Raw genomic sequence first — 72089 nt, 5'->3', positions numbered from 1 at the left:
AACTATAGGGAATAAAAACTATAAACCGTTGCAAAAGAATGAGGCCACACTAATCAGATATAGATAGATAGATAGATAGGTAGGTAGGTAGGTAGATAGATAGATAGATGGATAGATAGATAGATAGATAGATAGATAGATAGATAGATAGATGATAAATGAAAGCTCTTTCTTACAATAGGATGCAAAGTGCCAACTGGTACATATGAAGAGAGTATAAATTTGAAACATTGTTTTGGAAACGTCACATTAATAATGATTTAGGCAAGAATCATCACTAGATGCTAAATTGAGGGGGGTAGAGTTTTATGAGAATCAGGTAGTATTTATATGGTTTAAAATGTTTCCAAGAAATTGCTTATTACCTGCAAAAGAAAAAATAGTAGCTATATAGTGGAGACATCAAACAAGACCCTGACAAGATGATCAAAATTAATATCCCCAGTGAAGGACAGATGGCGGGGTATGCCTCTGGATAAGATGCCGTGAGAAGCACAAAATATACTGTACATGATATTCTAGTCTGGAGTGCATAACCTGAATTTAATCATGAAGAAATTTCAGAAAAACCCAAGTTGAGAAACATCCTATTTTTAAAAGGGTGGAGGGCCGTGGGGTTGAGGTTATATTCTTCAAAATGTTAATGTTGTAAAAGCCTAAAGAACTTCTCCAGAATAAAGGAGACTAAAGGGCAAGACAGTTGGGAGTCTGAGGCGGGAGGATCATGAGGTCAGGAGATTGAGACCATCCTGGCTAACATGGTGAAACCCTGTCTCTTCTAAAAATACAAAAAAAAAAAAAAAAAAAAAAAGGCCAGGCATGGTGGCGGGTGCCTGTAGTCCCAGCTACTCGGGAGACTGAGGCAGGAGAATGGCCTGAACCCAGGAGGTGGAGCTTGCAGTGAGCCAAGATCGCACCACTGCACTCCAGCCTGGGTAACAGTGCAAGACTCTGTCTCAAAATAAATAAATAAATAAAAATAAGTACAATGCAAGTACTCCAAAATCCAAAAAACAACAACAAAAAAACCAAAAACAAAAAACCCAAATCTGAAACACTCATACTTACGTATTAAGCATCCCAAATCTGAAAATTCAAAACCTGAAATACTCCAATGAGCATTTACTTTAAGTGCCATGCTGATGCTCAGAAAGTTTCAGATTTGAAATTCTGTATTTCAAATTTTTGGATTTTAGATGCTCAACGTGTAGTGGTATGTAACTGTATAATTTAGTCAATAAGTTATTAATTATCAAGAGAGGATTTTAAGAGAACTAGAGTAGGAACATATGCCACCTAGAAGTCATGAACTTGAAGCTGAAGCAGTAACTGGGATGACTGAGTTGCCACTTGGGTAAGAGATGAATGTGTTTGGGGTTATATAAGGAATTATTACATAAACAGAAAGAGAAAACCATTTAGATATAAGTAGAGGGAGATAAAGTGTGTGAATTGTAGGGGATATGTATTAATTTGATTGCATAATATTCAAATATTCTTCCTATTGGTGAGGAATATCAAGAGAGGGGAAATTGGGGCCCAGGTTATGCTATTGGCCCTCTCCATGCACCATGACTCCCCAGTGTCTACAAGACGCATGCATGCACATGGGTCCATGAAAGGGCCACATACACCAAAGTGACCCCCAAATGCCAAAGGAGCCAAGAAATCAAAGAAGGAGGCAGACAAATTCATTTTGTCAATATTTTTTGGGGGGAACTTATAGACAGAAGCATCGTCTTGGGCAGCTGCAAGACAAATAGATTTCCATACTGCAACCTCCCAGATCCAGGGCTTCTATCTTTGGGGAAAAGTATACGTGTTCTGGAAGAAACATACAGGTGATTGTGAGCATCATATCTATGATTTCTTCAGCAGCATCTCGGATTTCTTTAGAGGAAACCTACAATGAATAGGCATTTCTAGACATCAACTAGACATTTTGGTGACATTCCCAGACTGGGGGTTAGTTAGCAGATTAGCATTTAAAGTAAAGTCATTCTTGTCCCCACAGCCACTCAGAAACTGAAGATGTGACACAAACAGAGTGGGTGTAAGAGATTCTTCCCAGCACCTGCAGTGATGCTGTTCCATGGGGATGGTGACAGGGTTCAGCTAAGATTGCAAATTTCTGCGGTGGCTTTCTAAGCAGATCATTCAGTGGTGGAATGTTCGCCTGATTCCTCTCTGAGCCTGGTTCTTATGTCTTCCTGTAAATTATGGGGTCTTCCTGAAACTTTTATAATAAATTAAGTTTCTGCCTGAAACAATCTGAAAATGGATTTGATGTTGTGGATGACAAAAAATGAAAATTCCAGGATGATTTCTTACATTCTGGCCTATATAAGCTGGTAAAGGAAAAAGCTTGGATAGAGGGTGGAAGGCGAGGAGATTTCCAGTTGGCATGTCTTGATGTTGAGATGCTTTGGAACAATCATATTGGGAACTGTCCAATAAACAAATGGCTAGATCTGTGTAGAGCTCAAAAGACTAGAGAGATTTATTTGGGGGTCATCATCTTATATGTCACAATTAATCACCCAGGGAACTAAGAGTTGAAGAAATGGTTATTTATTATGAATCTACTGTGTGTCAGGTATCTACCAAATATCATTGTAAAGTAATGAAATTGCTTTTCTCATGTCACATGCAAGTCAAATAATTACTATCCTGCACTATGGCCTGAACAAAATTGTTCAAAATGCTGTATTTTACTTTATGACTTATGGAACTAGTTAGATATAATGCATTAGTCTGTTCTCGTGCTGCTAATAAAGACATATCCAAGACTGGTTAATTTATAAAGGAAAGAAGTTTAATGGACTCACAGTTCCACATGGCTGAGGAAGCCTCACAATCATGGTGGAAGCTGAAGGAAGAACAAAGGGATGTGTTACATGGTAGCAGGCAAGAGAGACCGTGTGCAGGGGAACTTCTCTTTATAAAACCATCAGATCTCGTGAGACTTATTCACTGTCATGAGAACAGCACAGCAAAGTCCTGTCCCCGATGATTCAATTACTTCCCATCGGGTCCCTCCCTTGACACATGGGGATTATGGGAGCTGCAATTCAGGATGAGATTTGGGTGGAGACACAGGCAAACCGTATCATATAGTAATGGTCTGAAATTTCTATTATTAGATTCTTTCTAGACCAAAATCTAATTGATATCCTTACAGAGTTCAAATGATATAATGTTTTTTTTCAACAACTTAAAAAAATTTCCACTTCTTGATCAGTATCGGAAGAAATATTGTCATGATAGTTTTCTTAATTTCTCTAAAAAAGTATTTTCAAATACTAATTTTGAGGAAAGTTTATTCATAATTTAGAAATAATTTACTTAACCATATTATAAATTATGGTGATTGAAAATAAAATTTTAAAGTTGTAGGTAAAAATATAAAGGGGATTGTGACCTATACTCATTATTTCTTGGCATTTCTTTATTGCTGAACTATTTTTAAGATAACGTCATTCTTGTTCATGGCCCTCTTATTTTCCCATACTCTGCTTCCCCTTAGCGGTCAATCTGAACAGTACTGGGTTAATCAAACGAGGGGACGCCAAGGCTAAACAGGTAAATGCCCCAAACGGAAATGTCTATTTTAAAATTATCCCCACCCAAATACTTTAACGTATGGCTACTCTCTACTCTCTCCCTTCCCTGCAGAACCCAGGAGGTGGAGGTTGCAGTGAGCTGAGATCATGCCACTGCACTCCAGCCTGAGCAATAGAGCAAGACTCCGTCTCAAAAAAATAAATAATAAATAAATAAATAAAACCTGTATTCAAAGGTGCTTTTGGTCCTTTCCATCATTTCATGATCCTTCTAAAAGACGCCATATTCTAGGATTTTTTCCATGCTTGTGAAGTTTCCAGATATTGCATCAGCCTTAAGCAATTAACTGTGGAAATGACTGAATAGTCATAGTTAAAGATACAATTGACAAAGAAATTTGGTTATTTCTGTGGTCTGAAATAACTTAACCATAACTACGATTGATAGCATATACTTGGGTGTATTAGAATTTTAGACATTCCATTCAGCTTGGAACATATATTAATAACATTCACTAAAATGTAACCTAAAGAGGGTTAAACATTATTTTTTATTTTGACAATGCTTCTCATGTAACTTAACATGTCAAATAATCCTGTTTACCTCTCTTTGGGGATGCTTCAGGGGCCCTCTGTTGCATCCCAAAGTTAGAGGTCAGGAAAGACCATTTTGAAACTGAAATTTGATTTTATGAAGCCTGTCGAATATGTTAAAACTTTAAAACACTTGCTATTATAAAATAGAATTCCAGGCCACCACAGGTCATTCATTTAGTCAAAATGGTTACCTGAAATTTTAAAAGGCAAAACATTTACTCATTGATAAGGGAAGACTTAACTTTCCAAACAATCTGTCTCTTTTTTTTTTTTTCCTTCTTTTTCCTGTGGTTTATTCAAAAGACAAACAAAAATCTTTCATCATTCTTTAATATTCTACGAAAATCTTGTTCAAGAGAGAAAGCCAAATTTCACCTTTCCATTAGTGTACTATTAGTGTCAACCCCCATTTTTAATAGCATCTTATAGACAAATCTATCCTATTTAATCAGTTTGACCATAAGGTGAGATTCTCATAAACCTTTAATAATCCTTTATAAATTTTTGTTAAAGAGATCAGTGCTCTAAGAGAACCCTGTTGTGCTTTTATTCCAATGTTCAATTTATGGAAAAACTGAATAATACTCCTTTAAATTTAGCCAATATATTCACACACACAATTTCTTTTACAAGATTAATTTTTCACAAACCTTCCACAACTTGCTCAAACTTTCAGCTTTATCCTTTGTAACTTAAAACAATCCATTAGCCCTTTAATCTAGGCAAACAAGAAAACGAATAACAAAAATAAAACACACACATTCCCATACTTTCTTATAATCTTTTGTCAAAAGCACATTTCACCTGCCTCACACAGCTTGCATGTAAAACTGTTTTTTCAGTGTCTTAATTACATGTTGCAGTATAAACTCTTAGTGATTTTGTTTTGGTGAAAACCTGCTAAGTAAGTGGATTTTAATTATGTATTAGGTGTGAAGCCTAGGGCCCAAGACAGACAAGACTGACTGTTTTTTAGCATAGCCAGGGGCTTGGCTAACTCCACATGTCTCCAGACCTTACCTGGAATCTAATGGCTCCAAAGCAGGTAAGTTGAACAACTTTCAAAAGTTAAAGAAGCAGTTTATTACCTTAAAGAATTTTGCAAACCTAATATCTGACCTGCCTAATTTAGACCAACTATCTTTATTTTACCAATAGTCTTTAAAACTCTTTATTTCCCAAAGCTTACTACAGTCACGTAAAGTAAAAGACATTATAGTTTTATTTTCTGAAAAAAAATTTGATTTAAGTGCTTATTATTGTTAAGCCAGTTAACCAGAGCTCTTTTATTTATGAATGTCACACACACAACACATATAAATACACAGAAAAGCAGAAGATCCAGTATTGGTAAGATTTTTCATTTGCCAGTTTTCAAGTTTCTTAATTGGATTACTGGCTTCAGAGTGGAGTCCTCGTAGAAGCAAGGCTAGGAAGACATCAGTTTCTAGGGCCTAATAAGCAGGCACATCCTGAAGGCAAAAGAGATCCCCAAAAATTAAGGGTCTTATTTTATACCAGATCCTGGATCCTTCCCCACACCCAAAAAAGAGGGAATCAGCTCATCTCCTATGGGAGTCATCTCTCAGTGGGGGAGAGGGGAATGGGGACATAGCCATATCTTCTAGGTGGCCAAGAGCATGCTTCTCTGACCCAAATGTGCAAAGAGCCATGTATTCCCCCATAAGTGCCATTAACTATCCCCAAAAGTATATTTAGCTTTAATTCCTGGGGTTTCATGAGGAAAACAGAGGTTTTTCCCAAAACGGTTATGTGGCACTTCCTCTGTTTTCCCCAAGGAGTCCCAGGCTTTCTGAAGTTCTCTTAGGTCCTCTCATGTGTGCATCAAGCATGGCAAGGAGACAAATAAAGTAAAACAATTCAAATGACTGAAAAGAAATTTAAAAAAAAAGTTTTTCTAAAAAAACCAAGATCCAAGAATAGAAAAAACCATGAAGGCCTTTCAAATATACCTATAGCTTGAATATCTGCTTTTAATGAAGCTGACTTGTAACCAAATATCTTATTGCCAGACTCTAGCCAGAACAAACAAAAAATATTTCTGACTTTTGAACTTACCAAAGGTAACTTCCCACGTGCTCAGAGAAAGGAAAATTCAAGATGGGAAGTCAGAAGTTGTTTATAAAGGGGAAGAGAATCAATAAATGGCAAAAGTCACAGAGATAACGAACCAGAAAGGACTCATTTCCTAAGCCAGGAATTGAGCCCTGGCTGCCATTGTGAAAAGATAAAGCCTAAGGCAACAAGCTACAGCATTGGGCAGTTTCCATTGCTTTTCCCAGAAGGAGCTGAAAGCAGTCACTTCTGAGCTTGCAAAAGTGATTAAGATAATTTTAACTGATTAAGATAATTTTTAGAGCTAACTATGATATGAACCCCAAAATTCCTGTTTTCTGAATGGCAGAGACCAAGAGAAAGTAGCACCATGTAGTTATGGGGTGAAGCTCCCAAGGACACAAAACAGGATGGGAGGGAAATCTTAATGAGTTTTTTTTTTTTGTTTCAGGCACCTGCAGCAAAGTGTGTACCTGACCAGTTTGCCAGGCTGGCTTGAACAGTGAGCTTAGGGGGGTCCTAGGCCCGCATTCTATCCTAAGGACCTCTTTTTATGACAGAACAACACAGAAAGACAAATTCTTAGCACAAAGTACACCAGATTCACTACAGCTTAAGACTACCCTCATGAATCCTTTTTCTTATTAATTAAAACTTTGCAGAGGAGACAGTGATTTTTTACCATCCCTACAACTGATTTGCAAAGAGACAGAGAGGCCAGAAGTCTGACTGGTAAGAAATCCTTACCATTTTTGCTTGTATGCCACATTTCTGGGTTCCCTTTCCTTGAGCGGCCCTAGTCACCCTGCTGGCTTCACCACAGTCTTGGAGGTCAAACTACAATACAAAGGAAAATAATCTTTTTTGGTTTCATGGATGCACAGGCAGAAGCCTCTCAATTTTGTATGACGCCACATGAGGGATTGCATGGGGGATCCGAATTAATGTTTTCCATTCTGGCCAGAGTAAAATACATGTGGCAAAACATAGACATTAGCCACTCGGCCTAGCACCAAATATCACACTGGCAGGGTTCAAACTTGCCCCTAGTTGGGCCCTGTCTGTCATCTTTGATCCACTCAGAGTCAGGTGTAATGATTTCCTGACCATTAAACAAAAATTAATAAATTTAAAAGAATAGAAATCATACAAAGTATGTTTTCTGACCATAAAAATACACTAAATATTAATAAAATAAAATTATCTTAAACACCTCAAATATTTGGAACATTAAACAATACATTTCTAAAAATCACTCTGGGTCAAAGAAGGTGTCTTAAGGGGTTATCTAAAAAATATTTTGAATTAAATGAGAGTAAAAAAATACAGCATATGAAAATGTGTGTGATGCAGCTAAAGCAGTACTTAAATGAAAATATGTAGCAGTAAATGCTTATATAAGAAAAGAAGAAAAATCTCAATTCAGTAACTTAAGCTTCCAGCTTAAGAAACAAGGGAAAAAAAGGAACAAATTAAACTTAAAGCAAGTAGAAGGAAGGAAATAAATATTAAGACAAAAATAAATAAAATTGAAAACCAAAAAATAATGGAAAAAAATCAATGGAACCAAAAGCTTAAAAAAATCAATAGTATTAATAAACCTGTTTCCAGGCTAAGAGAAAAAAAAGAGAGAAGATGCAAATTACAGTATCCGAAACAGAGGAAAGAATATTATTACTAATCCTGAGACATCAAAGAGAAAATGGGGAATGCTACAAACAGCCCTATACATATAAATCCAACAACTTAGATGAAATAGGCAAACCTCTTAAAAGAAACAAGCTACAGAAACTCACTCAAGAAGAGATAGATCAACTGAATGGTCCTACATCTAATGAATGTGCTGTATAGTTAAAAATCTTTAAAAACATACAAAGTAAGGCCCTTGTGGTTTCACTGGTGAATCCTACTGATATTTAAGGACAAAATAATACCAATCCTACAAAATCATTTTCAGAAAATAGAAAAGGAGGGGACACATTCCACTTATATGAGATCAGCATTGTCATGATGCTGAAACCAGGCAAAATATTATAAGTAAAAAACAAGCAAAAACTACAGACAATAGCCCTCAAAAATACAAATACAAGCATTTTCAACAATATATTAGCAAATAAAATCCAGCAATGTATAATAATATATCACCACCAAGTGGGATTAATCCTAGGAATGCAAGCCTGGCTCAATGTTTGAAAATCAATTACTATCTCTTCACCATATTAACAGACTAAAAAGTGAAAGTATATAATCAATAGGTGGAGAAAAAGCATTTGACAAAACTTATCATTAATTAATGATTAAAATTCTCAGCAAACTAGAAGTAGAAGAAAACATCCTTAATGTAGGAAAAGAAATCTTAAAAAAATCTACAGCAAGTATCATGTTGTTCATCCTGCTTAGTGGTGAGAAACTGAATGCTTTCCTCCTAAGATCAGAAACCCAGCACGGATGTCCTCTCTCATTAGTACTATTCAGTGTCATAATGGAAGTTCTAATTACTTTGACAGAGCAAGAAAAGAAATAAAATGCATACAGGATAAGAAAAAAAAAAACTATATTCACAGATTATATTTGTTTTTGTGGGGAAAAGAGTGACTTTATTTTAAATGCTAATCTGCCATGCGACTTCTGACTAACCCGAAGTCCAGGAATGCCACCAAAATGTCTTGCTGATGTATTACTTTTTATTTAGAAATGCCTATTTATTGTAAGTTTTTCTCCAAAACCTCCCTTGATGCTGTTACAGAAATCTTAGGCCCTGATGCTCATAGCCACCTACATATTCCTTCCAGAGCACATATACTTTTCCCTCAAGATATATGCCCTGGATCTCGAGGGTTGCAGTGCAGAGATCTATTTGTCTTGTGGCCACCCAAGACCATGCTGCTGTCTGTAACTTCCCTCTAATAAGTCACTGAATATCAGTGAACTAGGTTTGTCTGCCTCCTTCTTTGGTCTCTTGCCTTCTTTGGCATTTGGGGTCACTTTTATATATAACCTTTCACAGAACAACTGTCTATGTAGAAATTCTAAAGAATACACAAAAAGCTCATAAAACTAATACCTTCATTTAGTAAGGTCACAGAATACAAGGATGTTATACAAAAACCAATAATATTTCCATATTTCAGCAAAGAAGAAGTAAAAATTAAAATTTAAAAATACATTTACAATAGTACCCAAATGAATAAATTACATGTGACTCACAAGATATGTGCAGAATCTGTATATTGTAAATTACAAAAACTGATGAAAAACAATATAAGAAAATCTAAATAGATGTGGAGATACACTATGTTTATGGATTGAAAGTCTCAATATTAAGATGTCAGTTCTTCCCAATGTGTTCTGTAGAGTCAGAACAATCCCAATCAAATTCCAGCATGATTTTGTAGATATTGACTAGCTGCTTCTAAAATCTCTATAGAAAAGCCAAGAAACTGAAATGATCAAAAATTCTGGAAAACGAAAAAGTCAGAGGACTCATATTATCCAATTTCAAAACTTACTCTAGAGGGCTTCAGTAATCAAGACAGCACGATGTTGGAGAAAATATAAACATAGATTAATAGAACAGAATATGAAAAATAGAGAGAGGTTCACAGAAACATAGTCAACTGAGTTTTGGCAAAAATGCATTCCTGGACTTGGGGTTAGTCATAATGTTTTTTTCTCACACAGAGTAGGAGTTAGCAATTTTGAAGCTATTAGGTTGGTGCAAAGGTAATTGTGGTATAATGGCAAAAAGCACAATTACCTTTGTACCAACCTAATTTTTTACATTATACAAATAAGAACATAAATTGTAGATAATGGGAGCTAGGTTTCTCATTTCTAGAGGAAGAAGCTAAAAATTAGGATGAGGGAAGGTTAGAATGACCTCTATAATGTTGGATTAGAGTTGAGAATGCCTAGATGAATTCATGTTTTTATGTATATAGATAAAATCTGATACAGTTATGGATATTTGAAAGAATTGGAAAACAATTTGCAGTTTCTTGTAAAATTAAATATATAGACATATTTTTTATAAGGCTTATACTGCATATAATTTATACTACATACATTTCTCTATGGACCAGTTCCCTGATTCCCTGCCCCAACTCACACAAACCCCACCTCTGCCCAGTCCAGGCACTTTTATTTTTACCAAATATATTTTGGGGCATGCAGCAAACGTGAGGATGGCATGAAGCCTGGAGTAAATATCCTACATACATGAATTAGTATATATACATTTATTTCCTAGCTCTGTCCATTGAGGGGAGCATAGAAGCATTGACACCCTAGTAACAATGAGAAGGCTAGTGCCTTGATCTTGATTTCTCTTCTTTTCTATTTTTTGGTAGGGTGAGGGACAGGGTCTCACTCTGTTGCCCAGGCTGCAGTGCAGTGGCATGATCTTGGCTCACTGCAGCCTTGACCTCTTGGGCTCAGGCAATCCTCCCACCTCAGCCTCCCGAGTAGCTGGGACTACAGCTACTGTGCACATCACCACACCCAGCTAATTTTTGTAGAAATGGGTGTTTTAGCCAAGGTTCTCTGGAGGAACAGAATTATACATATATATGAGTTATACATATATACACATACATATATATACAATTATATATATATGAGTTTATTAAATATTAGCTCACATGATCACAAGGTCCCACAATAGGCTGTCTGCAGGCTAAGGAGCAAGGAAAGCCAGTTTGAGTTCCAAAGCTGAAGAACTTGGATGTTCGGGGGCAGGAAGCATTCAGCATGGGAGAAAGATGTAGGCTGGGAGGCTAGGCTAGTCTAGCCTTTTCACGTTTTTCTGCCTGCTTTATATTTGCTGGCAGCTGATTAGATGGTGCCCACCACATTAAGGGTGGGTCTGTGTTCTCCAGCCCACTGACTCAAATGTTAATCTCTGTTGGTGACACCTTCACAGACATACCCAAGATCAATACTTTGCATCCTTCAGTCGAATCAAGTTGATACTCAGTATTAACGATCACAAGAGGGTTTTGCCCCATTGCCTAGGTTGGTCTTGAACTCCTGGGCTCAAAGGATGTGCCTGCCTTCGCCTTCCAAAGTGCTGGGTTTACAGGTGTGAGCCATGCTACTGTGCCTGGTGGTCCTGGCCCTTGATTTCTAAATAACGTTTTCCAATAAAAGGAAGAAGAGCTCAATAGCAAAATGACGGCTTCTAGAGCTGGAGCAGGGAAAATACAAGCTAGTTTAGTTGGTACTGCTATACCAATGCTAATTTCTTAGTTTTGACAAGTGGACCATGGTTATGTAAGATGTTAACATTAGGGGAACATTAGGAGAAACATGCTGGGAGGGAGGGGTGAGCAGACAGATATAGAGAAGTTATTTAAGTCAACATATTTCAAGCATAAATGTTGATGTTTGGAAAGGCAGGATTGAGACCACATGGTCCTTATATGTGTAGGGACTATATGATGCATCATCTGAACTGAAGCACGTTTGAGAATGAAAGGGCGTGCTCAGAAGACAGGCGGCCAGGACAACAAGCATTAACTAGGACTGTCCTAGCAAACTAAATGTGTGGTCACCCTGTGTATATGCAGGGGGCTTGAACTTGATTTCGAGAGCAGTGTTTTCCATTATGCATATTTAAAAATTTTACAGACAAGTTCCACCGTCAAATATACTCATAAAATACCAGGTAAAAGAAATTTATACATGTTTCTTTTCTGAACCACTTCTCAGTGCCTTTAATTTACAAATATGTTCTGTGAATCTTCAAGAATGTAATATAATATGTTTCCCAAACATTTCTTTGTAGACCAAGTCCCTGATTCCTTACTTCAACCCACATAATTCCCCGGCTCTCCCCAATTTAATCATTTTGGGGTTTTTTTCTTAAGATTTACAGTTCAGGGAATGCTGCAATCATGGAAATGGCATGAAGCCTGGAGCAAAATTCTCAGATTGGAGCTTCAAATATTCAGTGGTGGCTTTGACAATAATAAAGTTGAGTAGACCCAGGGATAGAAGATCCAACAAGGAGGCTATTGCAGTGGATCAGGATGTCAACTGTGAGGGACAGAGAGATGGGGGCACATATGAACAACACTTAGGAGGTAAAATTAGAAATGAAAATACCAGTCATCAGGAGGTAAAATTAGAAACAAATATACCAATCATCATGCTATAATGCTCCATGTAAGATTTCCATGGGATACCTGTTTATTACCTCCATGTTCAAAAGCTAGGGCAAAATCGATCCTGTACTTGGCATATGACTAGGCACTTGTGTGGTCTTAAACAGAAAACAAGTAGACTGTAGAGAGACATGGAAGGTGCTTAAAAATAAGGTACAACTGAACTAACTCTTGTTTATTAAGTATTAATTTAAACTTCCTTTTAATCTAGCACAGATTTTTAAAACTAGTTGTGGGTTTCCCATTGTATTATAAATAAAAAACAAACTTTCCTAAGTTAGCTTGTACTTCTCACCTACCAATAAGTCCCTATCTTGCTCTGTTCACCTTTTTGTGTCTTTTACTTCTTTGGCTTTCCCAGAAGATCATACAGTGGTCATGTAAAAAATATTTTTAGTTTAGTAACTATTAAATGAACCAGCAATTATCTCCTTCTATTCCCTGGAATTGCTATCCCAGACACTGGAGATACAGCAGTGGACAGTTCTCCATCCTACATGAGAGACATTACATAGGAGGTATTTATATTAATAAGGACACAACAAGAATGCAGATAACATTCCCCACTCAAGAACTTCTGGTTTCCTTCAAAATCTCTCCAAGAAGGCCCAAAGCTCCAAATTACTATTTCTGAAAATCCAAATTACAAGCCTTCAGTCACAGGTAACTTCTGCACATGGAAAGGATTTATTTGGGGAGATGTGACATTATCACTCATCAAATTAGGAGACTTTTAAAGCCCTACCAGGTTCAAGACACCTGGCTGAATTTAACTTGGTAGCAACCAGATTCACAGATGAAATATTATAAGTATCAGGAACTCTTTGTAATTCATTTATCCTAATGCTTCTAAATTTTGCAAGGTTGTCTAGACTATGTTTATTTTTTTCCATTTGAATACCAAAGGATGAAATATTATTCTTAAGTTTTCAAAAGACCCGGAAGGAATCCACTCATAACATATTTTAAAGCAAGAAATTGCAATAAGCCCAGGATGAGGGCTCAGACAGCTAAGTTTTGGTCCCAGCATAGTCAGTAACTATCAGGGCAACTTGAAGAGGCCACTTAATCTCAGGTTCTTCTGTAGTGCATTGTACCTTCCCCTCCCAGAGCCCAGAGTTCTATCAAAGATAATATGAATGGTATTTGGAAAGTGCACTAAACCTCACACGGATGTAAGATCCTTTCATGAGTTCCTTCAATGATTGAAATGTCTCTTCCTACGTTCACCAGCCACTTCCTAATTCTCAAGTACAATGCACTACTTTCAGTTCTTTATTTACTTGAACTTTCTGTGACAGGTGACATGATGGACCATTCCCTCTTTTTTCCCTTCATTATCTAGTTTGCCTTTTCCTGGTTTATTTCCTATCTTGTGGGTTACTCCTTTTCTGGGTTATTCTTTCTCTGTCCATCTCTCTTAAACAGATAACATTCCACACTTAGTGTTGGTGAGTTCCAACCAGAATTCTACACTGGGTTTTGCTTTTTTCCACCTAAGTGCATCTGGACTTTTGATATCACATATCCGGGTAATCATTTTAGAAAATAGTGTTTCCTTAATATAGGCAAAGGCCAAGCCAATCTATCTTCTAATTAATTTGGTGAGGGCTTTCTTTCATTTGTAGCAATTGATGCTTTTCATCTAACAATTACATTATATTTGCATATTTATCATTGGAACAGTCTCTGCTTGTTTTAAACCCTGTGAAAACTATGCCCTGCTTTTCAGGAATGCTTCGAATGACTTGTATGTACTAGAAAAACTTGTTTACTAAGTGAGGACCCAGAGATGACTCTTCACTTATTCCTTCATTGTTCCCGCTAGGATTGTGTATTCGCCTTTCCATTTTTCGATAGAGCTGTGAACGCGATCTACTGCAGTTAAAGCTTAGCAAACAAGATAGGCAGAAGCTAAGGGGCGGGGTGAAGACCCGCGTGCAAGAAGGCTGGCTTCACCAGATAAAGAAGACAACCGTCCTCCATTCTGTCCTCTGCTTTTTTGCACGCAGGCTAAGAGGCGTTCACCATCTCTACGTCAGGCTTCAAAGAACAGCTCCCTTGCAATTTTGCTGATACCCCCATTCCTTAGCTTGGAACCGGAGGGGCGGTGAGGGCCGCTGTCACTCAGCCCCGCGGACCAATAGTAAAGGGGTGAACCCCGCCTTCTTCCTTGAATTGTGCTGCGGGCATGCGCATTGGGCGTCCCCACGCCACCGCCCATCAGCTGAGAATTGCAGCTGAAGGCTCCAGGGTCGGTGGGTGACGGTGGTCGGAGGTGTAGGAGGGAGCCGCGGAGGTCCAGGTAAGAGGACCCTGGGGAGGGAGGTTCCCTGGCCGTGCGACAGGGAGGCGCAGTGCCCCTGCGGCGCTGCGCCTCCTTGTTTGTGCGCGTGGTCAGGTGGCCGCCGCCCTGCGCTCTGCAGCAGGCACTCGGTAGGTAAGGAAGGGCCGGACTGCCCCGGCTCCCGGAACGCCTGCGGCTCCCCACGCCCCCAGGCCGGGTGCAGGGGCGCGGCGCATTCCGCATTCCTGGAGCGCGCGGCTGTGGTTAGGCGGGCCTGGCCAGCTACGCACCCGCCGCTGTCCCCTGGGCAGCGCTCCCGAGGCGCACGGCGGGGCGGGCGCCAGACCCGGCTAGGGCCCAGCTCAGGAATCCAGACAGGAGCAAATGACCTCTTCCTCTTTTCAAGTCACGGATTGAAAAACACACTTTAAACTTTCCGAATATAGAGGAACTGAAAAATGTATGGCTGTAGCAGACAAACCGTATATGTTTGCTTATTCAGTGGCTCCTAGTATTTGTTTTTTTTGACTTGATGACTTTAACATACTTTCTTTGACATTCTTAGTATACACGTTTAATTTACATAAAAACCTTTAAACATACATAAAATATTTCTAGTATTTCCTCCACCTTGTTTTCTAGTTACTTACTTTCTTTAAATTCAGACAAAGAAAAAAAGTTGCATTTCTGATCAAATGCTGTGTGTTTTTTCCCACAAATTTCTCACATTTGCTTGGCTCTTATCTATATACGTTAATTTTTGTTTACCTCAGATCGTTGTATTCTGACTATAATTATATATAGTATATAAAACTTGCCCAGAATCTTGAAGAAAAGAAAGTAATTATGAAATGCTGTGTTATTTAATAATGTTGGAAGTGAACGTTTCTTCTGCAGGTTCTCTGAGCACGCCTGGGCAGAGGTGTTAAACTGTGTTTGTGATACGGCCGGGCCTTATAGGCCACTTTGAGAAGCTGGCCTCAGACTTGTGACTAGTTAAGAATTATGCTCTTAACTTCACAGTGTCTGCAGGGGTTAATATGATACCATATTAACTCATTAACGTCATCATTTTTCCTCAGATAGTTACTTATGTTTCTCTTGATAACAAAATCAATCCTCATTTTGATTATGACCCCAAGCTTTAAGTGCTGATGATTGAAAAGTAAATTATAGAAAATATCCACAGTAAGTCTGAGTACAGTTTGCTGTGATTCCATTTAATTTGCAAGTTTCGTGTGTGAAAGTGTGAAAAAAAAATAATCCTTGATATTGTGAACTAAAACCAAGTAGTACAAAAGTTCAGTGATGGAAGAGCTAAGGCCAAAGAATGCAGTTAATGTAGTTTGTGCAGAGGATACTTATGTAGACAGTTCCTGGAGCATTTAGTATGCACCAGGCACTGTAGATTACACAGAATGACAAGGTCATCTATCCCCTATTTATATTCCAGAAGTAGCTCCTGTTTGTATTCCAAAGGTGTAGGGATCAATAATAAACGTTTGTATTCCAGAGGTGTAGGGATCAATAATAAACAGTAACTAATTAGACTATTGAGTATTGTGAAGCAGTAAGTTAGATTGACAAAGAGTGGCCTGTGGTGAGTTCTCACTTTCAGATCAGAGTGGTCACAAAGATTTCTCTAGCATGTGATGAGGCCTTGCTGGGGAGAAGGAGCCAGTCACATGGAGATCATGGGAAGAGCCTTCTAGAAATAGGAAATGGCACCCAGCAAAGGCCCAAGGCAGCAAGGAGCCTGGGACCTTCGGGATCTGAAAGAAGGCACTGGAATTTTATGTTTTAGAAATGGTAATATTTACCCTCACGCTGGGTGTGTGTTCTTAGGAAGTGAGTACATTCATTCATTCTACAAATATTTGTTAAGCACTTATGATGTAGCCAGGCACTGAGAATAGTGCAATCTACAAAACAGACAAAAAAATGCTCACCCCCCACCCCTCAGAACTTATTTGGGGTAGAGGGTAGAGAGAAGTCCAGTTGTTTATGCTGATGTTAATAATTAAGAAAGCGAAATTGACCCCTTCTTTGCCCAGAGTAGATTTATAGAGCATGAGATATATGCTAAATGGAAATCTTAAGGATTCTACAGTATATCTGATTTTAACTGGGAGTAGTGTTTGATACTTTAAGATGACATTTTAACGTTCCCTTTGTTCATTCTTTTGTGTTCTTTAGAAGCAGTCTTGAGAAGACGCTCATCTGAGTGTTGCACTTTGATTCTCCCTTCCTGTTTTTCTCTTTATGGTGTTTGTATATCTTCATAGAAAGATGATTATCGCGATGTGGAGATTGGCACTGTGCAATAGCTCTTTCTGTGATAATGGACGTGGTCTGTGAATGAGCTGTCCAAGCTGCTGGCCACTAGGCACACAGAATTTTTGAACGTTTGAAAGGTGTCTAGTATGACCGAGGGACTGAATTTTTCATTTAACTTAATTTTAATTAATTTTAATTTTTTAAAACAAGAGCTACAATGTAATTTAAGTGATATACAATATAAAATGGTGTAAATTGTCACATCAAAAAATGAAATGTAGAGTAAAAGTGTAGTTTCTTACTGCAATTACCTTGTTAGCAGCTTATAAGATTTTTTTTGCTTTTGTTTTAATTGACAGATAATGATTATACATATTTGTGGGGTACATGTGATACCTCAGTAGATGTATACCATGTGTAATGATCAAATCAGGATAATTAGCATATCCATTACCTCAAACATTTAACATCTCTTTGTGTTAAGAGGATTCACAATTCATTCTTCTAGCTATTTGAAAATATGCAATAAATTGTAATTAATTATAGTCACCTTTTAGGGGTATAGAACACTAGACTTCATTCCTCCTAGCTAGCTGTATTTTGGTGTTAGTTAACCAACCTTTGGCTATCCCCCCTCCCGCCATCCTTCCCTGCTTCTAGTAACCACTATAATTTAAATTTTAACAGCCCATTTAGTTAGTGGCTACTCTATTAGTGCAGGTCTAGGTAATGAATTATATAATTATTATTCTGAGCAATGAAATAGGAATTCTGAGTGGGTTTTCAAAAGTATTCAACAAGAGTACTTTAGTGCATAGCTGCTCTGGGCTAGGTAATGGAGACTAATGTGGAAAAGCAGACATCTGAATCAGCACCCATTTAGCCTGTATGCAGAGATCATAAACTTTTAATCAATTTGTAGTTACCTATCCTATCTGTCTATGCATGTATTTATATATATATTTTTTAAAGACAACCATTTGGTTCCTTTCCTTTGTGTGTCTCATTATCAAAAGAGCCAACTGTTGTTGCCTTTTGGATACCACGTATTAGAAGAATAATAGAGAAAAGGAGTAAGCTATTCCTCTGTGTTACCTTGATCAACTCCTGTAGTTATCCCAAGCATGTTCCTTCATCTTGGGAGTGGGAATAGCAAAACTTCATATGGGGCTTGCAGAAAAGTGGTAAATTTGGTTTTTCTTTTTTCTTTCTTTTTTTGAGACGAGTCTCACTCTGTCGCCAGGCTGGAGTGCAGTGGTGTGATCTCGGCTTACTGCAACCTCCGCCTCCTGGGTTCAAGCGATTCTCCTGCCTCAGCCTCCTGAGTAGCTGGCGCTACAGGCGCATGCCACCACACCCAGTTAATTTTTGTATTTTTAGTAGAGACAGGATTTCACCATGTTGGCCAGGATGTTTTCGATCTCTTGACCTTGTGATCTGCCTACCTCGGCCTTCCAAAGTTCTGGGATTACAGGCGTGAGCCACCGCCCCAGCCCAAATTTGATTTTCTAACTGAGTGAGTTCATCTGCCCTCAATTTTGTTGTACGAGGAAGCAGTATGGTTTAGTGTTTAAAAAATGTCGGCTCTATGGTTATTTTCAAATTTTAGCTCCTTTGCTTAAGCAGATTATTTATTCTCATTATGCTTCAATTTCTTCATGTAAAAAAATCACATTAGTAATTATACCCACATCATAGGCTTATAATAATTAACTGAGAAAATAAATTTAAAAGTCATAAACACAATGCTTAGGAAATATAAGTCCTAGATGAGTGTTGGCCATTGTTAACTTTGTTTTATTTTACATATCTTTCTGTCTTTCGCAAATTGCTTTTCATTCTTCACTCGTGATTCCTGGCTGGATACAGTGGCTCAAACCTGTGATCACAGCACTTTGGGAGGCTGAGACAGGAGGGTCGCATGAGCCCAGGAGTTCAAGACCAGCCTGGGCATCAAAGTGAGACCCCCATCTCTATAAAAAAAATCAAAAAATTAGTGGGATGTGGTGGCAGGTGCCTGTGGTCCCAGCTACTCGGGATGCTGAGATGGGAGGATTGCCTGTGCCCGGAAGTCAGGGCTTTAGTGAGTTGTGATCACACCACTACACTCCAGCCTGGGTGCTCTTGTCTCAAAAAGCAATGACAACAACAGCAATGCCAAACAAAGAAAAAGTAAAACAAAACTTATGATTCCAGTCAATCTAAGTAGCACCACTTTGGGTAAATGAAGCCAGTTGCCAGTTGTCTCACCAGCAGGAACCTTCTCACGTTTAGTAGCTTGAGGAAAGTGATGAAGAAAATTGATTGTGTTTGTGACTAAGTGATTGATTTTCCAGAGAGGAAAAAAGGTGGCCTTGCAAGAAAACAGTGAGAAGACTTGGACTTCACTGGTGTGAGTTTTAGGGGTAAGGAAAATGCTGTAGAATACTGTCCTTGACTTGATAGAACTGTTTATGGGAGAGAGAGTAGGCCTCAGGTGTGGTTGCATGGTTTTTAGACAGGTGAGTTTCTGATGGTCTTGTGCTGATGTTGGTCCTGCAGCCGCAAGAACAGATCATAACTTTCCTCTGTGTAGGGTGGAAAAGCAATTGTCTCTGGATGTGCATTATCTCATTTTGATCCTGGCAATGGGCCCAAATGCTACGTGTCTTGCCCAAAGTAGAGGTTTCTTGTTGCTACTTCCATTGTGTGCTGCACAGGAAATGGCTGAGTTCTTGTAACTTCACAGACATGTAGACACGAGAGAAAGCCAAGGGTATGACTGGATACATGGATGTGCGACTCATTCAGGTATAGATTAAAATGGAACCATGTGTGTGGAGGAGCGTCCCCAGAGAGTACAGGAATAACAAACTGAACAATTTTTCACTCAATGTGTTTGTTCTGGCTTGTAAGCCAGTTTTTCCAGAGATCTACTTGATAGAGGGAAAGGAGAAAGGAAGATGTCATTGAACTAAGAGAAAATTGTCTTTATCCATACCTTGGAATATTGTTTGGCGATAACAAGGAATGAAGTACTGATATATGATACAGCACAGATGGACCTTGGAAGCATACTAAGAGAAAGAAGCTAGTCTGGAAGAACACATTGTGTGATTCCATTCCTATGAAATGTCCAGAATAGGCAAACCTATAAAGATACAAAAGTAGATTAGGAGTTGCCTTTGGCCAGTGAGGTTGGGGAGAAGTGGAGAGTGATTGCTAATGATTACAAACTTTCCTTTTAGAATAATAGAAATGTTCTAAAAGTAATGATTGTACAATGTTGCGAGTATATGAAAAACCACTGGATTGTGTTCTTCAAGTAGGTGTATTGTATTGCCATATCTCAATAAAGCCATTTTATGTATATAAATTTAAGGGGTGCACATGCGGTTTTGTTATGTGGATATATTGCATAGTGGTGAAGTCTGGGCTTTTAGTGTAACCATCGCCTGAATAATGTACATTGTACCCATTAAGTAGTTTCTCATCCCTCACCCTCCCATCCTTTTGAGTCTCCAGTGTCTTATTATTCCACACTCTGTCCATGTGTACACATTATTTAGCTTCCGCTTACAAGTGAGAACATGCAGCATTTGACTTTTTTCTGCATTTCATTTAAGATAATGGCCTCCAGTTCCATCTGTGTTGCTGCAAAAGATATAACTTCAGTCTTTTTTAAGGCTGAATAGTATTCCGTTGCATTTATATACACTACATTTTCTTTATCCTTTCAGGAATGTTAATAGACACCTGATGGGCACTTAGGTTGATTCCAAATCTTTGCTATTGTGAATAATGCTACAATAGGCATACAAGTGCAGGTATCTTTTTGGCATAATTTTTTTTTTTTTCTTTTGGGTAGATACCCAGTAATGAGGTTACTGAATCAACTATTAGTTCTATTTTTAGTTCTATGATGATTTGCCATGCTGTTCTCTATAGAGGTTGTAATACTTTACACTCTCACCAACAGTGTGTTCCTTTTTTTCTGCATCCTTACCAACATCTGTACTTGTTTGACTTTTTTTTTCTTTTTTCTTTTTTTCCTGCTCAAGATGTGTTTGTGGATGACTTTTTAATAGCCACTCTGACTGTTGTGAGATGATGTCTCATTGTGGTTTTAATTTGCATTTATCTGATGCTTATTGATGCTGCTTGGCCATTTGTATGTCTTCTTTTGAAAAATGTCTATTCATGGCTCTGGCCCCTTTTTAATGGGGTTATTTGTGGGTTTTTTTTTTTTTTTTTTTTTTTTTGTAGTTTGAGTTTCTTGTAAATTCTGGATATTAATCTCATTGGATGTATAGTTTGCAGATATTTTTCTCCCATTCTGCAGGTTGTCTGTTCATTCTGTTTATTATTTATTTTGCTGTGCAGAAGCTTTTTAGTTTAATTAAATCTCATTTGTCTATTTTTTGTTTTGTTGCCTGTGCTTTTGAGGTCTTAGTCATAAATTCTTTGCCTAAACCAATGTCCAGAAGAGTTTTCTCTAGATTTTCTTTTAGTATTTTAATCATTTTAGGTATTACTTTTAAGCCTTTAATCCATCTTGAGTTGATTGTTTTTTTTTATGTGATGACAGATAAGGGTCCAGTTTCACTCTTCCGCATGTGGTGATCCATTTTTCCCAGCACCATGTATTGAAAAGGGTGTCCTTTCCTCAGTGTATGTTTTTGTCAACTTTGCCAAAAGGATCAATTGACTGTAGCTGTGTGACTTGACTTCTGAGTTCTCTATTCCATTTCATTGTTCTGTGTGTCTGTTTTTATATGAATATCGTGCTGTTTTAGTTACTATACCCTTTTAGTATAATTTGAGGTCAGGTAATGTGATGCCTCCAGCTTTGTTCTTTTTGCTTAAAATTGTTTTGGCTATTCAAAACCTGTATTTGTTTTTTAAGTGACTTGGAGATACATTTAAAATTGCATGGTTTCAAGGATGTCCCGGATGGTGTTGGTGTCAATGAATCCCCATGTCTGCTCTTTTTCTGCCTGGGCCCAAGTCCAAGGCTACCTGGAAGGAAGTTTATTCCTGTCTCCCCACTGTAGTGGTCCAGCTGTCTGACTTTAGGTTTGAATTTATCCTTTTATGAAATTGCTTTTGGATCCACCTCTAGGATTTGGTGCGATCCAAAGAGCGCAGAATAGATCAACTGTACCTGAGAGGGAAATTGGAGAATATCTAAAAGCAGCCAGGGCTCTCAGGGTGGCCAGACACATTGAAAGTGCACCAGAGTTGCAGGCATGGAACCAGTACTGTTCTAACGGTCTCAACAGTACAGCTGTTGTGCTTCCTGCCAACACTGTCCCTTAGAGCGAAGACACATTTCACTGTGGCTTCTTCTCTCCCAGAAATCTTCTGTGACCTTAGTTCTATGTGGTAGCAAGCATGGATAGCCTTGGCATCAGAACCCTGGGACTGAATCCCACCTCCACCTGTGGGTGGGTTGGGTTGCCATTACTTAATCATAATAAGCCTGCTGTTTGCTCATCATTAAAACAAGAATAATGCCACTTAATTTAAGGAGGAGGTTGTGAAAATTAGTCTATGTGAAATACTTTTCATGTCGCAAATGTGTGAGAAATGTTAGGCCATTCATCTCTTTCCCTTTCTGTTGTTTCCCCCTTGTCCCGGCTGTGACTCATCTGATTCAGGGTTGACCAGGAACCTTGCCTTCCTTTAGTAAATACCATACTGCGTGTGGCCTTTCCATGTGCTCTGGGTCTCTCCACCCCAGCCTTTGTGTCCTTGCCTTTGTTGTTCTGCATACTGGTCATAACCAAGCATCCAGATCTTATGTTTCTGTTTCATAAATTCTTTCTAGACGAGGGTGATGGTCGTTTTTTCTTTTTGTAGCCCCTCTCATTTTAGCCTAGCATGTGATCTTTTATGGATTTGTGGGTTTTTTTGTTGGTTTGCATTATTAACTGTATCCTTCCTCCTAAATGACAAACTTGATTTAAGCAGATACTGTGTCAGTGTGTTTTGTTTGTTTTGTTTTGTTTTGTTTGTACCTCCTAAGCGCTTAGTTTAATGCTGGGCATGTAGCAGGCTCTTAGTAGAGAGCTGGCTTACAAATTGACCACTAACAACTTTGCGGTATTCCAGTGCATATTCATGGAAAAGATGGAGTGGCAGTAGTTGAAATTCTTTGCTGTGCACAGTTCAGTATGCAGGGACATTCCTTTTCAACCTTCTTTCCAAACCCTGATTGGAGTGGTGTGGATTGAAGAGGTAGAGAATGTCATCTCACCTGCCTCCAGTGGCAATATCTCAGTGTCTCTTCCATTCTGAGATGCTGGCTGCTGAAAGGGGAGAGTCATTCGTTCTCCTTCCTCTGTCAGGAAGGTTTGATAAACATTTTATATGACATTTGCTTCTCAGTAGTTGGCTCTGCTATTTCAAATTTAACCTTTTCCATGAGAATTAGAGCCCTATTAACCATACATTCCTGAGCAAGTCCTGTGTGTTTGTTAAATTAGATATTGAGGTTGGTGCAAAAGTAATCGCCATTTTTACCGTTACTTTTAATGGCAAAAACCACGATTAAAAGTAATGGTAAAAACCGTGATTACTTTTGCACCAACCTAATACAGTGAAATTTCTGGGGATAGCCTGGAGTCTGTGTTCCATTTAATCAATGTTTAAATGCCTGTTTGTGCTAAGAGTTGTTTTTAATATTGGAGAAAGATAAATAGCATGTGGGCCCTGCCTTATAATTGTTTGGGGTTTAGTTAAGGAAAAAATATGTAAACAACTAAAATTATATACAGGAAAGGGATTTAGTAATTTTTCTTTAAGAGATCAAAGACGTTTTCAAAGGGAATATGCAATTTAAACCTTATTTTAATTGTTTGATGTGTTTAACATAACTCTGTCCTTTGAAGTCCAGTTTTTTTAATAGACATGAGAGTTTTGCTATTTGATATGTCACTTTGCCAGATTTCAACTCTATTAGATTAATCAAGTTTGTCCTTGTAACCTCACAGTTTGTTAATTTGGAAAATGTAAGCCAGTAACTTAAAAAATATAATTGTGTGCCTTTTATATTATTTAGGTGACTGCTTAGAAAACTGTACAGCCTACCAACATCTGATGAAATTAGCGAATAAGCACATCAGCCATGTCTTACACTCCAGGAGTTGGTGGTGACCCCGCCCAACTGGCCCAGAGGATCTCTTCCAACATCCAGAAGATCACACAATGTTGTGAGTTGAGATTTAAACGGTCTTCACTGTTTGTATCCACTCTTAACTGAACTTGGTGGAGGTTCATAAAAGGACAACTCTGAGAGAGGGAGGAACATTCCTCTAACAACAAGTTTTAAAGGACTCACACTCTTTAGAATGAATGCAAGAGAATTATATTTGAGATAACACTTACTGCATTTTTCCATAGGAAGTCAGGGCCAGGCACATAATACATTATTTCATTAAATAAAATAAAGATTTAAAAGGATAATGGATTCTTATATCTGCTTTAAAGCTATCTGGTTCTAGATGAGATGATGAGACCTGATGACTCAGTCTCATAGGTTTGGAACCAGGTAGCACTACCAAGGGCTTAAGGAACATAAAGCTTATTAAAAGTAAAATCTAACTGGATGTGGGTTAGGTTAATCTTACGACAGGCAAGTATGTGGTACCTTATTAAGGAGCAAGAAGAACTAAGGAGGGGAAGTTTTAGTCTATTGAGGAAGATATTATAGAAAATCAGACCTGCGTTCCACACAAATTACTCTTTGCTATACTTGTCAGAGATAGAATACCAGTAGACTGATGCAGTGTGACACTTCATTCAGAACTATTCATCGTCAGGATATGTATTAAAAAAAAAATCATTATAGCAGATTGGAGCAGGTAAGTTTTTTTTTTTTTTTTGACCTTTGTTTTTTGTTTCTAAATTATGACTAATCAGGTGCATCCAGTCATCTTCCTCTCAGTGTTTGGCCCTCGGGGCATTACCTGAACTCTCATCCTTCAGAGTATGTTAGTACAGTTTTATTCTTCAGCCTACTCCCTTACAAGGCTATTCTTTTTTACAGAATGTTAACACATGGCAGAAATAATGTTTTCAAATGACCATACTGTGTTTCTTTACCTAATCATTAACTCCCCAACAGCTGTTCCTCTACCTGAATGATTTAAATGAGATGCCAGTGTGTTTTAGGAGCAAAGAGAATAAAACTAGACTCTAAAAAGGTGCTGCTGTGTACAATGGTATAAAATAACCCTTATTCTGATTTGGGAGATTTCTGGGTTTTTTACCTATTCCTGGAAGAACAAGAAAGTGCACAGTGCCAGGCACCGTGTTGTGCGCAGCAGGGAATATAGGAACGGTACACTGAGAACTGCTGCAGTTTGTCACAGGCCACCAGCATTGGCTCTGCTTTGCTCCTCTGGCATCAGATCTGTTCTGATGGTGGCCACAGAAGAGCCTCTTTTCTTATCTTTTCTTTTCTTTCTTTCTTTTTTTAATGGCTCCCTTGCTGCTGGTTAGAAATAGCACTGATCTGCCCCAAGTGTATCTGGCTACCTGTGCAAAAATTAAGGAAGTTTATAATTCTAATTACATATGTGGAAAATTAGGACCTTTATGCAAGAAAGGAGGCCAAGAGGCCTTCCTCCAAAGAATAGAATAAGCATCCTGTGTTGGGAAAGCTAAACAGTGTCAGGAATTGAGGATGAGGAATGACTGTCCTGTACCGAGATTGTTGAAGTAGCAAGCAGTAGGTAGTATGAAAGATACTTGGATTGAAGATTGTGTGTGAACGTGAACTGGAAGGAGAAAAGCGTCGACTTAAATCAGGCCATGTTCCCTAAGAAGGAGATCAGTTGATTCAGTGGATGAGAAGTGACAAACTGGGCCAGAGTCGAATATTTATGGCACAGTTGGTAGCTTAGTGTGTGAATACATTCGGGGCAGTCTTGGAGCATGTGAAGGACTGGCGATGATACTCCACAGTCTGTGTGAAGAGCTGTTAAGACTGGGACTGTTCATGCAGGTGAAGGTACAGTTACCGTCTCCAGATATTTGAATCACTGTCATGTGTGAAACAGAAGCCATATGTTCTGCATGAACGTAGGAGCCTCCACAAATGTACAGAAGCTACAGGTAGTCAGATTTCAACTTGAGAAGGAGGAAGCGCTTTTGAATAATCCAGGTTGTTAAGGGAGAATTGCCTCCCTCAGGAGGAATAAGATTCCTTATCAGTGACCAGAAAAAGGATGGTCAGATATTTCTCAGATTTGTTAATAAGAATTTTAAACATAGGAATAATGGTTCAGACTAAGAGGGTTTTAATTTTGATATTGTGTTGGGATTCATTCCACAAATAATTTTGGGGGCACATAGTACTTGCTAGATTTTGTTCCAAACTGTAGGAATGTAGCAGTAAACAATCTATAAGGTCCTATTCTCATTGTAGTTTACAGTGTAGTAAGGAGAAATAATGAGCAACTTAATTTTCTATAAAGAAAGTACAGTGAAAGTGAGGTGAGAGCAAGTGACCGGAGAAGCTGCCTTTACTTTAGATGGTCTTTGAGGATGAAGAGGGACTGGTAGTGAGAAGATTCAGAGAAAGGGCGTTTCAGACCGAAGGAATAACTAGTATTAAAAATTCAAAAGCAGACCTGGGCTTGAAATACTCAGAAAATAAGGAAAAGGGAAAAAGCCTACGTGGCTGAAGCACAGCATCTGGGGTAAGAGTGCCGGGAGATGAAACCAGAGGAATCTGGTAGGTCAGCTGGGGCCTTGCAGGTCGTTCAGGGAGTTTAGATTTCATTTTAAGAGGCAGTGGAAATCACTGGAGGCATTTAAGCAGGGGAGAAACATAATCAGATCTACATTGTGAAAAAATTACTTTGGCTGCTGCTTAGAAAATAGACATTGGGGGAATAGCAGGGAGGTATGCTGGTCATCATAGAGGTCTGGGGAGAGAGATGCTGGCTTGCACCAGGGTGATGGCAGTGGGGATGGAGAGAAGCAATGAGTGCATTTTGGAGGTAGAGCCAGTGGGACTTGCTGATGCATGTGGGTAGGGATGGTAGAGAAAGGAAGGAGTTAAAGATGACTCCATAGTTTTTGCATTGAGCAACCAACTAGTTGGTGGCAAGTGTGTACTGAGATGGGAGGGACTACAGTTCAGGACAAGTAGGGGAGAGTTTTGTTTTGACTAAGTATATTTTGAGATATCATTTAGATATCTAAGTGGAGATATCAAGCATCTACTTTAGATACAGGAATTTGGAAGTGAGAGTGTCGTCAGAGTATAAATGGTATTTAACACCATGGGTGTAAAGTAATCACGTGAGAGTGAGTAAAGAGAAGAGGCCTGGAACATTAAAAAATGTTGAAATCAGGAAAGTAGCATGAAGAATCTAAGGAGTGACCTGTGAGGTAAGATAAAAATCAAGATGTGGTAGATTTCTAGAAATTAAACAAAGAATGTTTCAAGAATGAGTGGGGCATTATCTGTCTCTAACGCTGCTGAGAGACTAAGATAAAAGCAGATAATTGGATTTGGTAAACTGGTGACTTTGAACATAATGTTCTCATAGCCATATTGCAAGTGTAGATGGAGGAAGGGAAGGAGAAGCACCCACTGTTTCCATTTTAAAGAGACTTTCCAGATTTCCTCCTCACCTCTGCTTATGTAATTGATCATGTGGCTACACCTAGCTGCCAGAGAGGCTGAAAACATCTTAAGATGCAAGATTTCAGTGTGCTCACTAAAATTGTGGATTATTCTATTTGAGAAAGAAGGATGAGAGAATCAATATTTGGTAGGCAACTAGCAGACTCTGCCATGAAAGTAGGAAGAGGATCAAAGAAAGGGTTCCGTTTTACACTGCAACAGGGAAATTCTCGTAAGAGTATAATTGCAAAGGAAATGTTCTGAAAGTGAGAGGGCATGGGAATGGACCACTAGAAAGTGGTTCACATTTCATCCACTGTATAGAGGCGAGGCTACGTGTAGAACAGATGGAAACGTGGTGGGCAAACATAGATTTCCTGTTTGAGTGGTCTGTTCTTAAATGAAATGGGAAACAAGGTCATCAGATAGAGAATGGGAGGGAAAGAAGGGGGTTTAGCACATGTGTTGAGTATACATTTAAGATTTGGGGCAACGAATTTAGTGAAACCAGTCATCACTGTACTTTTTCTAATTTTGAGATTCAATGTCTAAATGAAGGGGAGTTTAGATTAGATAAAATATTGTTAAAAATCTAACTACTGTCAAGAATGTGTACTGATAAGGGCTATGCAGAAATCACGTGGAAGTGAAAGGCAGAAGTGTGAAATTTCAGTTCACTTTTTTCCCCATTTGGTAATGCTAATAATACTGGGTGCGACTGAATAAAATGATACTTTGCACTGCATTTAGGTTCTCTTCACACTACATTTGCAGCTTTTGAAATTGTGTCAGTACAATTATCTGGTATTACAAAAGAAACCTAAAGAGAAGATGCTGTAAGGTAACCTGTAATTAGAATATGAGCAGCATCTGTTAAACTAAAGCTAAAGTCTTCTTGAGTGTCGTGGTGGGAAAGTTTATTTTCACATTAGTTTTGATGAAATAAATAAACACATAAAATATTAAGTTATATGGTTTAGTTTATACCAAAAAAAAGAAAATGGCAGTCAAAAATATTTTAAACCATTTTTTGTTAAAGATCATCTGTAGTCTTTTGAATTTGTTTCACTAGTAAAGCATTTAAACCATATTATAATGATAGAGTTTATATTAAGCATACAATATTTGAATATTGTAAATGCTTACATGTAAAATAGATTAGAAATGTAATTGTATTAAAATAATAAAACTGTTAAATAGTTATAACAAACTATGACTTTATTACAGGTTCTGTAGACAGTTTAAAATGATTAAGAAAATATTTTTGTCCTATGAGAGAAAGTACTGACTCCATAACAGCCAGCAAGGCCTTCGTGCCACGCACGCTCTGTCTTTTGGCCATGGCATAGACAGTATTCTCTGTTGCTGGCCTAGCATGCCATCCAGTCTTTTTCAACCCGAGGCTCCAGGCAACCATTCCAAGTAGACTGGAGTTGGCAGGCAAACAAAACTGTTTGTTTAGCTCTTCACAGGTCTAGAAGATCATCATGCCTCTTAGAAATGCTTAGATTTAGTTTTCAAACTTTGGATTGAGATGTTCAAAAGTGACATTTTTATTAGCAACATCTATGCCCATTTACCTTCTATCATTTCTCCATATTTTCTGTCAGACATACTCCTAGCTGTGATGTATAGTGTAAGGATAAGCAAGCCTTTGTGGGTTTACCTGTATGATAGGCTTGGTCGTCATATAGGTATAAGGTACCTATCATAAAGGTAAACCCAGAGTAGGCATTTTCACAGGGGCGATTCATCCTTCCCCAAACATAAACAATGTAGAAAAATATCTTGAGAACACACAGAGAAACTCAGGTTTTAAAAAGCAGCAGAATCAATATATCAAAATACATCACATAAGTAAACATGGGCTTGTTTTTTCAGACTTTTAAAAAATGGAAGTATAATGTATACACTGAGTACTAGACAAATTATTTGTGTATAGCTCAATGAATTCTCTATCATACTACCACAAATGTCAAGAAATAGGACATTAGTTAACCCCCTAAAACCCTTCTTGTGCTTACACCCCTCCATGCCCTTCAGAGATAACCAGTGTCCTGACTGTTAGCATCATTGACTAATTTTCCTTTTCTTAGTCTAATAGAATGAATAATCAAGTAGAATTATTTTTGTTGGGCTTCTTTCATTATGTTTGTGGAATTCATCCATGTAGCTGCAGGTCATTTGTTTTCATTACTGTATAGTATTCCACATTTAAACATACCACACTTTATTCTTTCTACTGTTTGTAGTGTTTCCATTTTTTAATTTTGTTTTTATTTTTTGCTAGGATGAACAGTGCTTCCCTGAACATTGTTATATATTCTTTTGGTGCATGTATGTGCAGGAATTGGGTTACTGGCTGATAGGATATGTGTATGTTCAGCTTTTGTGAAGTGGTTGTACCAGATATGAGTACAGCCAGTGTATCAGAGATTTTGCTGCTCAAAGTCCTTGCCAACATTTGATATTTACAGCTTTTTATTCATTTTAGTCATAGGTTTCTCATGATTTGCTTTTGCAATTCTCTGATTAGAATCAGAGTTTTTAGAATGTAGCAGAGTTAAAGAAATCAGTGAGATGATAGGAAACATTTCTAATCAGGCAAGCTGTATGTGATTGCATGTACATTTCCTGAAATCATACAAATAGCGGTGTAAGCAGTATAAGACCTTGAGTAAGCTCTGGAGCCTTCCAGGACATGGTTTTCTCATGTGTATTTTCTGTGGGCTAGATTATGGTCTCTTCAAACTTTAGCAGGCAATAATTCTAACCAAAATTTTTTAAGAGTCCCGAAACTCTTCTAACAGATACAAAATTATTCTGTGTTGTTAAGAGGCCAATTGCCATTTCTGAATCCATAATTCATGCTCATAAAAACCCATAATAGAAGAGGCCATCACACTCAAGACTAGCTAGAGTTCCACCAAGGCTTATGTATTATTTTTAAGTGTTAGGAGATGGTAAAGTTGGGGCACAGAGGTTTGAATCCTGTCAGAATTAATTTTGTATTGAAGGAAATTGGTGAATAGAAATGAGAATAGCTGACTGTGAAACATAGTCCTTGACATAAAAATTCCCCTAACCCCTAAGTAACATAGTAAGCCTTTCCACTTGTGCTAATGTGAATTCTTGCATATGAGTATTTCTTTTTAAAATAATAACCTGAAAGAGGAAGATGTAGTGTGACTAAAGTTGGAAAGTGAATAAAACAGATATATTGGAAACATAAAATCTACTCATCCGAGTGTATGAGTATAGAAGTTTCTGCTAAAATATGCGTCATGTATCACATGGGCTTGTGTATGTGTGTTTTTTCCAGAAAATTTGGAAAGACAGAACCTTCTAGGGGCACATAAAGTATGAACGTAAGCTTATAAGTGCTTAAGAGAAGGTGACTGAAAAATATTTTTGTTGAATCTTCACTTGTTTCATTTTTAATCATATCTCTCCTACAGATCACAGACTTCAGTTTCAAATTGAAACAGATGCTGTTGGTTTCTCTGTGTCGTAATTAGCTTCCCATGCTGCGAGTGTACGTTTCAAAATTGTTTATTAAGAATTGGTGCATGCCTCCTGTCCCCATAAGGTTCTTATGACTTTGAGATGAAATTAAAAGTCTATATAAAAGTGTGAGCCCTTTTGTTACTTTTGAGAATGATCACAGTTCTTTTAATTAGTTAGGGTCTGGTGAAGGGGACACTTGTTTTGCATTTTAACCCATGACTGCACAAAAGGGAAGCTAATATTATCAGCTTTTTTTTTTTTTGGGCCAGGGAAAATATTTTTTTAAAAAAGGAGCTCCAGTCCTGAGAAATTAATAAACTTATTGGAACCGTATATTTACTCAGGAATTAAGAATGTTTCCTTTTTTTCAGGGTAGTCTGTTGGTGGGATGAAAAGGCAGTTTATTTGAGGAAGAAGAGTTGAAAATTGTCCCTTCCCCTTCCTAAAATGCTGTTTGAGCTATTTATGTCTAAGATCGCACATCTGAAAATATGTGGTGGGTGGTTTTTTTTCCCTGCCTTGGAGGAGAAAACTTCAGTAGTTTTATTTCATTGTGATTTTCTTCATGCCTAACATGCTGACATAAAGCAGAGATAGATGTGAAGGTTAATATCTTATCCAAGGAAATTTTAACAGTATGACAACTTTTCTTCTCTTCAGTGACTTTTCCTGTATGACTGAACATGGTGTTTATGGCCAGATATGAGTGAATTCTTTGTTTTATGAACTAAATCTTTAAGATGTGGCTCCAGGATGCTTCAGGGAGCTTTATCCCTCACTCTCCTATCTGTGAACCATACACATGCTTCTGCCCTGAACATGAACTTTCTTACCCTTGGTTCCAACCCCAAACCACAGTAGTGGGTGTCTTCATTCCCCGTATTCAGTATAAGTGTAAATCTTAGTGATTCTGCTGGTCAAATCTGTGTCTCTCCATCTCTGCCATTATCACATATGCTCAAGCTGCTGCTATTTCTTTGAATGACTGCAGTCTCCAAATTCTTCTCCTCACTTCCATTCCCGCCTATTTCAGTCTTCTCCAAATAGTTGCCAAGGTAAACTTGTAAAACTATAAATCAAATCATGTCATCCTATAGCTTGAAAGGCAACAGTTACTTCTGTGGCTTTTATAATCAGATATAAATCCCCACCATGCCCCACAATATCCCCAAGATCTGATCCCTGCCCCTACTTGTCAACTACCACTCTGTCCCATGGTGCTGCTCTGCTGCTCCACATTCCACCAGGTAGATCTTCTTTCTGCTTAGTGAACAGTCAGCTCATCCTCACCTCAGGGCCTTTGCACTTGCTCTTCTTCTGCTTCAGACATCTTCCCAGATCTGCGTGTAACTGGTTCCTTTCTGGCATTCAGGTCTCAGGGCCCAAAGCTCACTTCCTTAGCAATGTCTTCCTTGCCTTATTGTTTTGCTTCCTCCAGTCATTCTTTGTCTCATTAACCTGTTTTGTTTTTATAATGCCTTTTATCAGTAAATTAAAGTACTGTTAGTGTTTACTTATTTTTTGACTTTCCTGCTAAAATCTTGGCCCCCAGAGATAAAGAGCTTAATATATCTTGGCTACAAAAGTATTTACACATAATTTTATTCTTTCATTTTTTTAATGAAATTGAGATCACACTATACAGGTTTTTTGGTGCTTACTTTTTTTTCTCTTCTTATTGGTTGCTTACTTTTTTATGTGGTTATGCCATGCATCATTTAATTAATTCTCCATTAACAGACGTTTTGTCCTAGGTGTATATGTTTAAAAACCTGAGAACTTAACCATTTGTGTTGCCTCCACAAATGACTCCTCTGAGTTCTCTGTAGATAAAGTGTCATGGTGACCATGTGATAAAAATCCCCATATGTCTGTTTTGATACTACATTTGTTTAAGAATTTCTATAATAATTATTAGTTTTTTTCCAACATAATCTATGCTCAGTAATTGTGTGACAGGGTAGCTTCTCTTTGATTACACGTATTCGTTAGTTGTGTAGTGGCCTCTCAACTGCCCTGTGAGGCTATCCCTCTGTACATTTTGGTTGATTTGGTGCTGAAGTAGGAATCAAACAGTATGAGTTAGGCTTGGCATTTAGTTTTGGTTTCCTGTAGTGATTTTGGCAATCATCACCCTCGTCAGTTTGATCCCTTTTTGTTGTTTTGACCAATTACTGAACAGTGTTTTTATTAAACAGTGTATTAGTCCATTCTCACGTTGCTAATAAAGACATACCTGAGATTAGGTAGCTTATAAAGAAAAAGAGGTTTAATGGAGTCACATTTCCACGTGGGTGAGGAGGCCTCACAATCATGGCGTAAGACGAAGGAAGAGCATAGGGACTTCTTACATGGCCGCGGGCAAGAGAGGACTTGTGCAGGGGAACTCCCCTTTATAAATCCATCAGATCTCATGAGACTTATTCACTATCATGAGAACAGCGCAGGAAAGACCTGCCCTCATGATCCAGTTACCTCCCACTGGGTCCCTCTCACAACATGTGGGAATTGTGGGAGCTACAGTTCAAGATGTGGTTTGGGTGGGGACACAGCCAAACCATGTCAAACAGTGATTGCCCTTTATACTTAATCCAAACTGGGGGTTTTTTTTTTTAAAGCAATTATTAATTTGTTTGGCTATTAGTTGTTTAGGAAAAACTAAAAGTCATACAAGGTATCATTCTGCAAGTCTTGGTACATTTATTTTTCCTACTCTTCTTTCTCATTATAGTATCATTATCATGATCATTATTTGAAGTTATGTATTAATGATATTGAGTGTGGCCACCCACTTCTTTAATATAGTTTGCCTTTTATTCCATATAAAGTCAAAGAAAATGCCCACAGACATTACCAAGATCCCATCCTAGTCTCCTGCTTGGCAGCCTTCAACAAATATCCAGCCAAGGCCTGCTTATTTGTGAATACCCAGTTCACTGCCTTGCTGCTGGGCATGGGAGGAGAGTAGGGCAGGGTGGCCCAAGTACATCCAGTGATTTTAGTTGTATGGTATTTCCTATATACCCTGCTTTGTTCAGTAATCTCTTTCTGGAAGATATATAAGCTAGTATTTTAAACTATTTTTAATTGTTTACTCTGTGCCTTGTATTAGGTATCTTTTATTCCTTTCTTTGTGCGTTGTTTTTGATTTTCCAGTCACCCTGGTCAGGTGAGAAAATTTAGGTTTGGAGTGGTTGTCACTTGCTCAAGTTTGTACAGCTGTTAGGTGGCAAGGCTGGTATTTGAGCCCAGGAGAGTCTGGTGCATGTAACACGGTGCATTTGGATCATGCTGTATATTTTACCAGGGTGTTACTTGTGCATTTATGTTCATTCCCTGCATGAGTATTTATTAAACACCTATGACGTGCTAGGGACTGTCTGGATGCTAAAGCTTTGTCAGTGAATAAAATAAAAATATCTGCCTTTATGGAGTGAATCTTTAGTGAGAGAAGACAGACATAAAATAAATAAATAAGTAAATTATGTAATATGTCAGAAGGAGATGTTAAGTGTTACGAAAAGGAACAATGACAAAAAACATACCGGCAAGGATCCACCGTGCTGGAGAGGGGTTTGCATTTGACAAATAGGGTGCATGGGGAGTCGGGATGGACCGTACTGAGGAGTTCCTCATTGAGCACATGTTTGAAGGAAGGAAGGGAATGTGTCCCATAGTATCTAGGGAAAGAGTATTTTAGATGGGGAAATAGCGTGTCCATGGGCCGTCAGATGTAAGCACCCCTGGCCTTCAGAGGAATGGAGAGGAGGAAGGAGAGAGAGTTGGGACCAGGTCAGGTAGGGCCTTGCAGGCTGGTGTAAGGACTTTTACTCTGGGTGGAGCCAGGGTTGCGGGGAGAGGAGTGCAGTGCTGGTGCAGAGGCAGTGCAATGTTGGACTCAACCAGAGTTTTAGATTTTGTCAAGTGGTTAAGAAGGGAGAGAGGGGCTTAAGATACATGCAAGAGTCTGGATATGATGACTGACTCCAGAGTTTAAAGTTGGGTAGGGAGTGGGTGAAGACATTGGAGGTGAGGAAACATGGCAAAGTGGCAGGATCAATGGATGGCAGGTTGGAGTTGGGGCCAGGAGAGTGAGCTGGACATGCAGGTGATTTGTAAGTAGATTGCCTGAAACCAAGATTATGGAAGAGTGACAGTTCCTGGTGATGAGAAGGTGTTTGATGGGATCTTGGAGTGTGTGGCTCAGGGAGGTTGGAGGACAGGATCATTTCAATGGGAGACATGTGCAAAGAATGGAGGCCAGCCAGGATGGTGGAAGGATCGTCAACCTGTGGATTGAAATCACAAAAAAATTAAGACAGGAGTCATATTGCACAGAATGGCGGTGAGCCAGGAACTACAACCAATGAAGAGTGAGGGGTGGCCCGAGGAACCAAAAATGACTAACCCTGCAGTGGGTGGTGATCATGGGGACTGATGTGTTCTGTGTGTCTGTCTGTTGTTGTGCTCCTTTTCATGGGGCCTTTATTTTTGAATTTGTCCTTCTTTTCTGAGTTCCTCCAGTCTCTAGTTTGTCAGTGCATGCATGTTATCTGGCCATCTCTGAGGAGTTCTCTTGTGATCTTCCTTTAAACTGTGATTGCTTCATTGAGTTTTGTTTTGTTTTTTTTTTTTTAAATCCTGTGGGTATTTTGGGGTATAATTTTTACCATATTCACTTTGTGGCAACATGTTTTCCTGCTGCGAGTTTTCTTAGGGAGTTTTACTGTTCTTTTCCACATTTTAAAATAGTCTTTTGTGTGGTTACTCTCCCCATTTTTTTTTGTTTTTCAATGGAATGAGTTTGATTTTCCTGGCAGATTACAGTGGAGGGAGAGGGAAGTGCCTGTTTCTCTGCTCAAGGGCTCCATTCTCTGCTGTGCTGTGCTGTGCTGCCCTGACAGGACTGTTTTTTCCTCCTCTGCCTCTCAGCACCTAGCCTGGTGTAGGAGGGCTTCCTGCTCCATCCCTGATGTCATCCCAATCACTGCATCAGCCCCAAGATGCACAGACACCCCTTTCCAAGGTGTTCCCCTGGTTTTTGAGAAGGGTCGGCAGCCCACGGCCTCCTGAATCTGTTCTGTGTCTCCTTTTCCCACTTCCAGCACAGTCCCAGGTGCTTCTCAGCCCTGCTTCTGCCCATTGCCAGCTCCGGGTGGGATCAGCTCTTCTGATGATTTGCTGGTGACAGTGTGGAGCTCTGCAACCCCAGTTATTCTCCGCCGCACCCATACGGCTTCCTGCTCAGGACCTACTATTTTCTGTTGCTTTTGGCCATATTTACATGTTTTTGAGAATTTGACCGTATTTACACATTTTGTGTTAATTTCTCTGAAATGTAATTTTTGTGGCTTTTCTCCCTGCTCCCCCATTCTGTAATATGCCTTGAGGAGGGAAGAAGGAGGAATATTCAGAAACATGCTTCTACTGTGTTTCTATAAGAAGCAGAAATCGATTTTCAGTGTTTTAGATACAGCTGCCAGCATGTGTTGGCAGTTAGAACTGATCAGAAATGACTGAAGTAAAAGGTTTGGGAATCACTGCCTGTAAACTAGAGGGGAACTCGTGACAAGAGTTCAGATGCTTTTGCAGCAGTCGGAGAATTATTGGGCCCTTGAGTGGATGACAGGAAGGAAGCTCATCATGATGGGCAAAAGATGTGTCAGCGGGGTTGGGGAACTGCACGGCACAGGGCCTCACCACTGCCCAGTCCTGACCTGTTTGCTTCTTACACAAATCATATTTTCATGGAACTGTTGTTGCTTCTGATTCCAGACTACCTCAGAGCAGGTAAACTGAGCAGGTCCATGTGAAAAGTGTTAGGGTGAGTAAGTTTGCTGAAAGACCCAGCAACTTTTACAACCCAGAACTTGTAATGTTCCAGCCATCTAGAAGTCCAAATTATTGTTTACATACAATTTTAGATGACTTGTTTTTGTGCTTTATTTTTAAGAACTGTGCCCTCAGATTTAACCCTTTATTAATCTACAGTAGCTTTAAAATGCCCCAAATTTCCACTGATTTGACCTTTATGCCTTTCTACCTTTAAAGTATCTGGGAAGAAAACCAATGACAAAGTGAAAATTAGATGTGCTGTAAATTTGAGATTGCTTTGTGGAAGCGGGCTATGCCTTCGGATATTCTGTGCTGGGAAGGGGAGCACAGGAAGCCAGTGTAGTTGGGCCCTGCGGGTGGACACTCTCCATTGAGCTTCCAGCCTCGAGACTCATCCTTTAGAAGATCCTTCTCCATCTCCCTTCTCACCCCTTCTTGTCTCTGCAGTTTGGATCAGTGCTTTTGCTCACAGAGAAGACACGTGTTCTCTTCAGGTCGTAAGACAGACCATGAGATATGCTAATGCTAGAGGGGAGAAGCCAAAATTGTTTTAGTAGCCATCCTTCAGATTCTCCAGGAAATTTTTCCACTTGTGATATGCTTTTTAGAATTTTAATACACTTTTCTTGTTTTTTCTTGATAAAAGAAATAGATAGACGTGGATATTTCTAATGATACATTTTTCTCTGCACATTGTACCGTATAAAGAACCTGGATCCTAACTCTAATTGTCCAAGACTTATTAGTAATACCATCTTGTACTTTTATTCTTACAAAGATCTATGCCATTTCTAAAATGTTTATATATACATTTATTTATTTATTTATTTATTTATTTATTTATTTATTTATTAAGACAGAGTCTCCCTCTGTCACCTAGGCTGGAGTGCAGCAGCACAATCTTGGCTCACTGCAACCTCCTCGTCTGGGTTGTAGCTATTCTTGTACTTCAGCCTCTCGAGTAGCTTGAACTACGGGGATGTGCCACCATACTTGGCTAATTTTTGTATCTTTAGAAGAGATGGGTTTTCGCCATGTTGGCCAGGCTGGTCTCAAACTCCTGGTCTCAAGTGATCTGCTTACCTTGGCCTCCCAAAGTGCTGGGATTACAGGCATCAGCCACTGCGCCTGGCCTATATCATCTTGTTTAATACTCCAAACCACCCTCTAACAAAGATAGAGGGCTTGATAGACGAGGAAAGATTGGAGTCTAAAACAGAGTTTGTTTCTTTTAATATTTAAGTTTTTTTTTCTAGTCCTGTTTTAAATATGTCACTTATATGCAGCTACTAGATACATATCACTGTCACATAGTAGCTGACTCCTCCCTCCCAATTACAGGCTATAACTATCTTGTATCAATTGATATTTATCATCTCTGTAGTTCTTATAATTATATCATAGATTATTATTAGCACTCAAGTATGGTTCACATTAGATAGTTAAGAAATGTAAATAAGAAGCTGAACACTTAAAAAAACTGACAGAACTCCCCCATAAGACAGCTTCAAAATACATGGAGCAGAAACTGACAAAACTGCAAGGAAAAATAGACAAAGCCGCAATTATGGCTTTCAATACCCCTGTCTGAATAATTGATAGAACAAGTAGATACAAAATCAGGATACAGAAGATTGAAAGTACTAATCACCTTGATAGTGACAGCCATTTATACAACAGTCTGTTCAACAACAGCAGAACACACATTTTTCTCAAGTGCACCCGGAACATTTATTAAGAGAGACTATATTCCTGGCGTTAAGCAAGAGTTTCAACAAACTTTAAAAGATTCAAGTCATACAAGATCTATTCCTTGACTACAGTGAAATTAAATTAGAACTCAGTAACAGAAAGATCCCTGGAAAATCCCCAAATGTTTGAAAACTAAACACATTTCAAATAAGCTGTGGATCAAAGAGAAGGCCAAACAGAGGAATTGGAAAATATTCTGAACTGAATGTAAATGAAAGCATCATATATCAAAATTTGTTGGATGGTATTAACTTAGTACTTAAGGGAGCACTAAACACCTGCATTAGAAAAGAAGACAGGTCTCAAATTATGACCTTGGTTTTCACACTAATAAATTTAGTAAAAACAACTGAAATTACATAGTCAGCAGGAAAAAGGAAATTCAGTCATAGTGGAAATCGAAGTGAAAAAAAAAATCAATGAAACCAAAAGCTATTTCTTTGAGATCAATAGAACTGATAAACCTCTAACCAGACTGAATATGAAAAAAATAGAAGAAACAAATTACTAATATCAGGAGTGAGAGAGATGATCTATTACAAATTCTACATATTTTTATATGTAAAAATCTATATATATTTACATCAGTTCTGTACATTACAGAATCTATCATTTATTTAAAGGATTTTTTTTCCCTTGAAATGGTTTTTATTTTATTTATTTTACTTTAAGTTCTGGGACACATGTGCAGAACGTGCAGGTTTGTTACATAGGTATACATGTACCATGGTGGTTTGCTGCACCTACTAACCCGTCATCTAGTTTTTAAGCCCCACATGCATTAGGCATTTGTCCTAATGCTCTCCTTCCCCTGCTCTCCATCCCCCAACAGGCCCCGATGTGTGATGTTCCCCTCCCTGTGTCAATGTATTCTCATTGTTCAACTCCCACTTATGAATGAGAACATGCAGTATTTGCTTTTCTGTTCCTGTGTTAGTTTGCTGAGAGTGATGGTTTCCAGCTTCATCCATATCCCTGCAAAGGACGTGAACTCGTTTTTTGTTTTGTTTTGTTTTTTTTGGTGGCTGCAATTAAGGGAATATTATAAACAACTTTATGACAATAAAGTTGACATCTTAGATGAAATGGATAAATTCCTTGATAGACACAAATTATCAAAGTTCACTCAAAAAGAAGTCAGTAACCTGCCTAGCTCTATATTAAGCAAATTGAAATTACAACTTCAAACCTTCTCACAAAGAACCAGACTCAAATATCTTCACTAGTGAAATCTATCAAATATTTAGCTAATTGTACACAAACTGTTTCAAAAAATTAAAGACTTCATTTTATCAGGTCAATATAATCCTTATATTGAAACCAGATAAAGACAGTAAAAGAAGAGAACACTAGGCTGGGTGCAGTGGCTCATGCTTGTAATCCCAGCACTTTGAGAGGCCAAGGCTGGTGAATCACCTGATGTCGGGAGTTCAAGACCAGTCTGGCCAACATGGTGAAACTCTGTCTCTACTAAAAATCCAAAAAATTAGCCGGCAGTGGTGGTGGGCACCAGCTACTTGGGAGACTGAGGCAGGAGAATCACTTGAATCGGGAGCAGGAGGTTACAGTGAACCGAGGTCACGCCACAGCTCTCCAGGCTGGGCGTGACAGAGCGAGACTCCGTCTCAAAAAAAACAAAACAAAAAACAGAAAAAAAAAAAACTACATATCAATTTCATTTCATGACATAAATGCAAAAAATTTAAACAAAATTTAATCAAATCCACCAATATTTTGAAAGGATATAACAAGTGGAATATATCCCAGGAATTCAGGGTTGGTTTAATATTCAAAGAGCAATCAATGGTGTTCATTATATTAACAAACTTTAAAAAGAAAACCTATATAATCATCTCATTAGATGCAGAAAAACTATTTGAGAAATTCTACTTCCATTCCTAACAAAAATTATCAGTAAACTAGGAGTAGAAGTGAACTCTTTAACCTGACAAAAGAGCACCTGTGAAAACTTACAGTGTCATACTTAATGGTGAAAGACGAATACTTTCCTTTATAAGATCAGGAACAAGACAGGGATGTCTGCCCTCACCACTTCTATTCAGAATTGTACTGGAGGATCCAGCTAGTGCAGATGGATAATATAAACAAATAAAAGGTCTTCACATTAGGAAAAGAGTTAAAACCATTTGTTTTCACAGACATAAATGTCTAGAAAATCTGATGGAATCTACAATTTAAAAAAGTCTACTAGAACAAAAAAGTCAATTTAGTAAGGTTGCAAAATATATGATCAATGTACAAAAATAAATTGTATTTCTCTATACTGACAGTGAGCAATCAAAATAAAATTTGAAATTTAAAAGCTGGCATTTACAATAACATCAAACATTATGAAATACTTAGGGGGCAAAATAAGTGAAATACTTGAACACTGAACAATACAAAATATTGCTGAAATTAAAGAAAGCCTATACAAGTGGGAAGATATACCTTGATCATGCATCAGAAGATAGTATTGTTATTTGAACAGACACTTCAACAAAGAGGATATTCAGATGGTAAATAGCACATATTTACCATCTCAACTATGGATGTTCGGATACTCAGCATCCTTAGTTATTACGAAAATACAAATTAAACACACAGATACCACTATTAACCTATTTGACAAAATTTAAAAGACTGAACGTACCAAGTACTGGAGAGGATGTTGAGGAACAGAAGCTTTCATACACTGCTGGTGGAAGTGTAAAATGGAACCGCTTTGTCAAATAGTTTGGCTGTTTTAAGAAAACTAAATGTAACACCTGTCGTACTATCCAGCCATTCTACTCCTGTTTATTCACACATAAAAATTAAATATATGCTGATATAAAGACTTGTAGACAGATACTACTAGGAGCTTTATTTGTAATGGACAAAAACGGGAAACAACACAAAGGTCCATCGATAGGTGAATAAACAAGTTGTGTTGTATCATCCAGTGGGACACTCAGCAATAAAAGGAATGCGCTATTGATATATACAGCATGGATGAATCATAAAATAATTAGGCTGACTTAAGCCAGACACCACACTTTTTCAAAAAAGAGTAAATACTCCGTGATTACATTTATATAAAACTTCAGAAAATGCAAAATAGCATAAAGCAACAGAAAGCGTATTAGTGATTGCTTGGTGATGAAGGGAGGAAGGAACAGATATATGCAGGAGGGAGGAAATTGCAAACTACGACAAGGAAACTTTTGAGGGTGAAGAATCTAATAACTGTCTTAAGTGTGATGATGGTTTTACAGATGTACACATATGTCCAAACTTGTAAAACTGTAGTTTATATATATGCACTTTGTCAGTTGTACCTCAATAAAGTGGCATTTTAATAAAACAATGTTAATAAGAATATTCTTATTAATTCATTTCTGACCTTCAAGAGAACAACAGACTCTGTTGAACTCTTGCTATATCCAGTACACGGTGCCTACCTATATTGTTCTTGGTTAAAGTTTATGACAACTGAGAAATAGGTGCTTTCTCACTGTTGAAGCAGTTATAGCTTGGGGATGTTAGGTAAATTGTCCAGGGTCAGCAGCCAGGAAGAAGTGAGATAAGGTTTCCAAATCAGGCTTTCTGGCTCCAACTGTGCTTGCTGGTCAGCCTTCAATTGTACTTCTTCCTCAATGTGATGTGGCTAAGTCTGTGTTGGAATCTCAAAATCACCTGTCCAGGGATTTTACTAACCATTATTTTTTTCTGTGTTTGGCTGTTACAAGTTGGTTATTTTATGTTGAAAACAGATGTTTTCTGCTAAAAGAGAAGACAGCTATTCTTAGTTATTTGGAGACAGTTCTTTGAAGGTACTCTGTGTGTGTGTTAGGTTGATCTGCCATGCCGCCACAGCCTGGCCAGTCTTATTTGTCAGACAGCATCCATTCGCTGGTGAACTCTGACAGGTGGTAACATTATGTATTAATAGCCCCTGATACCAAATTCAGCCTACAATTTTATGACAAACTATTCTTTACTGTAAAGCTTTTTTTCTTAAATTATCCACTAGATGGCAGCAGATCCATGTGGAATAGAATGGGTCTTCATTGCTATAGACGAAGAGCCAGAAATGGGACACTGTTTTGTTTTTGATGACCCAGTAGTGCCTCATTTTTGGATGTGTAGGAAATGGTATTCTTTTTCTGTTATGAAAAAATGTAACATACTCTTTGAAGTCAGGTCTGTGGAAGTGAGTAGTGGTACAGATAGTTCAAAATTGTAGATAATGCAAAAATAATTTTTTCTTTGTATTCTCATAGAGACACATGTTGATTTAATCCTATCTGTATGCATTAGATGAACTTTTCTTCAAGAAACTGTTTATGCTTAAATAATTCTTTTTATGGTTGGAAAAACTGCAGCTTGTTTCATGAGTTTTTTTCTTTAATTGGACCTAGGCCAATCAAAATAGAAGATGACTGTCCTATAAATTCATAGCACCTAAGCCTAGATAATGAAGTGAAATCCTACAGACTGGACTTGGGAGAAAGTAGGAGGATTATTTATTTTTCCAGATCACCATACTGCTTGTCATCTGACTAGAAACTTCTTATCTCCCTTTCTCTAAGCTTATTTTCTCAAGCATTTTGAATATGGTCAATTGTGGTGTGGCAGAAGATCCTGTGAACCCACATATCCTACTATCCATGCCTTCTAGAAGAGGAAGAACTTAGGAGATAGCCAAAAACCAGAGAGTAATAAAATAATAGAGTGCTAACAATATTTTGCAGCAAATATGCTATAAAATGCTTATCCAAAACAATGAAAAGTATTTTGTTTCTAAATTAGTATAAGAGCAACAGATGAAAATGAGGTACTCAAGCCAGCACCTATGATGGGTGAATAACCTGAGAATCAAATAAATTCAACTCAGTGTACATGCATGCATGTTCAATGGAAATTTTGTGACATTGTTAAATATTTTACTAGATAGACTTAACAATGTAGTGACTACAGCAGATCCTCCATTTCCGTGGGTTCTGCATGGATTCAACCAACCATGGAACAAAATATTCAGAAAATTTAAAAAATAAAAAATACAAATAAAACACAGCACATGATAACAAGTTACATATCATTTATTTTATATTAGGTATTGTAAGTAATGTAGAGATGATATTCAGGAGGATGCACATAGGTTATATGCAAATACTCTGCCATTTTATATTAGCAACTTGAGCATCTGTGGATTTTGTTATCTGTGGGAGGTGGATGGAGGGAGGCATGGAACCAATCCTCTAGGGATAGTGAAGGATGACAGTACATTCAAATAACATGCCAAGTTGAGTTTTAAATACAAGGTTTTGTAATGTTTAATAATTGAGGACAAGGACCGGCCAACTTTCCCTGTAAAGGGTGGACACTTTTAGACTTTCTTGCATTTTCTTTTTTTTTTTTTGTTAACCCTTTAACACTGTAGCAACAGTTCTTAGCTTGGAAGTCTATACAAAACCAGATTTCAGGCTCTACGGGCCATAATTTGTTGACCCTGGTGTAGGAGGGTAATGCTAGTTGTATATAAAATGAAGTCTCTGGAATCTTGGCAGTTCATAAAACCCGGAGAAAGAGCAGGCATTTCTTTCTTGATCACTTTCAGCTGGAAGAAGGACCCCTGTGATCCACTGCCGGACCTAAACTGACTTTGAGCACTGCTGGAAACCTCTAAACATCTCAGTTCAACTCCTTCAGTTTACTTTTTCAATCTAGACACACTTATTTTTTCTTTGTTTGCTTTGTCAACTGTTGCACACCTGGATTATGAAATAATGTGTTTTAACATCTTTTACTTTCAGTCCTTTTAACACACTGAAAAAAGTTTTTTGAAAACCAAGAAATCTACATTCTAACCCTAACTCTTCTCATAAATAGCTATAGTTGTTGGAACAAGTTAGTTATTCTGTCTGGTTCTCAACTTCTTTGTTTATAAAATAGGATTGAACTAATACCATATAATATTTCTTCCAAATTTGATTTAGTAGTTTCAGATTTATGTTTCTGTAATCCCTTTATCACCTGATCAGATGATGCCTTTAATTGATCCTCAAGTGTAGACCTGCTCAATTTAAAGGAACACAATCAAATTAATGTTGATGTTCAACAGCCCTCCCATTGTGCCTGGTACATAGTAGATGCCCAGTAAATGTGTGTCGAATGAATCAATGAGTGAATAATAAATGGGCATAACTACCTTTCTTAACTCTCTATTTATTTATGCTTTATGTTTTAGAAATACATATTATTATATAAGTTTCGGTCTTTCCAGTATTCTTTTTATGGTTCACTCATAAAACTATTCATTGAGGGTCAACAATATGATAAATTCTGGAAATAACAAAATGAATAAAACTTAGTCTTTGCCTTTAAGAAGTTTGCCTTCTAGTTAGGGTGACTAATAGGTATTCTGATCATTTCAGTGTATGTCTGAGTATGACATTAGAGGTTTGAATCTCCAAACTGAAATGTCCTATTTCTTACCCTTCAAACCATAACAAATGCCACCTTCATTACAGCTTTTTGGATTGTTCTCCAATAGAACACATATATTATGGATCATTGTTTGAAACATTGTTATAGCATTTGTTGCTGCTGCTCCCTCTGAGTTTGTATGGTGTTTGTACTTTCTTTTTGTCCTTTTCTAGATTGTATGCTGCATAAGTGTAGGGGGACTTGTCTTCCATTTCTATTCATGAGAAGCAACTCGCTCTCATTAGTTAAATGCATTCTATTAGGCAATAACATAATGGTTGTTTTCTAAGAGGCTTCATTTTATGAGTCATTGTATTATCTTAAAAAATTGTTTCAGAGTGACAAGGAGGTTGTTAGCCAGAGCATTTGATTTTTAAGAAATTTCAGTATCTATAAAACCTAAATCTATAAAACCAAAAGCACAGAGTAAATGTAGCTTTTAATTATAACTAGATTGTTAGTGATAGTGACTAATACTTTCATTGTTAATCACCTGAATTATGATGAAGGTAAGCAATGTTCAAATAATCTTAAAACAGTTTTGTTGCTTTGACCATCAGTTTTTTTTTCCCCCTCCAAAGACTGGCTCTGTGATGCTGCTTCTCAGTGGTCATAATATTATAACCAAAAAGATCCCAGTGTAATAGTAGCTTTGGGTATTAGGTGACCCAAAATAAATTTCACTGTAATTTATCCCTTTTGTTTTCTACAGTGAATACACTTCCTTTTTTTGTACCTAAGCTTAAAAACAAAAGCTCCTGCCTGACATACTGCTGCTATCCCTCATACAACGAGAACTCCTTTCCCATTTCCACAGAAGGGATAAAACAGGTCTCTTTAGTTCCTGTAGCCAATGCCAAATCTAGGGGGTGTTTCCTGTGCGCTCCTCTCTTTCAGCAAAACTGAACAGCGGTATCCCTTAGCCTGTGGAACAGTGTCTCAGTGTAACCACAAACAGTACGTTCTATATATAACAGTGGTGGAAGTAGATAGGAAAGGAGACAGTTAATATATCTAAATATATACATTGCAGAGCAAGAGAAAGAATATTGGCAGGTCCTCAGTTGCCACTCTACAGCTGATCACAGGCTGCGGTTTGTATTACTGTTTTCCTGTTATAATAACCATTCCACGTTCCTCTTGCTTTCTTTCAGCACCTGAGCTGTTTGGGATAACCCAGATTTTCAGCCCTGGGTCCTTGTTGCTTCTGCTCACAGGCTATGCGGTACTCACTTTTATGACTGTAGATGGCAGCATTATCAGGTCCCCTCCAGGTCATCTCCCTTTTACTTGTGTATGAGCATACCCCAACTTCTGCTTAATAATTACCTCAATCAACATACTACCTTGGCCCTAAATGACCAGTTGTAGTCTTAAAAACGTGATTGTTTTCCTCACTTGAATATTGTCTCTAAATCACCTTGAGAGATGGAAAAAATTGTACAAATGGATAATTAGGTGTAATTGTGAAATACTGCACTTTGTCCCCTTACTTCCCAAATCCAAGTTTCTTTCTGGCTGTAGGTGAAACAGCACCCTGGAGTGCTGGTTCTTTGAGACCATAAAAATCCTATAGGACAGCACTTCAGTTTCCCAAGATGCTTGTCTCCCAGGTGGTGCCAGGATTGAGTCTCAGTAGGCCATAAACATTCTAGAAGTCCAGCAGCTTCTAGATAACAGAATGCATGGCAGAGCAGTGAATCCCGTTGTCCTTAGAACACCGTTAATTTTTTTTCTCTGTAGTTTCTTGATCAGAAGCATCAGTGTGTGGAACACCTTGATTGTGACTAATAGGTGGACTAGGAGTCTGGTAGATGCATGGGGTGGGGCGAGTGGGGACAGGCAGCAGGGGGCGCAGTGGGTGCTTAGAGGATGCATAACAGAACCCAGAGTAGTATCATTGAAGTGAATATAAAATTCTGCCTCCTCCAAGACGGAAGGAGCACAGTTATCTTGTCACCAGCTAGCTGGGTCAACCCTCAACAACGTCACATCACTAGTTTGCTTTTTATTTTTAAATTAGCACGTTATTCAAAGTGTTTGTAAAGATAATTAGAAAATAAAATGGGTAAAATCATCTCTGTAGAGCATATGGATATGCATCTGGGAAGTCCAAAGGATGAATGAAAACATTAATACAAAAAATCAAAAATAATTTACTAGGGTATAACATGAGATTGCTATTGCTGCAAATTGGTGTATGGCAATGGCCATGGTCATGTCCATCTGAGTAAGGGGAAATCCATATTGGTGAGCCTCCCTCTGGCTTTTGTTCTGACAACCATTGCTAGTTTATTATTTCACTGAACAAGTGCTTCAGGAGTTGGGGTGAGGGATAGGCTGACTGACATACGTAGAGCAAAATGTAGAAAGGCTGTACCAACAAGAGAACACCCAATTCATGGTGAACAGCTTGGCTGCTTGGTTACCTTGTACCGTTGTGTACTCTATCCAGGGCTCAGTAGCAAGGCCAGAATGAGTCCTCAAAAGGATGGTTTTGCTCCAACATTCTGAGGGACCCCTGTGTTTTTCCTGTTGGGATTTGCCACTAGTTTTCTTCAGTGCCCTGAAATTACACAGGCTTGGTGTACCATTGGATTAGCTGAGTCATTAAAGCCAAGTTGTAGATCTGCTTATACCACCACTTGAACTCTCTGGATGGCCTTTTCTTTTTGGGAATTGAAGCTGAAGCTGGTAACCATTGGGTCATTCAGTAAAGGGTGGAAGCAGCATTAAAAAGTCTGTTTCTCATTTGTACTTGAGTCTACAAAGAAAAGCACTTTGCAGAAGTATGTCAGTTATCTACAGATTAATTCACGAAGATTTTTCACTGAGGAAACACTGCCCTGTATTTTCATGGCTTTATTTTCTACCTGCTGGCTTACTTATGCTTTGCAGACATCTAAGAGTACATGTTGCTTCCTGCTTTTCTGGTCCTAAAAGCAGATGTAACCAGTCTATTGGACTAATGTAGTGTCCTGTAGGAGGAGATGATCCGTATCCTTGACGACGAAATTGTAGTACAGAGATAGAGAGTGTACATAACCATGAGATAAGCCTGTGAAGGCTTGCTGATGTCCCATCCCATTGATAGTAAATCCTTCCTCATGTTCTCTGTCTTTTAGGATAGAGCAAAAAGTATTTGCCATATCAGCAGGTATATACAAGTTGCTAGAGATTGTGATGCTCTGTTGTAGTACATCTATCACATTTTGAGGAACATTGCAGTTGGAGTCACCACCTGAATAGCTTTTGCTAGTTGTCATGAGCTTTAGCCTTCTGCATCCTCCAGATAGACCGGTTAAATGGGAATGAGAGGCATGTCCACTCCCTGCTCTTTCTGTCCTTTGTGGTGGCATTTCTGAGTAATTCCCAGGGAACAGATAATGCCCTTGGTTTTATTGTTTTATTAGAATGGGTCCCCAAGGAGTTCCAATGATTCCTTTCTTCCATAAGAGCCCTTACTTAGGGAGTATGAGTGAGAACTGGGGGTTGCTGAGTATATCTGTTATCTGTTCAGAAACCGGAAATTACCACATAGTGGAACTAGGCACCCACTGGGCCTGTCAGAATCCATTTCTACTCAATTCTTTAATTGGCTGAGTAATTTTATATAGCATTCATATAGTGTACTTGTTTGTACTTTGCAAGATTGATATGCATTTCAGTCCTTTTTGTGCTATTCGGTTTATTCATGAATATTAAAGTTCCTATTCTTGGCCCATTTTTCTTTTTTTTTTGTTATACTTTAAGTTCTGGGATACATGTGCAGAACGTGCAGGTTTGTTACGTAGGTATACACGTGTCTTGGCCCATTTTTCTACTGGATTGTCTGACATTTTCTAAATTATTTCTAGTTGACTATTGCTCCCTCTTTCTTATATATTATGTAGTCTATACCTTTTGTTTTTAAGGCTTTTGGTTGCAATTATATCCTCAACTGCTTTTCATAATTTTTACTGATCAGAAATGTGAAAATTTAATTATCAGTGAAGTTGAAATTTTGTTATATATACATTTGGCTTTTGTAAATTGCAAGATTATAACCTTTGTCCATTTTTTGGGGGGCTGTTTTTCTGTTACCAAAAATAACTACCATTGTAGTTTAACCTCTTTCCTCTTCATATCCTGCAGTCTCCCATGTGTATATAAACACACACTTACATAAGTACTTGTGATATATGTACACATTTTTTATATAACATTTAACAAAGTTCTTTTATGTAGTCAAATTTGTCAATATTTTCCTCTGTGGGTTTTAGTTTTGTATCATCCTTAGCTAATATTTTATGTCCCTTACTCCAAGATCATATATAAGATCATATGATAAAAACATTTATATTTGTTATAGCAGTTTAATATTTTCAATTTTACTATTTAAATTAATGGTTTCTTAAAAATGTATTTTGCTATATGCTGGGAGGTAGGGTTCTTTCTCCCCCGCCCAAATGGTTAGTCAGTTTTCCTGGTGTCATTTATTAAATAATTTATTTTTTCTCACTTGCTATGATTTTTTCCTAAAGAACATTACCGTTTAGAGTTGAGAGAAACACCTGCCAGTAGTCTGTCGATGCCCATACTACAGTTTGTTTTATCAATACACTTAAGAAAATAAAGCCCCTATAAGGCAGTTCAAGAAAATCTGTTGAGGTTGAGAGGGAATATATAGCTAATCACAAGCAGCCATAAGTTAAACACAGCAAACAAAATTCGTTCATCTTATGAAAGGAAAATCAACTCCCAAAAGCAAAATAAATTCCTATTAAATTAGCCAAATGCTAACAGTTGCTATATGCTTTGACTCCTCTCTAGTCTTTCTGTTTTTCAGCTTTGACTTAAAAGCAGTGTTTATTACTTCATTCCCAGTGACCAAAACTTATCCTGCATTTTGTAATACTTTATCGTTCCCTTGAGCATGTAAATAATGAATATTTTTAAAGCATTTAAGCTATATAAGTAAACCACTCATTTAAATAAAAAGAATGGGGGGGTTAGATTGTAAGAGTTCTTTGGATTTTCAGATTGTTTCTACTTGACGTTTTATTTATGTACCATGACATTTTATTTATGTCCCCACACACATAAAACTGTATCGATCCTCCCCTTTTGTGTAGAGCCTTTTTTTAAAAAAAATTGCAATAGTCGTAGACTTCCGGATTGTGAGTTTAACATGACTTTTAAGCCCTGGACTTCTTATTTTAAAATTTTTAAGGACTCTAAACCTCACAAAATATATATAAAAGTATAGTACAATGAACCTTTCATCTGGATTCACCAGTTGTGGGCATTTTTCAACTTCTGTTTAATGTGTTTTTTACTTTCTGTATTCAAATTTCTCCAATTGTCCCTACGATTTTTTTTATAGTACTTGCTTTTTCCTGATTCAGAATCCAGTCAAAAATCATGCAGTGTCTTTTGGGTATTTTAATTCTTTAATTTAGAAAGCATCCCTGTCTTTGTCAAATTTTTTCTTCCCTTTTTTGACATTGACTTCTTTAAATGCTCAGGCAAGTTATCTCGTAGATTGTCCCACAATCTAGACTGGTCTAATTTCTTTTTGTGATTAGATTCATGTTAAATATTTTGGCAAGAAAAATCCATAGAGCATATTGTGACTTTCTCACTGCAGCATGTCACAAGGTTCATAATGTCAGTTTTTTCCATTCTCACTGCTAAATTTGGTCATTTGTTTTCAGACAACAGATTTATATATGATAAAGTTATGTCTTTTGTAATTAATGTCATCTGTGTGGTGGTAATTTAAGTTGTGTGAATGTCCTGTGATTTTAGCATTTTTTGATGATCTTGCTAAAATCAGTTATTACATGGTTAATTGAAAAATGATTTTTTCTAATTCTATTATTCCTTTCTCATTTATTAACTATAACTTATTTACATTATATTCTAATGAAATGTGTAATCGTTACTTATTTTCCTCACCATTTTTATGCTAGTAGCATTAAAGTCTGTGTGCCATTGTATTTAATATCCTGATGGGAGAAGGAAGAAGATAGTATTTTGGGGTCATATGTGCATTTTCACAAGTTAACATTCCCACACAATTTCCTCTTAAAATTAATTCATTTTGTTACTAATTAGATTTAAGTAAACCGTTTATTCTTTTCCCAGTTAATATTTTCTATTTTCGTCTTTGTTTTTCTGTCTGTTTTCAACTGCCCTATTGCTTGTACATATTTTTAACTCATTGTTTCTGTTGCCTTAACTTTTGTGACAATTAATACATGAATTTTCTATTATAATAGCTGTAGAAATACAAAGAACTCTGAATCAACTTGGAACACCTCAAGATTCACCTGAATTGAGGCAACAGCTGTAAGTATCTAGTTAAACAAATAAAAGAGAAAGGAAAAACTCTATTGCTATTATTCTGTTGCTTTTACAGTATGTAGTGTTATGTTTATTGGAGGAAAAAAATGGAAAACCAATGGAGTTTTCCTGCTACCTTATCCATACATTTGTACCAAGCTTTTGTGTAGATTTTTCCCTGTCTGGAGTAGGAAGGTGTTTTTATTTAAAAAATCTGGCAGGCCGAGGCAGGCAGATCACAAGTTCAGGAGTTTGAGAACAGCCTGGCCAATATGGTGCAACCCCATCTCTACCAAAAATACAAAAATTAGCCAGGCGTGGTGGCAGGCTTCTGTAGTCCCAGCTACTCAGGAGGCTGAGGCAGGAGAATCTCTTGAACGTGGAAGGTGGAGTTTGCAGTGAGCCGAGATCACACCACTGCACTCCAGCATGGGCAACTGAGCAAGACTCTGTCTCAAAAAAAAAAAAAAAAAAAAGAAAATTCTTTGATAGGCTTACCCTATCAAAGCAGAATTTCTTTAGTTGCATTTCTTATAGTTTTAGGTAGGTTGTTTTGACAGCCGTTGAAAATTATACTCTAGTATCTCAATTTATGTGATTTACTTTCCGTAGCTAACAATCCCTGCAGTCACCAGAGTTTAATTTGGTTTAGATCCAGTACATATCCAGCTACGTGAGCTGTCTCCCCACAAGTTTATACCTACATCCTTGAATTTCAGAGAGCATTAGCTTCCGTTTAAAAAAAAAGTTATAATGAATTATGTAGTACATATTCCGGTAAATTAACAGCATTGTTAGAAGACCAGCAGTCATAGCAATAATATTTTGTCTGTGGTATGTTACGGATTTTACAGAGTATTTTTACATATTTTCTCATTTAAACCTTACAGAATTGGAGTAAGAGAAATAGACCAAAAAAACTGTTTCCATTTTGTTCATGTCTCTTATGGGTTTAATGAGTTGCCCAATGTCATTTAAAACTTAACTCTTAAATTTTATTTCAGTACTGTTACAGCTGTAAATTTCAAGTCACATATCTAGTAAGCGATACTTCTAAATAACATTAACTGTAGAGGGAAAATTGCAAAGAGAATGATATTAAAAGATAGGTAATAGGAATTCATATTTTAGGAAGTACAGTTTGAAGAACTTACAATTATCTCTAATTTATATTTTATTTTCCACAGTGGGTAAGTGTCAGAATGGTAAAAATGCTCCAAACCACAATCCATTAAACTAAATTAAAATGGAATAGAAGTACATAATTCATAATAGTTCTAATATTTTCATAGAGTTAATAGTGAAGATTCTGAATATATATCCGTAGTCACTAAGAATTTTTTTTTTTTTTTTTTTTTTTTTTTTTTTTTTTTTGAGACAGGATCTCATGCTGTCACCCAGGCTGGAGTGCAGTGACTTGATCACGGTTCACTGCAGCCTGGACCTCCCAGGCTCAATCGATTCTCCCACCTCAGCCTCCTGTGTAGCTGGGAATACAGGCATGTCCACCATGCCTGGCTAATTTTTGTATTTTTTTGTGGGGATGGTGTTTTGCCATGTTGCCTGGACTGGTCTTCAATTCTGGACTCAGACAGTCCCCCCACCTCAACCTCCCAGAGTGCTGTGATTACAGACATGAGCCACCATATCGGGCCTAAGGTCTTCTTTTTAAAACTTTGATTATATTATGATTTCCAGAGATTTACAAAAATGCATTAAAGATAGGGTATTTGGTAAATAGAGATAGAAACAGATTTTAATTACCCTTTGTCAGCCAAATACAGATCCCTATTCTTAAGCATATTCTTATACAATATCTCGTTATTTTAAAGGACCCTAAGTGTGACCAGACCATATTTAAAATGAGATGAAATATATGAGAGGTACTGATGTTGTAATTTGTAAAACATCACAATATGAGCTTTTTCTTTAGTGTCATGTTTTCAAATTGGAAATCTTTTCAATTTATAAGCTAGCTAGATAAAATATGGGTATGTAGTCAGCACTCTGTAGCCATAGATCGTATGTCTCCAGATTCAACCAACTGCAGGTCAAAAATATTCAAGAAAAAAATAGCAATACAATAATAAAGAAACAAAAACTGAACTATAAAATATGGCCACTATTACATAGCATTTACATTATTTTATTGGGTATTACAAATAATCTAGAGATGATTTAAAGATATGAGAAGATATGCATAGATTATATGCAAATTATATACCTTTTTATATCAGGGACTTGAGCATCAACGGATTTAGGTATCCACAGGGGTCCTGGAAGCAATCCCCTGCAGATACTGAGGGATAACTATGATTTACTTCTTTTATTTATTGTGTTCCTTCCCTTTACAAGGAAATGCTATTATTTTTTCCAGCGCAAACTTAAATAATAGTAAATTTGTATCAATATTGTCTCTTCCCTTTTATTTTATTTTATTTTTTGGGACAAGAGTTTTCCTCTGTTGCTCAGGCTGAAGTGCAGTGGTGCAATCTGAGCTCACTGCAACTTCCACCTCTCATGTTTAAGTGATCCTCCTGCCTCAGCCTCTCAAGTAGCTGGGATTATAGGCATGCACCACTGCACCTGGCTAATTTTTTTTATTTTTGGTAGAGATGGGGTTTTGCCATGTTGGCCAAGTTGGTCTCAAACTCCTGGCCACAAGTGATCCGCCTGCCTCAGCCTCTCAAAGTATTGGGATGACAGGTGTGAGCCAGTGTGTCTGGCCACCACCACCTTTTTTTTTTTTTTTTTTTTAAAGTATCTGTAGCATATAGAGAATAGCATCTATTCACATAGAGAAATAAGAGAGGCCAGTTATAACTAGATCTGGGAACTGGGCAAAGTCTAAGGCAACAAATCTTTTCTTGCTCACCTGACCTTCCAGGTGTGAGATGCAGATTAAGGATTGCCACATCCCCAGTATCTCAAACAAAGGATCAGGCATCCGACAGTCTCTCCTTCAAGTTCCCTCTGATTTGAGTCATCTGTGTTTCTAAGTGGTCATTGATATTGATTTCTCTAAGCTCACCTACCCTGTGTCAGTGAAGAACCTGACATGTAATATTTGCTCAATATTTATCAAAGAATAGGATATGAAATTTTTTTGATAGAGAAAGTTGAGAGCCAGTTTATGAAAAGGCAATTTTTGTACAACTCTTTGTCAGTGTTGATTCAAATGGCAGAGTTGTAGCTTAAAGAAGTATATTAGTCCTTTGGTTGTAATGCGTGTTTTCTCACTTTAGGCAACAGAAGCAGCAGTATACTAACCAGCTTGCCAAAGAAACAGATAAGTACATTAAAGAGTTTGGATCTCTGCCCACCACCCCCAGTGAACAGGTATCAAGCTTTAAGACACATTGTTGATGCATTGAATGCGAAAAAAACCAAATACGTTGTAGGATCTTTGAACTGTTACGCTAGAAAGGAAATTATGCTAGAAAGGAAATCAAAAATAATTCTGTTTGAGATTAGTTCACAGAACACAAAACTATATTTAATTGCTTAGGTAGTATCCTGTGGTTCAATAAAGCAAAAATTATTTCCATGCATTTGCCCTGACCCATAATTAAGTAAGTTCTCAGAAAATGCTTCCTGAGTAATTATTTCCTGGCCTTCCGGGGCTGAGTGCGTGGAACATGCAAGCTCATTCAAGATGTGAGGTGTCCTGGGGGCACATATTTATTTCCCTGCTTATTTAATGGAAGTTATTACTTAGCTAAAAGTATAAGGCTTTATTTGCCTGAAAAGGAATTACTTTAAAATAGCCTCAAAATAATGAGCTAGTTTTTAGCAGCATGAAAACTTGAGGTGAGAAATCCAGCATAATGGGTCTTTTGCCTCCAGTTAAATATGCTCAGTATTTGACATACTATCAGAATGTTGTTGAGAGTTAATCCGTAAGGCCCTGTAATTGAGGAGCAAGTGAAAACTTCAGGATTAAATAAAGAACCAACTACTGCAAACTGTTTTACTTCACAGCTAGATTCTAGTTGGCTTTTTCTTCTCTTTCCTGTAGCGTCAAAGGAAAATACAAAAGGATCGCTTAGTGGCAGAGTTCACAGCATCACTGACAAACTTCCAAAAGGTTCAGAGGCAAGCTGCTGAGCGAGAGAAAGAGTTTGTTGCTCGAGTAAGAGCCAGTTCCAGAGTGTCTGTGAGTATTTTAAAAGACATTCTAGAAACGACCCTTACTTCCTAAGGGTCCTATCAAAGTCTATAGTAGCATAATTTTTTAAGTCGTAAAGATCTGTGAATATCTTGGAAATCAGCACTTGAATATTCATTTTACGCTTTTCTGTTCCATTTTAGAGAAGATGATAATTATATATTACTGTGATTTTTTTTCTGTGTCATTGTACAGAAGCTTACAGATTATATAAAAATACAGAGACGTATTTTGTCAAAAAAGATTAGGGATCACACCGTGAGTAGTATTCTCACATTGTCTTGGTACGGAGGCTTTCTGTTTGTGTACACGCTAGTATAGAAAGCGCTTTCCTCCTGGATTACACCAAGATGATGGAGATGGATGGCGCAACTCTGTTGTGTGAATATTGAAAATGAACGTGAGCCTGGAGAAAATAAATGAAAGGAAGCTTTACAATAGAATTTTGAATTAATTTAATTTTAAATTCCCTTACAAACTATCACAAGTTTTCTTATTCATTAACATATTGATTCCAAGACTACATTAAGCTTTAACTAAATAATACTTATTTGACCCTTGAGAATGTTTAGTGTTTGTCTACTTAGAATATAAAATTACTTATAATTATGTTATTACTTGAAGCAGTTGACCTGAAAAATTAGAACAAGAACTTCTTTCTCTCTCTACACACACAACATATACACACACACACACACACAGAGACATGTACATAAATCGTTTAGATTATTAGGGAAAATATGAGTGTTGTTTATTTTTTCTCATTTTTGCTTTCTTTGCCACTTCTCATTCCATCCTGTTACTAAATTATTCAGGGCGGTTTTCCTGAGGACAGCTCAAAAGAAAGGAATCTTGTATCCTGGGAAAGGTAAGACATACAAAACATTTTACAGATCAGAAGGTAATTTTTCAAAGTTTATACATTAAGGCCCCTGGAACAGAATTAAAGCTTTCAATATAAGTTGTTTATATGTTGAAAACAGAGTAAATTTGAAAAAAATTTTAATTATAAAGTATTTATCATAAAATATATAAAATTTTCCAAATAAATGTTTATGGACTTAATTAATAATATAGACTTTCCCTTATATGAGGTTTAAATCAGCTAAGAAGAAATACCCAGTTGACAAATACAGCTTCCAGTAATTAATAACTCTAAACTCCTGTTAGATATAATGATATAAGTGAAATGAAAAATGAATAAAATTTTATTCATGTATCTGTTATATTCTTAGAATTTTTTAAGTGAGTGGTTCTGTGACTTTGAAGAGTAAAACGTCCTATTTAATGAATGTATCTTAAATAGGAAATGAATCTCATTGTTTTGAATACCAATCTTTGTTTTTTTCCACGTTCATTTTTTTCTGTTAGCCAAACGCAACCTCAAGTGCAGGTGCAGGATGAAGAAATTACAGAGGATGACCTCCGCCTTATTCATGAGAGAGAATCTTCTATCAGGCAACTTGAAGTAAGGCTTACATTGTAGACTTGGGCTGCTGCTCTGTTCTTAGTGAGTTTGTTCTCAAAATGCTTAGGTAATGCTGGGAGAGGGCACGAGAAAGAAATTTTTTTTTTTTCTTTTTGAGACAGTCTCGCTCTGTTGCCCAGGCTGGAGTGCAATGGTGTGATCTCGGCTCACTGCAATCTCCATCTCCCAGATTCAAGCGATTCTCATGCCTCAGCTTCCTGAGTAGCTGGGATTACAGGCATGTGCCACCCCACCCGGCTAATTTTTTGTACTTTTAGCAGAGACAGGGTTTCACCAGGTTTGGCCAGGCTGGTCTCAAACTCCTGGTCTCAAGTAATCTGCCTGCCTTGACCTCCTAAAGTACTAGGATTAGAGGTGTGAGCCACCATGTCTGGCCCAGAGAAAGAAAATTAATGTATCAGTTTGGTAGCATTTGTAATGTATAAATTAGAATAATTCCTTTTTTAAAAAAATAATATTGTCCTTACTGTTTGTACTAGGATGAGGGAACATACTCCCTCCTACTGCAGCTTTTTAAAAATTATTATTATTCTATTAAGCCATCTATGGACTACCTTAGTATTGAGAAAATACCAGTGTAGAGATAAATGTCTGTCTGAGAGTCTGGATGTCTTCCCAGGATACATGATACACATCATACGTGCATAAGTAAGACCTTTTATAAAGCCTTCAAAGAATTTTATTTCTCTTTACTGTTTATGACATCAAAGAGATCTAAAAGATTTATTAAGTCATAGCTCTTATGGAACCTACTTAGTTCCTAGAAAGAAGGCTAATAATAGCTAATAGTGGCTACAATTTATTGAAGACCTTCCATGTGCCAGGCACTGTGGGATGAATTCTTTATGTTAATTATCTCATTTAGTCCTTATAAAAACTTTATGAAATAGTTAATTGTGTCATTGAAGAAAAGTAAATTTATATTTTCTTTATTCACTAAATTTATAACTTTTTTATTCAGTAGTGACATTTCACTAATCCGTTGCATGCTCAAATTATTAATGTGAGACTTTAAATTTACATCTAGTGTTTTCTTATTTTAAATTGTCAAATTGATATGTAAATTTTTACTAGAAATACGTGCCAAGAATATTTCATACCCTTGTAAGTAGATACTGCTTGTGGTAATAAAACTATCAGATTGTATAAAATGAACTCAGCAATCCATGGCTCTTCTCTATTATAGATCCTTTATTTCTATCCTGCCTCACTCACTTGGTATTTTTAATGCCACAGACTTATTTTAGCGAGCTGGTGGCTATTGTTCAAATTCCTCTTAATTATTGTCAGATATTTTCCTGATGTTTCCAAAGTTTATGTATTATATTTATGTATTATAGATGCATGCTCACCCATGTGTGAGTAGTGGTTTGGGTTTTTAAAATTTTTCCTCTTTTGTGGAATGGGGACTGAATTTCTGATTATAATAATATATGCCTTCTTCTCTTAGGCTGATATTATGGATATTAATGAAATATTTAAAGATTTGGGAATGATGATTCATGAACAAGGAGATGTAATAGGTAAGACCTGCTGACTTAGATTTTGGAGGTGAGAGCAAGCTACATGCAGTTTACCTGCTGTAACTTTCTCACACAAGAGTAACCACTTTCCATCCCTTTTTTGGTTTCCCTGGAACCAAAAGCATGTCTATAAAACACAGTAAGCATCACCCTTGGCATTATCTAAAACAGATCTCATTTTTGACTCCTGCTGGTTGAAATAACCAGCTTGATTTATTTCAGAAGCCCAAATTTAATCAGGGCCTACTGCTGCCAAGACCATAGAAGGCACCATGAAACATTATTCCAGCTTATTTCCAGGGCCTCCGATTTTAGTCTTACTCCAATTTAATTGTCATCATGCTAAGCACTTTTGGGAAAACTTGTGGTATACGTAACTGTGCATGACATCTTGTCTTTTAGGTATTAGGGAATAGGTAACCATTTGCCTAGTCATTCATTTTAATAGCTTTTTGGTAGATGAATTTAGTAGTATTACATAGAATTTAGGAATTCTTTTTAGAAGTGATTTTTTTTAAGTTGCTAAGAATCCCTTAAATATTGAATGTAATAGCATTTCAATTAGGGGGTAGTTGTTAGCATTCATCAGGATCCTGACCGTCTTGAAATCTGGAGCTATCTATTGGTATGTCTAAAGATGCTTTTAGTTTATTTTCTGAATTTGGTCCAACTGAAATATTTGCATCTTTACTTCAGTGTAACTATTTTTTATCTATTCTTACCCTCCTCTGTATCCCCATTAGATCACAGGGTAAAATTTCAAAAACTAATTTATTCATCATCCAAAATACGTTGAGTGGCTACTATGTCCAGACACAAATCTAGGCACTGGGGACTCAGCTGAAATTAGATAACAGATAAAATACCCTATCTCAATTGGTCTTATAATGGGAGGAAAGATAATTTTTTAAAAAGGTGAGAAAAGTAAATAGTGATAAGTGATGAAGAAAATAAGGCCAGGGTAGAGGGATGGGACTGCTGGGGTGGAAATTGTTGCTGCTTGACACAGGGTAGTCAGGTATGACCTTACTGATAGGTGACATTTTAGTGAAGCCTTGGTATATGTAAGGGAGTAAGTAAGAGAAACTGTTCCAGGCAGAGAGAACAGCAAGTACAAAGGCCTTGAGGCAGAAGTGTAGCTGACATTTTTAATGAGCAAGAAGGAGATGGAGATCATGTCCAAGGGCAGGGGATGACGTCATTTAGGACCCTGCTCCGATGTAAAGACTTCAGGTTTTACAAATAAATGAGAAGCCAAGGAGGATTTGAGCAGAGGAGTGCTATAACCCTGCTTAGGTTTCAGAAGATTCACTTGGCTGATGGAAAAAGACCAAAAGCAAGGAGATCACCTAAAAAGCTATTGCAGTCATCCAGATGCACAATCTTGTTGGCTTGGATCAGGATGGAACTAGAGGGATGGTGAGAACTTAATGGATTTCAGATATATTTTAAGTGGAGAGCCAAAAAGATTTACTGACTGCCTGGGTATGAGTGTGAAAGAAAGAGTTAATTTGAGGGTGATGCTAAGGTTTTAGCTTAGCCCACTATGATGGTGGAGTTACTGTTTTCTGAGATGGGGAAATCTGTAAATGGAACAGGCTTAGATGGGTATAAATCAGTCATTTTTGAATATGTTAAGTTTGAGGTGCCCCTTTACACCCAGTGAAGGTTTTCTAGACATTATTAAAGTAAATATGGAGTTCAGGGGAGAAGTCTGGGCAGGGAATCTAAATTTAGGAGTGATCTGTGTACACATAGTATTTAACACCACAAGATTGGGTGAGATAATCCAGGAATTAAGTCTGGATAGAGAATAGAAGAGATCTGAGAACTTAGCCCTGGATCCTCTAAATGTTTAGAACAGTGTCTTCAAACTACATGTATTCATTTATGTATTGTTTATGTTTGCTTTTGCACAGTGAAGGCATAGTTGAATACTTGTAACAGAGATCATACAACCCACAAAGCTTATTCATTCTCTGGCTCTTTGTAGACAAAGCTTCTTAACCTCTGATTTAGAGCCCAGACAATTGAAGGAGAACAAATAAAAAAGACTAAAGAATAGCCAGTGATGTGGAGGAAATCCAAATGAATGTATCATCCTAGAAGGGAAGGGAAAAAAAGTGCTTCAAGAACAATGGCTGGTCAGCTGTTTCAAATGCTGCTGTGTCAGGTCAAGTAAAATGAGGATTAAGATTTGACTACTGGATTTAACAATGTGTAGGGATAGGTGACCTCAGTAAGAGCTGCGTTGGTGAAATAGTGTAGGTGAAAGCATGATAAAAGTAGGCCCAAGAGAGAATGGGAGGAGAACAGTGGTGGATACCAAGTATAGATGACTCTTTCGAGGAGTAAAGAGGGAAAGTGAAACAGAGAATGCAGGCATAGCTGCAAAAATGGATGTGGAGTAAACGAGAGGTTTTTGGTTTGCTTGTTTGTAAGGTAGGATTGATGGAGGTGATCTACCAGGGAAGAAATATTGAGTAAGAGAGGGAGGGAGTTTGCTGGACTGAGGTTTTTGAGTTAAATGATGGGAAATGTGATAAAATGCACAAGTGGAAAAGTTGGCTCTTGCTCGGGGTATGATAGTTCTTCTTGGCGACAAGAAAGTTGTCAGGGCACACAGATATTGCATGTAGATCGGGTCATGAAAACATGTGGAAATGTCTTCTGATGGTTCCTGTTGCCTCAGAGAACTAGAAATGAAGGTCATGGGCTGAGAATGATAATGCTGGAGGAGGCTTGAGAAGCTTGAGGAGAGAAGAGAAAGTATGACATAGTCTTTCAGGAATCAGGGAAATGAAGTAGACCTGCTGGGCTGTCATGACTTTAAAGTGAAACATGGTTAATCCCTTTTACATCCATTATCAGCTGCATGAGTACTGGTTGGGGTTTTGTCATATGAGTAAAGTGGAGGGGCAAGGAGCTGGGGATGAGTGTAAGCTGAGGCTAAGTGATTGTCCAAGGACTCTAAGGCTAGGGTAAGGAGGGAAGTGAGGACATGCCATATGTGAGGGACAGTGAAAAAGTGGTAGGATCAATGAAAGTTGAAAATCGTTGGAGCCAGGGAATTAGAAGGAGTGAGCTCTAGAGATAGAAGGTGGTAATCAGAGAGTGAGACCCTTCAAATTGAGATTATGGAACAACTGCAGTTATTGGAATGTCAGGGTTTGGGATGTGACCATGGAAATGGGTGGATGAGGAAAGGTGTTCATCTTTGGAAAAAGTATGGTCAGTGAACTGAGAGGCCGGGGTGTTAGAAGGGTCAGCAGTTGGATCTTGAAGTCACCAGTATGTATAAGAGAAGTATTTGAGAGAGCATCAGTGAGTCAGAGGCTAAAATATTCAAGGAATGAGAAGAAAAGGCCATGCAATTTATAGATGTCTGCAACAAGGAGGGTTGGCTGAGTTTGATAGCATGAGATTTAAAGCTGAGAGTTGGTAGGGAGGAAGAGACGAGGGTCTCATGCTTCAAAATGACACCCGTTCCGCCTCCAGGCCCCTGGAAGGTGGGAAGAAAAACTGCCACCATTTGAGAAGCCTGCATGGGCCCTTGGTGAGGGCTAGATTTTAGCACAGAAGTATGTTGATGACCACAGAGTAAATGGTTTTCAGCACTCTGTATTTACCCTAAATAAATATTGTCACATGCTTGCTACTGAGTCGGCCATTATAGAACACAAACTAGGTAGAGCGTCGGTATTATGCTCCAATAACTTAAAGTACACTCCATTTACAAAGACATAGAGGGAAAAGAAATTGAGAAACATTAATGACTAACATAATGAGTGAGGGATCAAGTTGTAGCATTTGGGTTTTTCTGTTTGTTTCCCTCTGAGGAGATAATATTCTTTGAAAGGTCAAGGTGCCAGTTTTTATCAGCAGTAGAAAGAAGAGAGTTGATCTCTTGTGCATTGGTCTTGACATGGAACAACCTGTGAAGTTTGACACTGAGACATCCCTTGTGCTGACACTGATTTGATAATGTCAGGGTGACAATACTTTTCAGGGGTTGCCAGGTAGAGCCAGAGTTGCTCTGTACTGAAAATGATCAAGGTTCTCTTCTACAAATGCTTGTGTATTGTTTGGATCACCTGAAAAATAGTATAGGTGTATACTATAATTCTTACAGCCATCTTAAAAAAAATTCAACTTTATGATATATTACGATTAACCTTTGAATAATGAGCATATTTAGTCTTACCTTGAATGAAATCTAGTGATTTGTTACTACAGCATCAATACATGTTTAACACATTGGTGTGTGTGTATTTTATTTTACAGATAGCATAGAAGCCAATGTGGAAAATGCAGAGGTGCACGTTCAGCAAGCAAATCAGCAGCTGTCAAGGGCAGCAGATTATCAGGTAATTTAACTGTGATCGATTTTCTTATAACTTAGCCTTTTCATGTGTGTGTGTGTGTTTGTGTTGGGGAAGCAGGGAAAGATTAGGTTTAAAGTGGCTGAAGATGTTAAAAATTAAAATCCCATGGAAGAGAAGTCTGTTTAAATAATACCAGTCAGTTTAGAACTGGTTTTAGCCTTTGTTCTTCTCAGGGTTGAACCAGAATTGTTGGCCCACGGGGAGAGAAAGTTTAGTGTTTGGGCCGCAGAGACAATTCTAGGCTTTTCTGATGGCCGGGGATCTCAGATGTCGTTGTGACATTTCTACTCAGAAACCTTTTTGTAATAGGCCTCTCCTTCCATTTCTTGCTGCTCCCTTTTACTTTTTCTTTCTGTCATTGACACTCTGGACTAAAGAACAGAAAACCAAACACCGCATGTTCTCACTCATAGGTGGGAACTGAACAATGAGATCACTTGGACTCGGGAAGGGGAACGTCACACTCCGGGGCCTATCATGGGGAGGGGGGAGGGATTGCATTGGGGAGTTATACCTGATATAAATGACGAATTGATGAGTGCTGACGAGTTGATGGGTGCAGCACACCAACATGGCACAAGTATACATATGTAACAAACCTGCACGTTATGCACATGTACCCTAGAACTTAAAGTATAATAAAAAAAAAAAAAACAAAAACAGAAACAAATTTTTCCTTGTCCTAGAGAGATTGCTTCAGGTCTTGTGGAAATCGTATTAGCTTGGAGTGTCACTGTTCATTATATATTCTGTCCACATGCAGCAGACCCTTCACCAGGAATGAATTTATTTCTTGAGTCGGGTTAATATGGGGAGCCCACATGCATGTGTCAAATATAAATTATGTGTCAAGTACTATACAAATATTAGAACTATCAACTATTAATACATCATACAATATGCAGACCTTTGATGTTCAGTATGGATAAGGCCAGGCTCTTTGGAAACCCCTAAATACCATGTAGCATTTGATTTCCTTTTTAAAACTCCATTCCGTTGTTGCTGTCATTCATAATTATCGTTTTTTTTTTTTTTGCCTTATTAACTTTTTTTTTTGACACAGAGTCTGGCTCTGATGCCCAGACTGGAGTGCAGTGGTGTCATCTCGCCTCACTGCCACCGCTGCCATCTGGGCTGAAGACATCCTCCTGCCTCAGCCTCCCGAATAGCGTGTACCGCCACGCCTGGCTAATTTTTGTATTTTTTGTAGAGATAGAGTTTTGCTGTGTTGCCCAGGCTGGTCTGGAACTCCTGGGCTCAAGCGATCCACCCATCTCAGTCTCCCAAAGTGCTGACTTTACAGATGGGAGCCACCATGCCCAGCCGCTATTAACTTCTTATAAACTATCTAAGATATTGTCACCTTCTCAGACATTTTCAGTTGCTTTTTGCTTTTCTCACTAACCTTAGAAATTGCCTTTCATTTCACAGTCCATCTGTTACTGGACAAATTACTGCATATTCAGTGATAAGTAAATAATAATGAAGCTGTATGGAGTTTGCTGAGTTACAACCAATGGTATTCACCGACAGTCACTCCCGTTTATTATCTTTGTGCATATCAGATACGCAGCTCAGTGGAATTAGTATCACTATATCACTGTGTCATGGACTTTAGGTATCCCTCATGAATAATTGAAAACACACACACACACACACACACACACACACACACACACACACACAGATCTGCAAATGCCAGAAGTCTTATGGAGCTGTTAGCATATAACTGCCGAAACTTAACAGGATCCATCAGTGACTAGGTTCACGTGGTATTTTATTTTGCTTTTGGATTTGGGGGGAATGTGGATATATTGCCAAGTTTTACTCTTTCTCTTCCTTGTGGAAGGCCAAGCCTACAGGAAAAAGCGCATGTCCCAAGCTACACCCCAGGACTGGAAGCTGCCCCCAGGCTTAATTCCCCCAGTTCCCAAAGCGGGGACAAGATGGCTAAGCAGCACAAGTGCTGAGAAAAGAGGCAGCTTTCCAATAGTTCTGTTTGGAAGCCTTGATACGAAGGTGATACATCCGCTTATTACCACATTGCCCCAGAGTCTCATTACCCCACACTAGGGAAGTACCCCAGGCATCAAGTACACCATTGTGGGATACCCGTGATGACTCACAGATACATTACACATGTGTTTGTGGTAACCAAGTGGAGTCTGGGAACAATATTTATGCATGATATTGAAATTTTAGAGAAATTGTGTTTGATATATGAGGAGTATTCACTGGAAAAATTAGATGAATATGTGAAATATTCAAACTGTGGTGTTCAGGGTAATTTCAGGCTCAGAAATGTATCTTTTTATAAATATTTTGGTACTTCTACTTGACACAAAGTAAATTTACAAATTTTTCTACTTTGTAAGAAAAAGGATTCCTGCATGTTGATGTGAGATACAAACGCCATTAAAGAAATACAGAAATCTACGACTGGACCAGGAATGAAGAATGAAACAAAATTCTTAACCATTCGGTTTTCAGTGACAGCATTATGATTGTATTTGCTCTGTGGTTTTTACTTGTTTGTTGAGATTTTGAATGTAGTTTCCCATTAATATTAAAGAATGAGAATGATTTTGGAAATTCATTCCAAAATCCTTGTATTTTGGAAACAAGAAATATGTGTGAGGGGCCGGGCATGGTGTCTCAGGCTTGTAATCCCAGCACTGTGGGAGGCTGAGGTGGGCGGATCATGAGGTCAGGAGATTGAGACCATCCTGGCCAACATGGTGAAACTCTGTCTCTACTAAAAATAAAAAAAAAAATTGTCTGGGTGTGGTGGCAGGCCCCTGTAATCCCAGCTACTCAGCAGGCTGAGGCAGGATAATCAATTGAACCTGGGAGGTGGAGATTCCAGTGAGCCGAGATTGTGCCACTGCACTCCAGCCTGGGTGACAGGGTAAGACTCCGTCTCAAAAAACAAAGAAAAAGAAAGAAAGAAATACACGTGAAGAAAAGTTGCCAATTTATACTTACTGATATCTTCAGATAATTCATTTTTAAGAAAAACTGTAATAAAAGGTAAAGAATGTTGAAGCTCTTAAGCTGTTCTGTTTTCATACATAGGTAACCTCAGTCTCTTGTTTAAGTCAGTAACTTATTCATGGTGTCTTCTTTCTTAAGCTCAGCCACACCCTTAGAAAAATTACCAATGAAAGTTGAAAAATTGCTCCCTTAATTGTAGCATTAGTTCAATAATTTTTTTGAAAGAATATTGCCATATATATTAAAGAGATTTTTGAGAAACAAAAAACGCAGTCAAAAATTTGAGGGCATTATACTACTACTGATTTTACTCTAGAAATGAACCAAATTATTTTTAGTTGCTGTGGAGATACTCCACTAAATCTGTAAACATGTTTTTTTGTTTTTGCATCTGCAGCGCAAATCCAGAAAAACCCTGTGCATCATCATTCTTATCCTTGTCATTGGAGCTGTGATCATTGGTCTCATCATATGGGGACTGAACCGCTGAAGTTATGAGGGAGCACGCTGTTGCACTACATTGTCTAAATTATGTAGGAAGGTTCCTGTAATCATGTTTTTTTTTTAAATTATTATTTTAAAGCTATTGTATAAACGATGGTTCCCATACTTTGTTATTTTTATTGGGAGGTTGGGGTGGTTCCTTTGGATTAAATCTGATATTTTCTAATACTGAAAGATTTTCTAAATATCACTGCTGACATAACTGCCATGGTCTTCAATTTAATAGTTGTTAAGTTTTTGCCCACATTGCATATGCCTTTCATTTGTAATTTATTTAGCCTGCTTGACTTAGTTTTGGGAATTTGTAAATTTAAAGGTGTGTGTATTCTGTCTGCATCTCCCTGTCACTGTGACACACCTAGATTTGTGTTACTTCAATTAAAATTCTCAAATTTAATTTTGATTTGCTTCAGCAGGGAAAATATTCTGAATAATATAAAATAATTAAGGTCTATTCATGGGGTATATTTTTCTGGTTCACAACAGCACAAAGTGTCTTTCATTTTTCTGTTGATTTTCTTTTAAGATCCTTTTTACTCTGAAGTCGGTGAATACTTTTCTAGTTTATTTGATACTCCTTCTGTGTATATATTAAGCTTTTGCTGTAGATTGCCTAGTAAAATTACTAAGGACAGGTTGTTTTTACATATGACCTATTTGAGTCTGATGTTTACTGGGGAAAGTGTAGTTACTATAAATGTTTAACATCATTTGGAAGAAGAATATGAAAAACCAATACCAATTCCTATCGTGTTTGAATTCTAAAGATCCCAGTTTGTTATTCCACTAAACTAGTTATCTTAACCATATCATCTGGTTTTGTGGGCCATTATTTACCTTCCCTTATGTCTTATAGAATAATGGCTACTATTTTTAGGTCCAAATTACTTTTGGAAAGTAACTTTCCCACAATTAACTGTTTTTGCACGCCCGACACTTAAAATTTAGTGTTTACCTTTTGTGCCATCCTTCATTAGAAAAGCAATTGGATGTTTGCCAGTTATCTCACTTCCCTTTTGAAATCAATGTTGTTTTAATGCACTAATCTGAATTCTGTAAAGAGGGTTATCTTAGTTTATGCTTTGTATTTTATAATGTTCTTGTATAGCAGTTCAGTACTGAAGGCAGTGCTTAACTTAGCAAGCTCTGAGACTTCAAATGGGAACAAATAGTAAGTAGCTAAGTAAACCATATCTTTGCAACCAAAATAAAGATGAGTTAAAAGGTATCTAGTTAGGCCTATTTCATGAGAATTATGCTCTGGTGGGACCACAGGTCACCTGATACTTAGTGCCGCGCTGCCTGAAACCTCAGCATGGAGACGTCACCACATGCACTGTGGCCGTTCACCATCTTTCTGGAGCACCAGTTCACTCCAGGTTTTTATTTTAGGGTGTCACCGATTTTACCTACTTTGTCAGACTGATAGAAGTTTCTTTGCATGTCAGAAAAACTCCATTTTTTTCCACAAAAGGGATTACACAAAACTCTTTTGTGAGTAAGTGGTTGGAACTCAGAGACTCCTGTTGCCAGAATCAGACCGCCCTAGAACAGAATGGACAATGCAGGGAGGAGAATTCACACAAACAGCGCCTGTTCTGAGGCCCGGCCAGCCCACCAGGCCTGCTCGAATGTGGTCTTCAAGTGCACAGAGGCACATGAGGTTTCTGGTGATAAACCAGCATCTTACTGCTGTTTTAAAGTCCCGGCCCCATGACTTTCACCATCAGTTTAGTTTTTTCGCTGTACTTGATAAAATGTTTATTTTCATACAGGTCGAGTACATTTACTTCTATTCATTTCACAGTGAGTACCCAGTAACAACAAAAGCACTTAAAGTTGGGGGGCATGATTTTAGTACCTTTATTTGAAGTGTAATCATTTTAAATTATTATTATTTTAACTGGGGCAGTGATCAGTGGTTTAAACAGGAACTTTAGTGGTTTCAATTCTTTTAAGAAACATTAATTTTGAGGGAAAAACTTCCCACAGAATATTTGGAACGTAAAAGTAGTATTAATTAGAAAAAAATTAAATAAGAAACATAGTATGGTAGCCAAATTAAAAAAAAAATTTGAATTTTTCTGTAGGTCAGTTTTAGAATTGCCGTGAAAAGTGAAGGTTGCCCTGTGAAGAATAAGATTAGAGTTGTTGTCATAACTGACGGCATGGTGAGTCCATTTGAGTCAGACTGAAGAATTTCCTCCTCAAGTGACTATACATTTGTTTTTGTGTGCTCAAAAGAAATTCTCAAACACAGATTGATATTAACCAGCCAGGTACATTGAATGACAATGTGGCATTAAGTATTTGGCTGTTGTATTCGTCGTTAAATACTATGGTCTTGCAATATGATTGATGGTAAAAGAGTGATGTCATATTGATATAGAGTAGCTTGTTTTTTTAGTAGACGTGGGACCATCTCTTTTACAAGTACAGCTCAGTCTAGGACAGCCGTGGATGCAGTGTCTGGAGTTGGACCCTCTGAGCACGCTGGCTGCCACAGTAGCATCTGCATCGGTGACCAAGGACACTGCACTTTGAAGAGGTCACCACTGGGTCGTTTAGTGTCTCCACCGCTTTTGTTAAAAATCGTAAAATTTTGTACACAAAAAAGTTGTGTTTTTGAATATCAATTTTTTAGACACACCTACAATGATAAATAAGTGCCTTTAAAGGCCCCTCTTTCCTTGAAATACATCTGTGGTTTAGCAAGGAAAGTACAAAACAGTTTATGTAGTTGGTATAATCTTTGTGTCTTCATGTAGAAAAATGAATGTCATAATAAAATATAAAACTTATGTAAAGAAAATAAAGTCATTGTCTACCTTAATAGCTAAGGTTCACAAGGTAACTTATTCAACATTTATTTTTTTTGAAAGTCAAAATTGAATTTATTTCTTTCACATGGCTGGTTTGCTGCAATTTTCAGAAATGGGGTTAAGTAAATTGAGGGATTTGAGTTGATGACATTGTCAGGTTCATTTAAATATGATAAAATTCGTTTGGTAAATAACATCTTGTCTTTCCTGGAAAAAAAAAGTTGTGTATTTTTCATGATTCAGTTAAAACAAAAATAAACCTGTGGAAATCCCAGGCCTTTTTAGTCCTCCATAAATTCGAACAGTTTGACTCCTCAGCAAAGAAATCAAAATTTTAAGCCAATGGGAGCCTGAAAGTGTTACAATATACTGCTTCTTTGACAAAAGTATCTGTTTAACAGCTACTCTAACATAATTTATAAATCAATTAAGATAAAAACCATTTTTTCTGAGTATTTAGGAATTTGTGTCATCAAAGTACTGTGACATGGGAGATAGGACAAGAAATTACTTGGTTGCCAGACATGCACGATTATCTTTCCTCATTTCAGCTGGATTTTCCAAAGTCAGTAGATTGGATGAAGCAGCATCTCATTCACTGAGATCACAAGATAGGTAGGAAACCTTCTTCTTTAATGTGAATTTTGCTTATTTGAACGATTCAGTTAGAAAAAAAGAAACCACTTGATGGATTATAAGTATAAAGTGTTTTAACATAGGGAACTAGACATCAAAATGGTGGGTGAGGGAGGTGTCTGCAGCTGCAAAGTGGGTGGATCTCAGGAGCTGGCTCAGGCACTGCTGTGAATCTTGAGAACATCCAGAAGGCTGTGCTGTCTTGGCATGCAGCACTGACAGTGTGTCTCAGGGAGTTGTCCCCAGCTGTCAGCTGTTAAGCCAGTGACTTGCAAGAGATTTTGAAACTGCTGTGAAACTCATGTCCGCTGCCTGCCTACACTTCTGCCTACAGTGGCCTCTGAGGAAAGATGGTCTCTCCTTTTCTCCTGGAAGTGCCTGTCACTGGTCAACTCTAACTTAGAACCAGAGACAGAAGGAGTTTGTGGGAAGTGCAGTTTCTGGTCTACCTGCACTGCAGAGGACATTCTAGAAAGAGCAATGAGTTGTCAGTCTAGCATAATTGTGAAACGAGCACTGAGATGTACAGTTCAAACCACATGAAGTGGAAGCCTCAGAATTTTCTTCACTTTCATTAAAGATTGTTTGATGGACAAATGTAGAAGCATTGGCTCTAGATGGTAAGCAAGTAATTTTTTTCCAAACAAAATAAAAAATACGTATACTAAGCTTCTGGGGCCCCAAGACTTAACACAGTTTCCTTCCTTCCCTTCTTCCTTCCCTCCCATAGTAGTTCCTTAATAAATACTTAATTTGGCACTTATTTGGGGCCATTGTTTTGCTGGGCTACCAAATGCCTGGGCACAGGGTGTTCTAAGAGTGAACCAAAAGAATAAGCTTCCTGTCCTCAGGGAGTTTACGTTTTGTTATTTGGCATATGAAAAGCACTTGGTGTGTTAAAAGAAGGGAAATATCTGTGTGAAAGGAAGGAGGCAAGGAAGAAAGGAAATGTCTAAGTATAAATCTCCCTTTGGACCAGCCTCCTGTTTATCCGGTTTTCCTTACTAAGTAACCGAATTTCATTTTCTTTTCTTAATTGACAGACTACCAGAAAATTACTAGTTTTCTAAAGAGAAACTACTGATTTAAGTGATGATCTGTGTGTAATGGCTCCAAAAAGGAGCCGTTCTCTTGGTGGCAGCAGTTGGATTCAGAGCTTGGGCATCCTGATCATCAGGACAGACATTTACAGGATATGTATAGAATTACTGCCCCAAATAGAGGGCAAAGCACTAGACAGAAGGGTGAGAGCCAAAGGGAATTTGGAATCTGTATTTCATCAGAATGCACTCAAAGCAAAAACAGTAAGTATGCTCCATATAAGAAACGTATCTTAAAATGTTTTTAATTTAACCCTACCCCATCCCTTGACAAATCTTTGTCTTCTAAATCAAATAGGAATAAGGATAAAATCCTCCTATTGGAGCATTTTCTCATAATTTAAATACCATATCAATACACCAATTTTATTTCTTTGTTTTGGTAATCATTTGGCTAATATGAATATTACGTAATATTTTTCTCCAAATCCTAATTTTAAATGCAGAAATAGAGCTAAATAACACACTAAATCGGTTTTTATAGACACTGTTGCTTCTGGCAAGTTTTTAAGAGGTTGGTCACTTAATTACTCAGAGTGGGATTCCCGTAGGTTTTGTGTAGTGATGGCATTTATGCTTAAAATGTAAGTGGTGGAAGGCAAAACCAGATTTCCTGTGCAGTCGTTACACGCACAACACCTCTACTTGTTGGAGAGGGAGTTTTCTAGAACTGAACTGAATCTTTAAATAAACTTGAAAGGGCATTAATTCCCACTTTGGCCAACCCAAAGTACAAATTTTTAAGTGTTTACTGTAAGTATCGTTAGACAGTAGTTACTAACTCCAACACCTAATAGCATTGGTAGAAAACTTATAAATACAGTTATTTAGCCTAGACTAAGATTTTTCTGATACCTAATTTCATTTTCTAATGCCCTCTGAAAGTTTTTTCATCAGTTGTTTAATGGGAGATCTGAAATATTAAACTCAGAACAGAAAGAAAAGAACCTATTTTCTAGAAATTAGGTTTTTAATCCAAGTAAGGTACAAG

The 72089-nt window shown here is 37.7% G+C and overlaps 1 protein-coding gene across 2 annotated transcripts; it reads left to right on the top strand.

The window, feature by feature from the left end:
• Positions 1 to 14512: 14512 nt before the first annotated feature.
• On the top strand, positions 14513 to 69373 carry STX7 (syntaxin 7). 2 transcript variants are annotated; one of them, XM_017879591.1, is made up of 10 exons: positions 14513 to 14705; positions 24007 to 24157; positions 51414 to 51483; positions 54723 to 54816; positions 55496 to 55633; positions 56461 to 56513; positions 57017 to 57113; positions 58585 to 58657; positions 62942 to 63024; positions 66434 to 69373. In XM_017879591.1, exons 2-10 carry the CDS (start codon positions 24073 to 24075, stop codon positions 66524 to 66526), a joined length of 786 nt encoding a protein of 261 aa, XP_017735080.1. In that variant the 5' UTR covers positions 14513 to 14705; positions 24007 to 24072; the 3' UTR covers positions 66527 to 69373. The 2 variants fall into 2 exon arrangements, with proteins under 2 accessions (XP_017735080.1, XP_017735081.1); XM_017879592.1 differs by lacking the exons at positions 14513 to 14705; positions 24007 to 24157 and adding an exon at positions 46311 to 46424.
• The last annotated feature ends 2716 nt before the right edge of the window (positions 69374 to 72089 follow it).

The sequence above is a fragment of the Rhinopithecus bieti genome, unplaced genomic scaffold (genome assembly GCF_001698545.2).
Source record: "Rhinopithecus bieti isolate Rb0 unplaced genomic scaffold, ASM169854v2 scaffold_10612, whole genome shotgun sequence".
NCBI classification, from domain to species: domain Eukaryota; kingdom Metazoa; phylum Chordata; class Mammalia; order Primates; family Cercopithecidae; genus Rhinopithecus; species Rhinopithecus bieti.
Note: the sequence above shows the minus strand (reverse complement) of the source record. Positions and strands in the feature narration are given on the sequence as shown.

Coding starts and splice junctions, on each gene's coding strand:
- STX7 (XM_017879591.1), top strand. CDS start 24,073: ATGTCTTACACTCCAGGAGTTGGTGGTGACCCCGCCCAACTGGCCCAG. Junction 56,514..57,016: donor AATCTTGTATCCTGGGAAAG/GTAAGACATACA, acceptor TTTTTCTGTTAG/CCAAACGCAACCTCAAGTGC. Junction 63,025..66,433: donor CAAGGGCAGCAGATTATCAG/GTAATTTAACTG, acceptor TTGCATCTGCAG/CGCAAATCCAGAAAAACCCT.